Genomic DNA, 70,579 nt, shown 5'->3' with positions numbered 1-70,579 from the left:
AAGTCACCACGGGGCCTAAACAGCAGCATAAGGATGCCAGATGGATTAGAGGGATTCTCTCTCTCTCTCCATGTTTTGTGTACAGGGATCCAGATGACAGTAGACCAAATCACGCTGGCTCTCTCTCACTGTCACTCTGTTCCTCCCTCAAAAGTAACCCACTCTGACATTTATTTTTATTTATTTATTTATTTTCGCTCCTGGAGCTTGCCGAACCGATTTCCTCCTCCACACAATGACTTGCTTGAGCAGTCGCTGGGAAAGGATGACAAAGAAGTCCACTATAAAAAGTGCTTTTACAGTGGAATCCAGTGACACTTTCGTGTGGTTTCACCGCTCAGTTAAAATGTGAGTCACGTCTAAATATTAACTTTTTGAATCATGACTGGCGTGCACGCAGCGGCAAGAGTCGACACTAACGTCTCCGACATGACAATGCTACCAGCCGCAGAGAGGGATGGGCACTCTTCACCCACAAACTCCATTACACACAATGGATGCCAAGCATTGCAATGGAGGGAATTAAAGCCGTTCCACTGTTGCAATGCATTTGTGTCTCACAAGAGAACTGAAGCAAAATAAAAGTGTTTCATTTCAGCGTTTTTTAAGCTCCAAGTCCTCTTTCAGGAACAACGCTGCCTCGTTACTGATGAGCTGCGTGGTGCTCTAGATTGCTCCACACGGTGAAACATCCTCCGCTGAATGACAGCTGGAGGTGACATGTTGAGTGCTAGTGTGGAAAAAAAGAAAGTGGAGCGGCCCCCGGGGTCGGGAGTCGTCTCTGCCCTGGGATCTGTTCGTCCGGTCGCGAAGATCCTCATAAATGTCTCTCGCCAGCTCATCAGCCGCATCGCACCACCATTTTTTTTCCAGCCCCCGGGCCCCCGAGCTGGCGGAGACGAGCTGTGATGGATGCAGTGTGGCACGGCCACTCGCAGCGGCGAGGGCCACACTGATAACACCGCCGTGTGTGTGTGTGTGTGTGTGTGTGTGTGTGTGTGTGTGTGTTTGAGTGTGTGCAGGTCATGGACAATTCTACTGTCGGTTTCTTTCTTTTTTCTTTAAAGGAATGGTTTCACATTGTTGGATAAACGCTTTTTCGCAAAGCTATCGACGTCACAATGTAGAAGCCGATACCAGTGAAATTCCACATGTTTCGAGACTCATTTTGATATCACGGTAAAAAAACCAAGCAATACTTTAACATACTACAGTTTGTACAGTTGTACTTAATGACACTGTAACTCAATGCAACTTTAAATATAAAGCTTGAACCAGGGTGAGATTAGCTTAGCTTAGCATAATGACTGTACACAGGGAAAGCAGCTAGCTAGCTCTGTCCAAAGGGGAAAACATGCATATTGTTATTTTTACATTTCAGTTTTTGTACCAATGAAACAAGTGATTTGACCTTTTGGACAAACCATGCTAGCTGTTTCCCCCTGCTTCCAGTCTTCAAGCTAAGCTAAGCTAAGCAGGTTGCTGGCTCTAGCTTCATAGGTGAGGATGGTATCAGTTTTCTCATCCAACCCTTGACAAGACCGCGTTAAGAAATAACCTTATTTTACCAAGCGTTTGATAAAATCATATGGAACTCATTCGGTAAAGAAGAATCCAAGATCCATGAACCCAGCTCATGAAAAACATGCAAATGTTCAAATCATTGCTTGGCAGCAGTAACATAATGGACTGGAGGGTTGCCAGTTTGAATCCGTGCTTGGGAATTCAGGATCTTGAATTCCCTCCCTGTCAAAAATAATAAATAAATAAAGTACAGACACAAAGCCCTTGAGCAAGACGTAGACTGAGAAGAAGTCCTGAGTGTGAGCGCAATGCAGGTATTTCCTCAAGGCTCTGGAAATGAATGTCCTCCCTGAGCGGCGCGTTCCTGTTTGAATGCAGGGCTTAAACGCGGAGAACTGTTAACGTGACGACCGCTTCATGCTCGTGCCAAGATGCGTTTGCCGCGGAGACGTCACCACGGACAAACGTGAAATCCCGGAGGTTGGTCGCCGTCCCTCCCGTCACGCCGCTTGTAAGAGAATTATTCGCTCTTGTAGCTGCGTATTGTGACAAGGCTGCGGCGTCGGGGGGCCGCCGACGTTACAGCTGTCGTCGGGCCGCGGCGGTCACGCGCGCTAAATGAGGGGATGGAGAGGAATCCCGTCAGGCTTTGTGTTGGCCAAGGTCAAACGGCGGAGCGGTGACAATGTAGCAGATTACTGAGCTTGTAAGCTCAAATTGTTGGTGTGAGCTGGCTGACAGGTTGTGCCAAAATAGCACCTGCGGCCGGCTAAGCTGCACGGATGACGGCCTCCTTTTTCAGGCTGCCCTTGCGAGGGAAAATAAACATGAAGCGATAAAGTGGCTGATTCGGATGACAAATACAGCAGATTAAGAAGGTTGTGTGTCTGCGTCCTCCGTGATCCTTGGCGAAGGTTTTTTCCAGGGCTCTGCCCCCCCCCCCCCCCGTCCGCCGCCACCTTTACGCCTCCCCGGCAGCTCGGGCCTCGCCAGGTGGTTTGACTTTGCAGCCACTTTTCCACTCGAAGACTTAATGCGGACACACGGGCCCAGCTGGAAACCATTAGGCCCACGGCTCAGCCACCTAGGCCAAAAAAACACAACACCAGCTCAATCAGCTGGTGCAGGAGGCCTAACGGGAAGCTAACAGGAAGCTAACAGGAAGCTAACAGGAAGCTAACAGGAGCATCTTAACTCCTGGAAAGACGTCCACTGTTTGAATCGTCCAAAAATGGGCCTCAATGGAACCCAGTGAAACGGAAGTTAGAGCGCCGTTAGCTTGTGTACTGTGACGTATTCCACAGTGAAAATCCTCCGCATTTGATTGGACTGCTGAAAAGTGGGCGGGCCTGGAATGTGGCCTGGTTGTTCCACACACACACACACACACACCTCCCTCATCGCTGAAGGTTGCAAATTGATTGATGGATGGAATTTCGCGATGTTATTGGTTGAAATTGGTCGGTACTGGCAGACATATTTTGTTTTACGGGAAGAATTTTAATATGACATTATAAGGACATTTGTTGTCATTTTCCTCTGCATCTACTGTCAAAAAGGTGCTCAATATGACCGGGACGTGACACGTGACACCGGGTCGAGGTCCGTCACTGTGGGCTGCTCGTCTGCTGACGTGTGAAAGATCAAGGTTTTGTGCAGATGGTCCTCGGGTCAGAGAGGGCAGGTGTCTCCCTCACGTGTCACACCCACTAACACAGGCTGGTTTTAGCCTCTGGCTGACCTGGACTCGGCATGTGGGCTGTTCATATCGCCGGCTTTCTTTTGGGTGTGCTTCAACGCTGTCTGGTCTGCGTTTCGTGCGGCCGGAGTCTTTTCCCCGAAAGGGTCTTTTTAAAGGGTCCGCGAGGTCGCCGGAGGCCGGGTCGGCCTGAACAGAGAGACATCTGTCCAGGCCTGGAAGGATTTCACGCTTCTGGCCGTCCAGATGATTTAGGCCCTCCTGGGCTACCTGCTGGGAGAGGCTCCCAGCGGGTTAACCTGACACAGATGGATCCCCACGCCCGCACTGAACACACACATGGAGACACACACACACACACACGTGTGAGGGGAAAGACAGATCCAAGTGTGAACACACACACACGCGTGCGCTGTAGACCGGAGGGACAACACATACACATTTTCCACAGGCATTAAGCACAAGTGGACACAGAGGAGATTAAAAGTGTATAATGATCTGGAGGCTGTGCAGGTCGAACCTGCATACAGTCGTTTAATTGCTTCTGAATGCAATTTAAATGTCTGATTTGCTTTATTTGTCAGATAGTCGATTGCAGTTAAAGAATCAACTGATTACAGGTGAGTAGCAGATTATATCCCATCAGCATTTAAATCAATTTCAATACAATTCCAATTAGCTACATTTTGGCTGCACCTTCTTTTAATTTATCTTAATAGTAATAATAAGCAGTGCAGTCGGTTTTTCTTTCTTTTCTTTTTTCACGTTGTTAAGGACTGAATGTGTGCCTCGCTCCACTGACTAATTAGCTCCAATTCATCGTTGCACTTTTTTCAAGTTGGTGATGGATTTAAAAAGGCTCGAATTCAAAAGAAGCAGAGGCGGATGCATTCTAACTTTTATTCTCTTGTATGGGCCAAGCTCTAATAACACTGGGTACTACATTTCCCATGATGCAACTCGGCAGCATCGTTCATCCGACCCTCCCTGCCTCGCAAATGCCCACAACTTTCTTTGTCCCCTCTTCGGCCGTAGTTCATTTGTAGTTTCCAGTCTGAGATAACCCTGATGACATCACCATGACATCACTGGGGTTGTTTGTTTGGAAAATGACCGCCATAGATAATGTTTACAAGGCTGAGTAGTACTCTTAAAGGGAGAATCTGCTGATTTTTAACTGGTTAGAAATTGGCAAAGTTTCCCGTTTTAATGACCAGTAAACGGATCTTTATGTGTGAAGTCGGGAGAGTTCAACTTCTAAAACATGAACATTAGAAATAACTTTTATTCAATACTCAGTTTTCCAGAGCTTGAGTTTGCATCGTACTACAACACATCTCAATATCACTTTTGTTATTATTGCTCTTCCAGTTTCATCAACAGTTCTGCAATAAAGGATCAAAAAGCTGCAGCGGTGCTGTTGTGCTGGAGCCCGAGCCGACAATAGGAGTTTGATTTATCGTTATCAATAACAGACGAGCCTTCGTCATTCTGTGATGTGTTTTAAAGATGAGGAGTTACATTATGTTTTGTCAAATCAAAAACCACCCATTTAAAAACAAAGAATCATATTTTTTCTTTTAACGACTAACCAAATTTGTCCGGTGAGATCGCCTCTCCCATCCCAGGGGTCTCTCCTAACTCTGTAAAGCTGGGTATAAACGTCCCTCTGTGGAGTGGCAGGGATCAGCAACATCTGGCCAGGACATCAGGAAACGTCTCTCTGTCTCTCTCACACACACACACACACACACACACTGAGGCAACTGGTACTCAGACGTGCACTGCAGCGAGCGTGAGCCTCGTGAACATCTGGCTTCCCAGACTTCTCCTACGGGGAATCAACTTCTTGGTGTTTTTGACCAACTGCCTCTCATTTCTGGTCTCTGGCTCTTCCCCACTTAGAGTCCGTACACATTATGGACAAACCGACGGTTGTCTTCTTCAGCATTCCTTCCTCCTACGCTGCTAACAGGACTTGACCTCATCACGTTACTTATTAACATTTATAATACTTTATTGATACCTTACTAATATGACTTCATAACATTTGCTTCCAGCTTATTAGAAAGTTTTGAAACACTCTTGAAAGTATTTTTAATCCCATATTGGTTCACAACATATGAACATTTGATGTCTCATTAGAAAAATGACAAAATCTTAACCGGTGACTTTATTAGCAGATTTAAAATGCAGACTTGATGTTTGCTACACTTTGATTAATGACATAATATTGATTAATGAAGACTTGACTGTCAATAATGAAACGACCTGACAGCTCAAAATGTGATCTTATTAAAGCTACGATAAAGTCATGATTAACCATTGACAAAGAGAAACGCTTGATAAAAGGTTCCTTATGAAAATAACGGTGCACGGTGATTTTTGTTGAGACAGCACTCCTAATAAGCAAAATATGATAAATTCACTTTTTTACACTAATCCCCCCACAATGACTCCCAGGCTTAATCAATCTGCTTGATCTGCAGTCTGTGGGGCCCGTTTTGGCTTTCTGTGTGCAGCGAGTGGAGAGGCGAGCTGCTGCTGTGTTGTCGGTGTCCTCGGGGGAGCGGCCCTCGCTTTCCCATCAGCCCATCGGGGGGCCTGTTTCTACACACATTAGCGGTTAATTATTATCAGCCCGCAGCCGTAATGAGGCCGCATCGACCTGTGGCTGTACGCGCCGCGGTGATATTACCTAATGGAAAAACAATCAGCCCGGCTCTTCCCATCGAGCAGCTTAAGGAGTTTGCATAGATAACAGTCCATTGATTGTGTTTGTGTAGAAAGGCATTAGTCGGGTTTTATTCTCTGTATTCTTTAATTTTCTGAGAAAAATTGTAAAATGTTTTCACCGATCGGTAAATAAGACCTTAAGTCATTTATCTTTTTACTCTGAGAAATGATCATAAATACACGGCGATGATCTTTAGCAGCACTAAAGAGGAACTTTTCTTGTGTTACCTGCTGACTTATTATTCTTCACTCGGATCACAATCAAGTGTGGCTGAGAAAATATAATCAAATATGAGGGGGAAAATGAAAAACACATAACAACCGGCCTCCTAAACCCACTTCTGAGATAACAAACCACATATCTGAGACTCGGCTCGGTCACAAGTCAGCGATACTCCGAAGAAGATGAAAATGTGGCCCGACTTAACACCGTAATGAAAAAAACTGTGGCTTCTTTCTTTATTTTCTAAACATCTGTCTTCAAATAAAGCTCTAACCAAGAGAAGAGCTCTGCAGAGACAAGAAGAGCAGCCTGGCGTGTTATTCATTCCTGTCATTGGTGGAAATCAGAATAAAAGTTTCCTCCATGAAGACGTTTGTGGACGTGACGGTGCTGCTCTTCACCGGTCAGCGATCCATCACGGCTCATCCGCCCATCAACACCCACAGAAACAGTCAATATTGTGACTGATATCATAATTATTATGACGTAGAGAATCTCATTTTGTACGGGGGAAGTATTTTCCTCTGTCTCAGTTTTGGGTAAAAGAATACACTCTTATTTTGAAATCTACAAACCTACATCCTGTCATTGCTTGCTCGGAGGCTACGGTACGACAAGTCCAAATAAAAAGCAAATATTTTGCTCAACTTTACTACACTTGACCAATACATGTACTCAAGTACTTTACTTTAGTATATCCGTTTAACGCTAGTTTATACTTCATCTGTACTACATTTCAGAGACGAATCATATACATTTATCAAACCGCTGTGTTGACTTTTTGGAACACAATGTTACAAAGCAAATACTAGAGAAAACTACAGGAAGGTTTTTTCTCTTACGACCCCTCAGATTTATTCCGTGGCCCTTCGGAGGGCCCGACCCCTAGGATGGTACACACTGGGCTTAAATACCTTCCTTATGCAATGATGTACCAGTATTACCGATCTAACAGCACTCTATATGATGTATTTCTGCAGAATGAGAGTTTGCTGATGATACTTTCAGGACTTTTTCTTGTCACGGAGTGTTTTTAAATACTGTAACTGCAGTAAAGGATCTGAGTACTTCTAGTTTACCCAACGCTGACGTGCTTAACGGCATCATACGTCCTTCTCTGGCAGACTTTGCTCACTTTTCCCAGTTTCTTTTTGCGTAGCTAGAATGCTGTTCTTGCATGATAGAGCAGCTCTGAAGTCTGTATTTGTGGAGAAATGGGGGAAACGTGTGTTTAACCTCTGAATCCCCATCCACCGACCGTAAATGGCCTTTATTTGTAACGCTGACATATAAATTTGTCTCCGATGGGTGTTGACCACACACTTGTCATAACAGCGGGGTAACGTTCCTCTGCTGGCTCGGCGGTTAGCGATTAAAAAGAGGACTGTTGTCATTCCTCACTGGGCCGGCTGGCTGATGCTAGAGCAGCTCACTTTGTGGGTGGTGGCGACGAGCAGTTCGACAATCAATTCCTAACATAAACTATAACAAAGACTTCTCTTTCTTCTGACATTCGATGGGATTTTTAAAGTTGAAGCCACCACAGAAATAAAAAGACTCTTCATTGATCTGTTATTGTTGCTTAAGGGCACTAAGTTTTGTCCACGGCGCGTCTGGTTTCTAGCATGTTGAAGCGCTGCAGGAGGTCGTCCACGCACTGACACGGATCTGATCCCCGACCAGCTGCTGGAGACGGCTCCTCTTCTGTCGACGAACATCTGCGGTCGGGTCTCCGCAGTTTGACGGGAAGAAACGCAGGACTTCAGCTCCCTTATGCTCCTCTCTATGTTCTCCCTTTTCCACCGTCTCTCTCGGTGTCTCTCGCCCTCGCCGCCATCTGCTCCCGATGGTTTCTGGGAAACCCCGAGTTCGGCGGGCGGAGGCGAGAAGAAAACAAATTACTTTGACGTTTAAACGCATAATTGCCTTCTTCTACTTCCCTGGTGAATGTTTGGAAGATTTCTTTTTGTGTCTCGGACATTGTAGGGACATCTTTCACATAAACGTCTCCCCGTGTCTGACCTTTCACCCCTTTGATTCGTCACAGAGTCGACACGCAGGTGTTCAGCCTCACACCTGTTTCTCGAGGAGGTGGGAAAGAAAAGACACCAAACACTTGCAAGAAATACGAATGAGGAGGCAGATAGATATTACACTCTTTTGATAGATATTCCTTCAAATTTGTTTCGCCACAACGACGATCAGAATGTCATTCAACAGTAGAAAGAATCGGGATAATCTTTAATCGGTCGATAACGTCAGCAATGCCATAACTCATTGCTGAATCATTTTTAAGTTGGATAATCAGACATTAGGGGCTGTCTTCAAAGGTGGATGCAAAATCACCAAAAGAGCTTTTCTGATTTCTTATTTTGCATAAAAGTTAAACATTTTTCATCAAATTTGCATCTGGACGTCCTTCCTTTAAACGTAGAAAAATGTTTTTATTATGCAATATGAGCAGTGCTCTTATTTGCAGTTATTTCCCCATAATTTTCTCTTTTATCGTATTTATCATAAAAACAAACACCAGCGTCATTAGACACACGAGTAAATCAATGTAACGTGCTCCTGACTTGTAATTCGCACAGTTCTCTTTATTTGTTCCACATATTATTATACAAATAATGCTATTTCTATTGAATTAGAGTAATAAAACCTGATTTGAATGTTGTTTTTCATATCCTGTGAGCAGCTTAACTTACACATGCACACATATGATTGTAAAAAGTCATTCAACACAGAAAATGACACTTCCTGTGTAGGCCCCGCCCACATCTGGCACAGATCCAAATTTAGATTTTTCATCCATAAACAGATACACATAGTAGTGTCGCGAAAATAATACCTACACAATCACAACTGCACAGAGACTGTGCACACACACACACACACACACACACACACACACACACACACACACACACACACACACACACACACACACATGTACATGACAGCAAAACAGGATGATGAAGATGAAACACATGCACCCTGAGACACTGACGTCACACACACACACACAGACAGACAGACACAGAGTTATGCTTTAGATGGTATGTAACGGACCACACATTGCGCCGGCTGTGTGTTAAAACAGTTATTCACGGTCTCGCATTCTGCTGCCCAGATCCAGAGATGAGTTGCCTCGGTAACCTGAACTTCTGGCCTTCGTGTGTGTGTGTGTGTGTGTGTGTGTGTGTGTGCGCGTATGATAATGTTTGCATATGTGCATGTAAATATGTCTTTTAGAGCGCATGTTTGAAAGAAGAAAAACAACCTCGGTTGTACTTAGAATCATATTGTGCTCACTGTACATGAACTTACCCAATTGTCCACTTAATTGATTGCTCTGGAGCAGCCAGACTCACTGAATATGGGAAGCTTTGCTGTCTTTTGTCAAGCTGGGCTTCATAAATAACTTAGACTTCCTCCTCTGGATGGCCGCCAGTGGCTCTTCCCTATAAACCCCGCAAGTTCCCTCGGCTTCCTCCGAGCAGCCGACTGCAAAAATGGACTGCCGGCTCTTGACCCCTGACCTCAGAGCCCACATCTGAGCTGAAGCATTCCCACCGCGAGTGTGTCAGGTGTGTGTGTGTGTGTGTGTGTATGTGTGTGCATCTGTAAGGAAAACCGATTGGTTGATTAATGACGATGAGGATGAATTTGTATTTTTACTTTTACTTTTTGTGTGAGGAAGCTATGGAGCTCTACTGCCTAGAGCACGTCATAACGCTGTATAACATTAAAGACATTAAAGACATTTATTTAATAAGATAAAAGTGGTTTTACTTTAAGCATATATTTAAGTTGAAACTACTTGCCTGCTGTCTCATACAGCTTACACAAATGCACACATGCACACGAAAGTGCCGCCCCACATTCATCACGCCACTTGAGCAGTGATGGTGCTCCCTTCTGGTCGGGTGGTGGGGGGGAACCCCTTCCTCGCCCCCCCCTGACAGCGAGAAGTCTTCCCATACGCCGGGTGGCCCGCGGAGGGGGGGCCCCCCCCACGCACGGATGACATCAGCGCTCGGCCCGAAGGAGGCCGTGACAGCCGTAGGTAAATTGAATTTGACTAATCGCTTCCCCGCATCACCTCCAGGGCCGGCCCGCGATGAAAGACGGAGGGGAGAGAGCTCCACAGGCGCGTCCGCGTTTGAAGTGTGAGAAAGAGGGTGAGAGGGGTGATTTTTCCACAAATAATAGTAATAAAAAAATATATAGGTCACTACTCGTGGGCCTGCTGTCACTCAACACAGTGCTGATCTATATGATCTACACTGGGGGGGGCGGGGCGCATGGGTGGTTGTGGTGTCTGTGTTCTCATCACTTTTCGGGCTGAGTTGACCAACATGACAATCACCCCCCCAAAAAAACCAATGTGGTGCACTGCTTTAACAGCAAATCCCATTCTGTGAGCGTTTAAGGGGGCAGCAGATGGGGAGATTGTCATCGGTGACCATCTTCTTCTCACAGCTCTGGTTTCCTTGAGTGAAGTGGATCACACACACACACACACACACACAGAGAGGAGAAGAGAGACAGAGAGGCAGAGTGAGAGGCGGTGGGAAGATAAAGTGCTTCCACATGTGGGAGGCGTGAAGAAGAAGAAGAAGAAGAAGAAGAGGTGCGTGTGACCACCCACACAACGGGGGAATCCCAGGTGTCCTCGTCTTTTTGTTCTCGCCGTGTGTCGGACTCTCACCGTGAGAATGAGTGTGAGATATCGCTGTCGTGTCATTAACCCGCCTCTTTGTTTCCCCTCTTCTCTCGTGAATACAGATGTTTCCCTCGTGTTTCTGCACCTCGCCGCTGTTTTGCAGTCAAACTTCCCGCGCTGATTAATGCGCTGCGTTTGATGACTTATTTTGATGTAGATGAAGCAGATTTTTAAATAATAATAATAATAATGTAAGCATTCACCAGCACGCTTGAACTGAAGTGTTGCGTGCCGCATAGCTGTGGCTGGATTTCCTGACGCCTGCTTTTTAATTAGAGCTAGAGAACTGCGCCGCCTCCTCGGTAGCACGCTATATATTGGAAAATGACATCCTTACGCTTTGGATCATCTTTTAAAAAAACAACACAGAGTTGGTTGAGGAAGATTTGGTTCACATGGACCAAAGAAAGTCACATCTTCGGCCCTATATGACATAGATGTGAACATTAGACTCATTCCAGTGCTGCTTTATTCCTAAAACACAGGCTAAAAACATGCAAGACTCCATAGGAAAGAAAGCAGTTTTTACAAGTCTCTTGACTCTCTCTTTAGGCCTGAACCAGTCTGCATTACATCCAGTGTTTTAGCAATGACCCCCCCACCACTTTCTCCACACACAGCCCCCCCACCCCCTACCCCCCTCCCTCAAATCACCCCCTGTCGGGCAGAGTAAACAAGTGGCACTGTGTATATCCTCCATGTAATCTGGATTTAGCTCGGTGAGATGGCGGCTGTTGGAGCAGAGGGCCCCCCCTGGACGCTCAGCTGCATTGTGGGAGGTTCCCTCTCAATGCCACCTTTGTCTGTCTGATTCTGTGTGTGTGTGTGTGAGAGAGTTGGAGATCGTCCAGTTGACAGCCCACGATAAGTCATGAGTAAACTTCCCCCGTGGTGAGAACCGATCTTGATATACGTGAACGCTTGGAAACACCCTGGGTTAAATGGTTTGAAAGTCATTCTGCTGATTGGTCTGACATGCATGCTGTCCTCACACACACACACACACACACACACACACACACACTCTGCAAATGTTCTTCCGAGTCAAGTGCAAAGAGGACTTGACCCCTCATTGGTTCACAGACAAACCACTAACATGAACAGAGTGGTGATATATGGTGATATGTAGATACAGACCTCATGTCAAAAACATGGTAGACTGGAATTAAGACTGGAATCTGACATTTTTGCTGTTTATTTTACCATATAATAAATTATTGTGGCTTAAAAAAATGTATATAATTTCTGCTAAAACAATGTAAATGTAGTTTGGTAATCTACAGCTAAAGCAAGAGAGCAGCTACATCGCGTTAGGTGAGCTAGCATGTGTAACCCAGAAATGCCCAGTGTTAAATATATTTAAAAAAAGACATTATGAAATAAAAAGATTGTGTCCGTTGTTTCAGCCAGGTAGTTAGTTCGGCGGCGGTGTTGTTCGAGCTAACAGGTGCTAAATGGCTGAATTCACTAGCAGTTGCTTTTTGAGCGGCAGGAGGCTCGTGATTGGCTGAAAGGTGAGAGGGCGGTAACAGCGCTGCCACTAAAAGGGACATGAAGAAACAAAGTGTGCCATTATGAAAAGTGACTTTATGAAAAGGAAGAAAATAAAAGTGGCATGAAATGAAAGCTGAACTCTGACTGACTGAACAGTTTGATCCAACTGACAAACTCCATTAAAACAAATGAATACAATAGATGCTGTGTTCCATCATACATCTGGAGGTGGTGTCACTCAGTTTCTACATGTTAGTCCTTTATGAAGGCAGCAGCTGGGAAGGAGTGTGTGTGTGTGTGTGTGTGTGTGTGTGTGTGTGTGTGTGTGTGTGTGTGTGTGTGTGTGTGTGTGTGTGTGTGTGTGTGTGTGTGTGTGTGTGTGTGTGTGTGTGTGTGTGTGTGTGTGTGTGTGTGTGTGTAAGCGCAGGGTTTCTTTTTTCTGCCTTTTTTTTTGCACGTGCTCATGCGTCTCTGCGTGGGCGCGTTTCATTGCGCGTGCATGTGTCTCCTTCTTCCACTTCCGTGTTGACATGCATTTTCCAGCAGCAGCGTGCAAAACAAACACTCAGTTCGCGCGAACTGGTGAGGTCACCGCCCCTCTTTGTTTGAGTGACAGGTGGTTGGCCCGCATGCTTCTGAAAGGGGGGATTTAGTATTTCTACTAAACTTTTTAGTTTAGTAGAAATACCGCAATTTAGGTACAAGTTACACAAAGTCCTGCGTTCAGAATTTTCAAAGTAAAAGCGCATAATTGTTATCAGATAAGAACTTCGTTTCTCATTATGCAGACGGACTCTTTATAAAATGTAGATTATTCTATTGTATTTTATCCGAGGTGGAGCCAATAACTACTTCACATACCGTTGAGTACTTTTCTATTAGAATGCATCATACTTCATAAGCTTTATTGCGGTGCAATGTGTGTCTTTGTTGCATCCGGTGCCTCGTGGATGTAAAAATCTTATTTTAATTAGCTAACTTCAGGTGCATGCATTACGCGTCAATGCAACCTCTGCAGTAGTTTGTGTGGATATTATATAACATTGTTCTCGGGTTGAGGCTAAGTGTAGGCTACCTGCCCCCCCCCCCCCCCCCTTTTTTTTTTTTTTTTTTTTTTAAAGCGCCAGAGATTTCCAGAGTGTATTCTCCTTTTTATTGCTTTCATTTGCATATAAATTAAATCCATATTGTGCCTGCGAGGCAGACTATGCTAACTATGCAAACGATCCCCGGCTTTTCTTTGTTTTACAGATAAACCCTCCGCTCCCTAAACGACAAGGTGGGAGAGAGGGAGGAGAGAGGGAGGAGAGGGGGGGAGAGAAATCCTCTCGCTGTTTCATAATTATATGAATTTTAAATACATTGTCAGCGGATCCTCTTCCGCGTGCGCAGCGGGGGAATGAGACTGTCATGATAATATTAGGAGCTGTGCGGGGTTATCATGGCAGCCTCTTCACCTCTTCACACACGTGCAGGCCAGATGGCCATCGGGCCCTGCGCGTGCGAGGTTTCCCAAACATAATAACAACCATCTTATTCAAATCCTGTTCACAACACAGTGCATCATACAGTCACTTGAAAGTGTCTTTTTAAAGTCTTTGCTACTTTAGACCCACAGAGACCCATTTGATGACGAAGCGCAGATCAAATTAGATGTTTTTGTCATTGCAGCTGAATCGAGCTTATGAATATTCATTCACAAATTTCAGTGACATTAAATTATTCCCAATATTGCTGTTGGCCCCTCCAGGACCCCTCGAGGTTTTCCACTGCTGCACTTCACCTGCACCAGAGCTGTCTGCGAAATCAACATGAAAAACAAGAATCCCTGAAATATGGAATTTGTTTTATAGTTCAATACAATCAAACAGGCGCGGTCTGCTGACGGTCCACGTGCAAGATGTAGTCTGTCCAAGTAAATAAATAAGGTCATTTTTTATTTTTTTTATTTGAAAAGATGAGGCGTTAATTAAATGTGAAATAACCAGCCTCTATAAAGTAACAGCGAGTCCCTGCTGGTCGTTATTAAAATCAATTATTAACACGCTATTGCTGTGTTTCTTATTAAATCCCCCGCTCTATAGGCTGAGCACCAAAACGCAGCACTTGAAATAATTAAAAAGCCCGCAACGCGGAGGCCGTGAACTCCTCCGCTGCAAAACTCTTAATTAAATAGTGCGACCCGCGATCGGTTGTTTGTGAGCGACGGAACAGGCCCGCGTGCATTAGGGCGCTGTGGTGCTTTAAAAAAAATGTTTTAAGGAGAACTGTTCAGACAACGTGATGCCACTTCAGACGTGCTCCATGAAGCATTCGCTTTGTCATCAAATAAACCATTAAAGTGAGAGTTCTCCTCTGGCGTATTAATATGTGTTAGAAGAAACAAATGCGCTTTCACTGTCACGGCAAATAACTCTGCACATATTATAAGCTCTTTCAGTTTCATTTAGCATAACATGAGTTTAAGCCTCATGTTGTGCTAAATGTCTTCTAACGAAGGGCTTCTTTTTTTTTACAATTGGAGACGATAGGATTGAATTCAATGTAAGTAAACTGGATGATGGAAGTAGTGAGGGCAAATGATAATTATAAATGGGCCCCAAGTAACTGGTTTACATGATATTATAAATATAAATCTCTTTTAAATCGCTGGAGAGTATGGGCAGTATTTCACACCAGTGAAATTAAAATTATGTGAGTTGTTGTGCCTATTGTAATGTAATTTCCCCTTCAACGGCCCTACAATTTAAATTCAATAATAATAATAAAAAATACTCTAAAAATAATCAACAAGAGGAAACAACGTCCCCATCATCATACAATCACAGGCAGAGACCCTCAACTGTGTCTGCTCTCGCTGACCTTGAGCACACACACACATACGCACACACACTCACACACACACTCACACACACACACAGTGAACAGGGTTCACAGCCAGGCTCTATCAAACCTGCGCCTGAGGTCACGTGAGGTCAAACAGGCACATGTACCCGTGTTCCTCCCTAAATCAGAGCAGAGAAGCTCACTGACAGCTTTCTTCAGTAGATTCACTCCATTCGAGCTCCGGCAAGACTCCATGAGAGTGAAACTTCACCAGAGATGTTGAACCTCGTGAATACCCGGAATAGATTAATAGGTGAAATGTTATCCATCATGGAGAAACAAGCGGTGTCTGATTGTATTGAAACAGGAACTGCAGAGTCCTTGTGTGTGTGTGTGTGTGTGTGTGTGTGTGTGTGTGTGTGTGTGTGTGTGTGTGTGTGTGTGTGTGTGTGTGTGTGTGTGTGTGTGTGTGTGTGTGTGTGTGCGTGCCCTATCATCTGAAATATAAAAAAATAAAACAAGTTTAAATCATCCATATATGTTAGTGAGAAATAATTTAAAAGACTTATTAATTATAGGTTGCTCTTTTACATTTGCTGCCTGATATTTTATGTTCATGAGCAATTTGGGAAGTCCAGTGAAAGCCGTGCTGGTTGTGAGGTTGGAGTGACAGTTATTATAATAATAATAATAATAATAATACTATACTACTACTACAACTAATAATAATAAAATAACTATAATTTAGACTGAACAGTCCATCATTTTCTACTTAAAATTCCAACTACAAAATAAAATAAATAATTTCTGTCTGAACTAGTCCTGAACAATAATAAGAATAATTACAATAATAATAATAGGCTGAATAAAAGGTTAAAACATTTTTATTCACCAAAACGCTGCTAAACGCTTTTATCTGTGAACGAATGAAAGAAGGAAGAGTTGTAGTCCATGTCTACCGTTCTCTCTTTATTCAGACTACACGTGAACATATTAAAATCTTTGGCTTGTTTTGAGTCTGTGGGCTGATGTGTGGAAGGAAAGCGTGGCGCTACTGTGAGGGACCACAGAACAAAAAGAACCCACAGAGCCAGTTCCACATCCTAACAATGAGAACAGACAGGAAGGACCCGGATGAGAGGTGAAATTAAATATACTGTATACAACATGATAACTGTTTTTGGCTATATAAACTTTAATAACGATCGTTCATTTATATAATTATGTCCATATACTGTCACCATTAACAGAAATCTGTGTTTTTTTTTTAAATAGCGTCTCCTCCACTTCCAGTTCATTTTTTTCTTTTTTTTTTATGTCATTATCTCCAAAAGCCCAAAAGAGTCAGGTGCACGCGGCGGCCCTCGGCGGGGACACGTCTCTATTCACTGTCCTCCTTGTCCTCCTGCACGGTGGTCGTGGAGTGGTTGTACAGTCCCTGGGCCATGAGCTGCAGGGCCAGGCCGTTCTTGTAGCCGGTGGCCTTTTTGATCTTCGCGCGCTTGTTCTGGAACCAGATTTTGATCTGGGACTCGTTCAGGTTCAGTTCCTGGGCCAGGGACTGCCGCCGCTGCTCCGTTATGTACCGGTTGGCCTGGAACTCGGTTTTCAGTCTCTGCAGCTGCTCGGCCGTGAAGGCCGTGCGGGGCCGCTTGTCCTCCTTGGGGCTGCTCTTCTTCTTTTTCAGTTTGCGTGTCCTCGGGCCTGGCGTGGAAACAACAAGGGGAATAAAATATTTATTCTACTGCTGGACCGCGAGCGCAAAGTCACACGCGAGGCGCGACATGAGCCCCCTCTTAACGTCGGCTCGGTGTGATTCTTAAATGTAGGTCACCCCCAAAACGTCATCTGCTTGACTCTTCACAATAACAATAAATACATTTAATTTGGATCCACTGGCCCGCCTCGTCCCAACACATTCAACTCATAAAGCTATTCAATGTGGAGCATTTCACAATATTTAAAAACTAAATAACAGACCAATCAAAACCGATATCTCTATTTCTATCTTGTTTTCATTTACACTGAAATATATTGAAATGTATGTGACTAATTCCTCCGCCGCGCAATATAGGCCCACAGCGGTCGAGGTCTCGGTGAGGTCGCGAAGCCTACATCGCGTGATTACGAATTCATATTCAACTAATATTTACTTATTGAATGTGAGTGGGCCCTCCTCGGGTCACGTGCGTGTTCGTGACTTCTGTAATGTGGAAAGGTGGTTAATATAAGACACAAACAATGCTTTCATAAAGGCAGTGTCCCCACCACACTGGACACGTATGCAAATTATTATTAGGTCAGCAATTTCCTTATGATTTTAAGAGTTATGTTTGTCTGTTTCCTCCCAAAATCAACCACAAACTGTCCCAACGTACTGCAGCTACAACCGTGTGTGTCTGTGTTTATTTAAATGCGTTCGTGCAGTCAGAGCCCACTGACAGGATGAGTGTTACTTTAATACAATAGCTGCAACACACTTCACAGACTAAGAAAATCACGTGATGAACGTAAAAAAAACACAATTAGAAGTAACGGGAGGACCTTTGACCTTCACCGAGCACGAGCCCATCACAAAGTGTAAACATGTATATTATAGTCTTCATCATTCAGTTAAAACGACGAAGTAAATATGTCGAACTATACTAACGAATTCGGAGTTTTGTTGTTATTATTATAATTCATATTTAATAACCCTTCTTTTAGCTGTAAATGACTTATGCTTTATGCATCCTCCAATTATGTCTCCAACACTGAATGCATCCTCTGGACCAGCATCAGCTGACAGTCACACACACATTCAGGCTTTGCAGGGAATTCAAATGTATTTTCTATATTAGCCAATAACTTTTTTGTAATACTTAGTTATATTTTTCTGAAATAAAGCACAGTGACTGCAGAGATTTGCATCACATTTATTTTATATAATAAAACTTGCACTGCAATTTAAAATAAGTCTTGTCTATGGGATCATTTAATGTGGTATTATAAACTGGTAAGGTTGTTTCATGGCTTTTTAAAAGTCGTATCAATATAATATCTGCGTAATATTACCGTAATACGCTGCGATACCTTCTAGTCTACCACAACATTACACAGCTACGGTATTAGACCCATAATGCTTTTCGTCAAACTCGCCTTTAAATGCGCAGACAGCGGAGTAGGCTATTGCTACTTCAGCTCTAATATAATCCATAATTAATAATATATGTTGGTGAACATACGCTGTCCTTTGCTTACGGAGAGAAACAGTATCGTCCTCACACAACGAAATAGAGATTCGCACCACACATGGAGGCCTTATGTTACATATTACATATTACAAGTATTACTTACTACTTTTATGCAGTGCAATGCCATTGCGCAGTGAATTGTACTGGAAATTATTCCGACATTTGAACATTAATGAATATCCTGCAACAAATATGAGACACTTTATCCCATAATGCGCTTTCTATTTGTTTGTGTGTGAGTGTGTGTGTGTGTGAGAGAGAGAGAGGAGTATTGGAAGTTAATTACCTGTTCTGTTTATGACCTTACACTATATTATTTTTTGTTTTGGTAATGTCTGTCCCTATTTCACAATTTCAAAAAAAGTTATTAATAATATTTTTGTATTGGCTGAGTTAAAGTCACAGCGGGAAGAACGAGCCTGCAGATAAAATAGTTCTCACACACATAACTCTGAAGGAGTTTAATAATACTGTGGAAGAAGACGAGGCAGTCAACCCAACAAAGTTCCCCGGCACTCAAACACCCCAGGCGGTATGATTCGGGGACTATTAGCGCCTTACCAGATGAGGGCCGGTCCGAGTACCGCGTACAGTAAACCCAAGCGGGCCACAACATCGGCTGGCTTTCTTTCGTGGGCGGAGATCCTCCATTGCTGCCGCTCACGACCATAATCGACGAGGGGCTGTCCGCGTATCTGCCGGTCCCGGTGCCCGCCGCTTCGCCCTGTTTCGACGACTTCTGCTTGGACGAGGGCGAGGAGGACGTGGACGACGAAGACGAGGAGGACGAGGAGGAGGAGGGCGACGAAGAGGGGCTGTCGCTGCTGCAGTTGGAGTCCAGGCAGAGACTGCCGGTGTGCGGCGGCCTCGCTCCGAGCGGGTTGACGTTTTCCCTGCCCGGCGTCTCCCGGCTCCGGTCGCGGTAGCTCGGCTCCTTCCTGCTGCCGAAGTCCGGCCGGAGGATGTTGTCGATAAAAAAGTTCGTGGTTCGGTGGGCCTGCTGGGCCGCCTGGTGGGGTAAAATCACGGGAGGGGATGGGAGGTTCGGCGACAGGGACATGCTCTCCTCCTCGGTCGAGTCCCGGCTGCCGTTGGGCTCCTTCCGCTCCTCCATGGCTCGCTGACGGTGAGAAATATTCGGCCTCTCCGCGCCAAACTCCACTTGTTGCTCGCGCTCCCGCCCCCCGTTCGGTATCCAATTTAGACGGACGGCATGTACAAAACGAGCCTCTTCGCTGGAATAAACGAACAGATGCCTGAGCTAATTCTTTTTTTAAATATCACCTACAGCGGTGACATGTCGTCTCCTAAAACCCGTCCGAGACTTGGCATAGCGAACCGCTCCACGTTAAGACCAGTGTCCCTGCCTCTCTCCGCTGCAGCATAATATCTGTGTATTCGCTCCTACTAAACTCCCCTAAAACCGTTATTCCCCCCCCCATACCACACCCCCCCGTGTGTTTCTTTCTCCCTCTTACACCCAGCCGGAAGCACGTGTGCGCGTACACACGTGCAGCGGACCAATCGAGTGCGGAGATCGTCCCTGTCACAATAGACGTCGTCCAATGAGGGTCTCGGGAGGCGCTTGCGAGCGAGTACGCGCTACACACAGAGGCCCTCCCCCCCCACACACCCTCTCCCTGCGCGCGCGTAGTTCGATCGATTTCTGTGAGGCGCACGTGCGCACACACGCACGCAGCAAAACAAAAACAACAGCGGGACAGACACCATTATAAATGTTACACAGGGCGACGGCGAAGCACTGAAATACTAGTTTTCTTCAATTTGTATAGACTATAATGTACTTATATCCTAAATGTAGATGTATTTATGAGACAATTATATTATTATGACTTTTTTAAATGTAATTTAGTGTTATTAAGCTAACTTCCCGCCTATGCAGGCTTGTTACAGGGCATGTGGTTCGCTAAGTGGTGTTGACACTCTTATGCCCAAAATAAAGGTGATATTTGCACAGAACGTTGCTATTTTAGAGACAAAGAACAACGTCTCTGTAATTACTGAAGCTAAACGTCTCTAAAAAGGTCGATTCGGTCTTTTGCAATGTCACTGGCATTTCCTTTTTTTATTTTTTATTCTTTTTTTTGGCCCTTTCTTGTCTTTCTTTTGACTCACGCGTGACGCTTTTAGATCCTTTTTGTGATTTTAACACCCTGATTATGAACATGCCAGACACATACACTTTTTTTCTGTAAAGAAATATATATAAGTGAAAAAAATGAAGTTTTTAAAAGACACTGAGGCGTAGAACGCAGGAATGTGTCCCCATAGTGGCTTTGTAAAAAAAAAAAATCTCTAGAATAAGAATAAAATCGCCACCATGCAGGCTCTAATTGGCGATGTGAAATAATAATATTAATAATCATAAAAGCAACAGCATGAAAGTGGGGACGTGTTGATGGTGAAATCTTTATCCCACAGGCTGGAGCGCGGAGCCGTGGCTACTTAATTAAATTCCAATTAGGGACAGTATCAATGTGCTGTTTAGCCGCAGCGCCATTGTGGGCAAATGAGCACTCAGCTCGCGCGCTCTTATCTGGCGCCCGCAAAGAGAGGCCTCCTTGAGAGGGGCTGCAAAAGATAATTTATAGCTTTTAATTAGTCTTCATTCCGCCCGATCGGCCCTGCGTTCATCACGGGGAGCGGGGGGGCTGAATAAAAAAAAAAAGAAACCCCGAGTCAAAAGCGCTGTCACCGGTCCCTGGCAGGGCCCTTAATCAAAGCGAGGCAGGGGCCGCGCTACAAGCCGCGTAATTTCCAAGGTGCTGATAAAGCGTGTTGAATAATAGCGGGGGCCCCTCGGAGACACCATTTACAGGAATGGCTTTATTGACGGCTTAACGTCGGTAATTCATTTTACCTTTCATGTATTGGGGAGCCGGATTTGTCGCCGTAATAGGATGATAAATGCACTGACGGATCGCAGCCCCCGGTTTTTATTGAGTAGCTATAGACCACTGCTTCGCTTTCGCGCGCGCGCGCACGCACGCGGCGGTGTGATGAGGCTCTTGTTAAAAAGCTGTCTGGAGTAAAGGCGTGACAGTGAGGGCAGACTGCACTCTTCTGCAAAAAGAAACACGTTTTTAAGGCGGTTCACGTAATTATTTCCCTTCCTGTGTGGAGGATGAAAATGAAGGAAAGCAGTCTTTACAAACACCTGCACTACATTTGATTTGTTATCTTTGTTTTTGTCATTCTGGCACTATTATAAATAATAGCCGGACAATAAAAGCCAATTACCTCTCTGTACTTTGTTTTCCCAGAGCTATACATAAAGACTGTTTTGATAATTCTAAATAGGGAATATGTTTGTTTTTATTTTTTTCTTAAAGATAAACATTATAGGACTATTCTTCTTATACAAATCATGTTATGTGGGGACATACAGTAACACAATCTTTATTTTTGTTACCCAAAATAGTTTTTATTGTAAACGCTGTTGAACGTATTGAAACCAAAACAGCAGCTCCATCCTAGTGTAATAGAACAATTTGACTTTAATATAATCTGTGACCTTTAAAAATAAGAAGATAGAATATCAAAAAGGCTGCATTAATGTTCAACAACATGGTCATCTGAACTAAACACACTGAACAGTGAAAAGTTCATCTCTGCACCTTATTTTTGTGTTCCCAAAACTCTTTTTTTCATAAAATAAATGTGGTTTGTTTGTGCTGAAAAAAAAAAAAACTTTGTCAGATGGATTAACAAAACGTGTCATGTTTCAGATGACATGATGAGGTGCGATAGTTCGAGGAAAGTTGTGGCTCTCTGGCTGGCTTCTGTCTCTCTGCGTGACTGTGCTGCCCCCTAGCGGAGGACGACGGGAAATGTGTGTCTGTTACAGTACAGAGGAAGAGTACTGCGAGTACTGAGAAGAGTACTGAGTTCTGCGCATGCGTGCGCAATGTGGGCTCAAGTATCCACATCTGGAAAGAGAAAGTCAATAGCAAGTGTAGGTCTTTGGCGACATCTAGTGACTTTGATGTGTAAGTGCATGAGCTTTTTTTATTTTATTTTTCTTGTCGAGGAATACACCTACCAACCTGCACTCTAGATTAATATTAGGTCTGTTTCACATTTACGTTTTTGCTAGATAAATTCTCTAATCAGTGAAATACGTTTTGCTTACATTAGATATTCCTTTAGGCTAGGATACGTTTATTTGTAAAGCACCGTTCAAACATACAGGCTATTCAAAGTGCTTTACATGAGCTGAAGAAATACTTGAGACATTTTATTAAAAAAAATAAAATATATAAATATAAAATAAATACATGACTAAAATTAAAGAATACAATTTATTTTTATTTTTAGTATCCTTGGATATAATGCACACTTTGTTGGATAAGATACGCTCACACATGACACATGCATACAAACATCTAAATACATTACATCACGTTTATTTTGTGAGGATGACTCGCAGCACCGTGCTCCTCCACCAGATGTCAGAGTGAAGCAGCTGGAAGACAGGAAAGGACACCGAACTGTTTTAACGTTTCACTTCAGCTGAGGAGACGCAGACAAAGATGAGGAAGCACAACAGCATAAATCAGAGGAGATGCATAACACTTATATATATTTCTCTTCCTCCATAAAAGCCAATAAAACCAACAACGAAAGCATTTAAACGGGCAGAATAACAACTTATGTTGGTTTAAATATGTCAGCGTTATGATGTGAAACATCTCTGTGCCACAGCAGCGAGGCTGTAAAAGCAGTCTTACAAAACACCCGATGATTTGCGGCCATCGGCCTCGAACCGGTTGACTTTTTCATTGTTTGACATTTCACAACTTTGTGCCACCGGTGTCAAATTTAAGTGGAGATATCGCAAACAGGGATGGATTTTCAATGGTGGGACTCTCAACCCCATCACTCTCTGCCATTAGTATTGAAATGCCAGGGACGTACGGGGACACGTTTGCATACTAAACAGCGATTATCATTCACTTAGCTTCCCCTCTCTCTCTCTCTCTCTCTCTCTCTCTCTCTCTCTCTCTCGCTCTCTCTCTCTCTGTCTGTCTCCCCCTCTTTCTCCCCCTCCAAGGTCCAGGATCTCTGCAGTAATAATACATGAAGGGCTCCTCTCCCTCATCCATTAATCAGGAGGGAGGCTGAGGTAAAGGAGGGCTGATCTTTGGCCCTCGCGCGCACACGCACACACTCACCTACCATTAATAATAGAAGGGATATTAATGCAGATAAATAATTAAGCTTTTGGGGGATCTCTTTAGAGTCCTAATGAGAAGTGGGGGACAGATTGCTCCTCAGTCTTATTACATCTCGCGGAGAAGTTTGTGAAAGCTTAAGGTGATGATAAATGAGGCCCGTTTTAGTAATTGCCAAATTAAATCGATGCAGACGCTTTGCCGGGCTTGTGTTAACACGATTGCCCGTCCGTGCTCCACGCTGTTGCTGCAGAGCGGAACTGTAGATGGCGTGGTTCAGCCGTGGCGTGGCTCTGGGGGGGGAAACCAATGCAGGCCCGCAACTTTTGGATTGTTTGTCAAACGATTTGGTTCAGACGTTCATGGTCCCCAGAGGATGAAACTGCAATGTGAATCACCTTAAACCGACCGTTCCATGATTCAGAGTGAAGTTAAGTTGTTGGAGCGTACTTTGTGCGTAATTCTGTAGGAGACAGGGTTGATTCTGTACACGCACGACATCTACTGCTTGGATCCCGATCTTCCTGAGATTTCCTTCCATTTCTTTTACCCACAATTCCTTTGGGGAGTTTTTGTAAAGCCCCTTGAGGCAGATTTTTGACATCGGGCTGTAGAAATGAAATTGACTTGACATAAAATGTCTTGAAAGATACAACATGTTAATTCGGACGATGTTTGACTGATGAGACGAGGAAATATGATCCAGGAGGAGACGTTGTTGTGACTGTTGTGAGGTAAACGGTAGAAGCGCAACCGTGACGTGACAAAGTGGTGCATCAGGAATCTGGACCTGAATGTATGTGGTTGTTGAAAGCAGCGTCTAGTTGCCTGACGGGCCTGCGTTTTCGCCAGAGCCCTCGTCTTTAGTCTACACGTGGTCCTTATTCCTTGTGAAAGCATCTTGTTATCCGTCTTCCATGCATGAAAGCCATTGTACAGCCCACATCTCTGCTCATGTGATTGTTATGTTGTTTTCCCCCATTAAGAAAAGGTTTCCCCACCCATCACGGAGCTTTTTATGGCCTATTTTAATGGAACACATGAAGGCGTGTGCAGTGGCGTCTCAGCATGTGTGTGTGTGAGCTCATCAGCCATGCTGCCCGGGGCCACTCTAACCTTTCAGCCCGACTCTCTGAGGATGGTCTCACTCATCAAGCGTCCTCGGCCTGTCACTGCCATCAGCCGGAGGAGAGAGAGAGAGATGAAAGATATAGTCCTCATTGGCTTTGTTACAATAAAAGCCGCCTGCTCCAAATGACTTATTTCCTTAACCTTTACTCCCCTATATTCACAAATGATGGATTACATGACACGGGGGATTGTCCTCAGAGATGCTGTGATAAATTAATGACATGTCGGATAAGTCGCTGTCACATTTGGAAGCAGACAGGTGACAGACATTTTGCGCGGTTTGAGTAATCCGAGGGAAATGAAGCAATCTGAATGAAGACGAAAGAAATATGTAATCTCAAACTCTGGGCGTTGAATCTGTTTCTTAATGGGAAGCAAAATAGTCAAACAGAAAGACCAACGAAGAGCTTTAATAATAAGTTAAAATGAGGTGGAACTTTTTTTAAAGGCTCTAAAACTCTCATGACAAGCCGAGGGAGGAGGCAGGACATAAATAATGACGATAAAAATGTGTGAGAGGGGATGAGGAGACGGCAGCCGGCAGGGAGAGGTGGATGATGGTTGATGGGATAAGAGGAGTGTGTGTGTGTGTGTGTGTGAGAGTGTGTGTGTGTGATTGATCTCCACGTAGGCGCTTTTAGCCTCTCATTATGGCCGCGGCTCCGAGAACAAGACAGGGATGTGTTTCTGACAGTTATGCCATTTTCCTGCCTGGCTGCAAATCATCTGTGTGAATGTGTGCGAGCTCTTGTATTTCTGGCTATTATAAGATCAAATGTCCTCAGAGAGATATACCGTAAATGTGAGTTAAAAAACATTCAAGATGACATTTTGCGTAAGGTAGAACATATAGTTGAAGTCAAAGTTTAGAGCAGCCTAAAGGTTAAAGGTGTTGTAAGGCAAAGGACAAGTTTGACATTTTCTAAAATTAGCTTATTGGTTTGTTGAGAGTTAGACGAGAAGATTGATACCACACTCATAGTTATGAAGCAAGCGCCGTTAGCTTAGCTTAGCATAAGGACTGGAAGCGGGGCGAGACAGCTAGCCTAGCTTTTGTCATTTTTACATTTCTGTTTGTGTACGGATTAAACAAACACGATGGCACATGTTAGTTAAGTGAGCTTTAGAGACGCTGGACAGAGGCAGGCTAGCTGTTTCCAGTCTTAATGCTAAGCTAACCAAACCATCTCCTGACTCTAGCTTAATATTTCCCGATCAATGATAGAGGGTTACGTCTCACGAGAAAACACTTTCATTCGGTAAAAAGAAAAAGAAAGAAAACTTTGACTTTAGACAAAGCCAGGCTAACGGTTTCCCTCTGCTTTATGCTAAGCTAAGTTAACCATCTCCTGGCTTTAGCTTCATATTTTGATACAGATATAAGCGTGCACATAAAAGAGTATTTCCCAACATGTTAATCTATTCCTTTACAATTAGAGAGCAATTTATTTCCATAATGACATTAACATACAGTAGGTGCAACGCTGTTTTTCATAGAAATTAATTGAAAACAATTTAGCAACAGTTGGTGTGTATAAACTGAGTTCTCACAGAGCTGTAATACATATACCAATACAAGTTTAAATTTCAGTCTTAACAACAAGAAGTTTGAAATATGACATCATGCACCTCCATGAGTATGACGTCACATTACAGGGGAGTTATCTTCTGGAATTACAATCACAAATAATGAGAGCAAAGTTTGGGTCCTTAATATCATTTCTTGCCTTGCTTCAGGATGAAACATGACATAATGAAATTATTTTTGCATCGTGGTTATGGGATGGTCCTCTGTCCTATTTTGGCCACGATAGCCATATTAGGGCCTCAGCAAATGATTATTTTCCTCATTATTTTATTAAAAACGTCTCAAAGCCCAAGTTGACTTATTGAAATGTCTTGTTTCGTCCAACCAACAGTCAAAAGTCTGAATATATTTAGTTTATTAGAGGGAAGAAACACGACATATATCCACATTTGCAGCCAAAACAAGAGATTTTCTTCTGCATGGAAATTGACTTAAATGATTGATTGATTATAACAGTTGTTGCCGTCTCATCGTAGCTCTCACAACGCTGTTAAAGTGACTCAAAGAGCAGCTTTAAATCAATGAAAACCACCGTTTACTAGCTGCCACTGCAGCCTTTTAAGGTTTATGTCCTTTCAGCAGCAACAATAATCTGTGGTACTATAGATATGACGATTCAGCGCATCATCATGACTCTGAGGTGTGCAGCGTTTGACAGAAGGTATATTCATGAGCCTGGAAGCTTGTCGTCTTTGAAAAAGCACCCACAACATTGTATTATTCGCCAAATAAGCTTAACCCCGAGTTTAAACCCTCAAGGAGTCATTTGTCTTCTTTTTGTTATTTTATTTACTTCTACGAGAGGACTTTCTCTTGTGTCCTCTTCACTGTTCACTGGGTCCTTCTCTTTCGCTCTCTTCTCTCCGTTTCCCAAGTCTGCCCCCTTGTTTGGCCGATTTAACCACAAAAGAGACGTAATTTTCGAAGTGCAGACTGACAGATGAAGTGAGTCAGCATTTGGCTGAGTCATTATCCGACACATGAATCCAGGGTAATGCTGGGAATGTATTCCACTGCAGCAAAATATACATGAGTGTCTCTGTTTTTGCTGTGTATTGTTTATGTTCAGGACGACTCATTTTATTTCTCATGCTGTATCTTATACTGGCATAGCAATGATTTAGCAATTTATTTTAGAATATATTGAATGTGTTCCAATCCGCCCCAAATTGTGCATAATGGACAATCTACTAACTCTGCCTACAGCAAAAAGAAAAACACACCTATTCATTTCCGTACAGTCCCTAAAAACCTGCATTCGTTATTGTTTATCAAATACAGTTTCATCTCGCAGGCTGCATCTTTAATGCACCGCCTCTCCAGCTTTCCCTCCTTTCTTTTGTGTTCCGGTGAGGATCCCCGCCGTGTGCTTTGCGAGCGCGCCACCTTGGATAAGACTCGCACAACAAACAAAAGAGGAAGATAAGCGGGAGGTTTTCAGGTGTCAGATCCGCGGGTCCCTTCAGACGTCCCTCTTTTATAGCTTTTTTTGTTTCTTTGCTTATGTTTTTTGCTCATGCACACTTTTGGCATTTGCATCTCAGGCACGAGCGTTACTCTCGGAGCAATCAGGGCGGGGATGAAATCGGCGCGGTGAAGGAATGAGGAGAGGTTTTTTAAAAATGTCCCCGATGATTGGCGGCTCGTCAGCTGCAATTTTTCACGTCGATTGGCAATCAGGCACTGAAATCAACGGAGGCAGGCTGCTCTCAACTGCTGGTGTGTTTGGGCTTCATCAGATCAGACTCTTTAGTCACAGGGTTTCAATTAAAAAGAATCATAGTCTACTTAACCAAAGTGGCATGAACAGCACAAAACCCGTGGCGACACATGCTTTCATTACTCCAGTATGATGCCTGTTGCTCAGCTGCCTGTCAAGCTGCACTCCCCTGAACACAATGTGTGTGTGTGTGTGTGTGTGTGTGCGTGTGTGTCCTACTTATCTCATCCATCAGAGAATTTCACTACTCCGTCTGTCAGTCAGCGATCCCTCACTGTCACCCAGACATGGGGGGATGGATGATCATCTATCGTGTTTTATATATATATGTGTGTGTGTGTGTGTTTGTGTGTGTGAGAGTGTGAGTGTGTGCGTGACCATCCGTTTGGCAGCCGGGTGACACACACTGCTGTTGATGTCTCAGTTGGTGTCAGCAGCTCCACTTTTCATCTGAAATGTGTCTGCAGTGGAGGCTGAGAGCCTGTACAAGACCATCATGCTTTGATCTTTAAACACTTTGAGAGGCCTCTGCATGGTGACGTCATCCCCACAGCCCCCCCCCCCCCCTCAAAAAGTGTAAAGAGTGATCTTCAAAGAATGTCCAGTCTTGGTCATCTTTGAATTATGACCATCTTTTACTCTTGCAAACGCTGCTGTGTGTTGACATATGTGACTTACATTTGATTGAAAACTAAGTCATGTGCCAGCTATGTTTTTGCAGTTAAAAAACATGGTGTGACATCTAAATGCTAACAGGCTAAAACTACGCTAAGCTACACACATTGTTACGGCTGAAGTAGCTGTTTGTCTCCGTACTGTACTACTATGCAGGATTGTATAGAAGTCTATGAGAAAATGACTCTACTTCTCTCTTGATTTATTACCTCAGTAAACATTGTAAACATGAGTTTATGGTCTCAATCTCTAGTTTCAAGTCTTCTTCAATACAGCATGATGTTCATTTGGTAGATTATGGTCCAGTTAGAGTCAAACAGGGGTCAAACAGGGTATGCTTTAAGGCGGGGCTACCTTGTGATTGACAGGTCGCTGCTACGGCGTTGCTAGTTCTGGGAGTTGTACATGTTTTTACACAACAAGATGACGACGGACAAAAACCAAGATGGCGACGAGGCTTCACAAACGGCAGTCTATAAACCGAAGGGGTAACGTCACGCTGACTTTGCCCCCCCACCCCAGCTCAATGACACCAGAAGAGCACATCCCCTGACAGAACACAGCTCAGTGTATCACCTGCAGCATCACACGAGGCAGCGGACGTGAAAGCCAGCCCAGATTCTGTCTTGTTTCGGAGCGAGCTTTGTCCGCTGGTGTTTCGGCTATATTTGCGTTTTTTGTGGAGATTAGAGAAAACGTATCTGCACATAAATTGTACCATTTTTGTCAAAAAACTAAACAAACGGTGGGGACACAGTCCCCTCTGAGGAGCCAGTTTGCAGAGCAAAATAAGCCAACACCTTAATAGAGGTTTATCTAACCAGGCATGCTAATATTTGTTTTCCATGATTTCCATTTAAATTGACAGGGCTGGTGTGTAAACAGCTGTTTTGTGTGTGTTCCTGAGGGGGGATGGGATAAAAAATAAATAAAAATCAAACACACACACAAAACAGCCATCATCTTAATGAAGGCTTACAGCCATGTTTGAGTCCGGTAAAGCATTTTGCAAATCTTAATACAAGTTAATCAGAAGTGAAACAAAGGAGCCGGCAGCCACCGGCTTTTCATGTCTGAGACGATCTGAAGAGACGCATGTTATTTATGTTTCCTCCTGCTGAGGACTCACGCAGACAGCCTCTTGCTAAAAGTCTGCTCTCTGTTGCCACTAAGCCGTCCTTCAAAATAAGAGCATTAGAGTTCCAGAAGCACTGGTTATAGCTGAGAGATATGTTAAAAATATATAAAGGAGTCTGACACAGCTCCTCTCCTCCTACTAATTTAGCACAAGGGTTGCATGTAACTATTATTTTCCTTATCCATAAGTCTGCTGGCTATTTTTTCGATTAATCTATTTAATATTTGGTTCATGCCCCTCACATTATCTCAGAGCCCAGGGTGACACATTTAAGTTGCTGGTTTTGGTTCGACCAACAGCCCTAAACACCAAGATATCCTGTTTACTTTGTAATATGACAAAGAGAAGCGGCATTATTATTTATTATCAAAACAGATTATCTGTCGATCGATGAATAAAATAAGAATTTGTTGACTTTGTAGCATTTGCATTAAGCGAGGCTCACTGACCACAAATGTCTGCAAGCTGCAGCCGAGCAAAGGACATTCAGGGACCCTGGATCCCGTACTGTAGGCTACAATGCAGAGCGATATATACATGTATAGATACATATATAGACATATATCAGACACGAAACACTTGGATTCTTTTGGTCAGACATGTTCACACGAAGCCAACTTTTTGTCAAACAATATTTATTGGATTCGATATCGATGCAAGACATCCATTTGTATCTTTCATGTTGTGGTTACTGGGTTATTTAGTGAAACACCGAACACGACTCGAACGCCACGATTTCTGCTCGCCGGGGCCATCGAGGAGGCCTAGATTCATCGCGGTGTGTCTAATGAGTTTAGAATGTGTTCCGCTGACCTCTCATCTCGGCTCATCGTATCTCCTCAAACCGTTCCGGCTCATCCGGCTGCGCAGTGTTCCTGTCTAAGTTGTTGCTCCCCCGTTTTGCCATGTATGCTGATGATGCACTTACTTTTGGGCAGATAACAAATAAATAAATAACACGGGAGAATGGCGGTAATTCGTGCGTCAGTATTTTAGTAACCATTTGAAGGCCTGGTCGCACCAGAAAGAGGCACACCTGCGCAAAATATTTGGTTGTAGAAGCTTGATGACGTTGTGAGCTACTGTAGCTGGCAAGCTAACGGCTAATATGCTAGCCCGCTGAGAACATGCTAGTGCTAGTCAGCCACAGTAGCTTGTGTCATACCCTGTAGCTCCCCTGGGGTCAAAGACGATGTCCCGGCCTTCATTTAAGAGCCTTGGCTACAAGCTAGCAAGCTTACAGACTGTCAGTTACAAGCTCGCTAGCTAAGTCGCTAACGGGACGACAAGTTCACTGTTTATTTAGATGACTCCTGTCTCGTAACTACTGCAAAACACGTCTCTTTAGTGAAACAGTGGACGCTACTATGCTTCCCACATTTTGGACACTTCGGCTCTCCGTTTAGCGTCGGGTCTGTGGTGCAAATCTGTGTGAAGTTCAATAAAGTTGAAAAATGAGCATGTCATTTTACGCCATGAAATATCCTTGTGTTAAAATACTGGTGTGACCGGGCCTTAAGTCCAAAAGCACTGATCTGACGTTCATTTCATCTCTTGATTTCTTTCCCCCCCTTTCTTTCTGTTGCCACTCTAGCCTGAAATATTAGGTGCCATTAATACACTCAGTGAGCAGCCCGCTCTGGGGCTGAGCTCTTTTCCCCCCCTAAAGTATTTTGGAAATGTGTCAAAGGAACTTAAGAATGATGCCTCCTCAGTTCGGAGCATGCTCGGGGTGTTACTGTAGGTCTGCAGTAGTGAGACACGTACTCTGGTGACAGTGGAGCAGGAGAACTCCAGTCAAATCAAACACATGTACAAAAAGGTCTCTTTCGCTAGATGAACAGAACATAACGGTTGCAGATAACAAGCCTGTGTGTCGTGGGACGTGTCTTCAAAACGAGGACAAAACATGTTGGGCTTTTTGATGGGAACAGTTCTCGGTGCTGTATGTGTACCGTCCGGCATGGAGCCGCCGTCTAGTCGGGGTACAGGATGAAGCCGGAGAAGGTGCTGTACTTGTTGTTATTGCCGCCGTGCGCCTTGCCGCCGTCCAGCTTGACGTAGATCTCGTCCCCGGAGTCCAGGTGCAGCACGGCGCTGTTGCTGGCGTAGTCGTAGTTCTGGTCTGCGTCTTGGGCGATGGCGCTGGCCCGTACCTGAGGGAGAGGAGGGGGGGACAAATGGGACAGACGTCATGAGTTGACGAGAGAATAGAAAGTTCACGTATGGCCGAGAGGCAAAGAAAAACAGCAGTGGTGCAGCTTTTTAAAAATAGACACTCAAAGGGAATGCTGGGTAAATTAGAGGTTAAAACCCCTATAGCTACTCTAGGATAGTTATAAATCAAATAAATCAAATTTGACTCAGACGCTTATGTATGTTTGCATTTAATCCCCCTTGCAGCATCTTTAATGCCCAGTGATGATGTGATCATCTGACCCCTCATCCAGCTGCAGCTGTAAACATCTGCCTCATCCAAAAAGAGGAGTTTGCGCACACAAACAGAGCATGCACACGTATGTGATATATGACCAGAGATATCACTGATGTTACCCTGAAACCATCACTCATGAATAGTAATAATATGCAGCTATGTAAATAGGGTTAATGGGAATAAAAAGATCAAGCCTCATACGATGCCGTGCGCTTTTTGATTGGGATGACTCTGGAATGTTGTGTTGTCTTTATTTAAAAAAATTAATTGACTACATTCTGCTGGTTTCTATACGTCATCATGCCCCCCCCCCCCCCCCTGATCATCGACACTCTCACCTGTCCGTTTTTGCACAGGTCAGCCCACATGCTGGTCCCGTCCCCTCCCCGCATCAACACATGGTAGGTGAAGAAATAGATCCCGGACACATGGCAGGTGAACTTCCCGGTGCTCGCGTCGTAGTGGTTCCCCAAGTTTGTGATCACGTCGTCAAACTTCAGCACCTCGTATCCCTCGTGCGGGTTCTTCAGGCCGACGTAGAACGCGATCCGGAAACCGTTGGCGGTGGAGTTCGCGCCGTCCGCCTCTCCGTTTTCGGGACCGGCGGGTCCGGACACCGCGGCGTGTCGGCCGCCGCCGCGCTGCCCCGGCGGTCCCCTCGGACCCGGGGGTCCCGGCTCTCCCGGTGGGCCCCTTAAACCGGGTTTGCCCGGTCGCCCCGGCTCCCCGCGGCTCCCTTGCGCCATGGGCGGCTGCGGAGCGACGCCGTTCACGTTCTGGATCACCTCCATGGCTGTGGCGCCCCCCGGTTTCGGGGTGTACGGGTCGCAGACCATCCGACAGGTGCCCATCATCTCGTAGTAGTGCGCGGAGGTCTCGGGGGCGCGGAGCAGCAGCAGCGGGACGGCTACGGCCAGAGCCAACAGAACCATCGCGACGGCGGTCACCAGGAAGACCGACCACTTCCTCCGCGCGGCTCGCGGACGGAGGGACGACAGGAAACCCGCGGAGCCTCTCTGGGGGGGAATTGTGACGGTGGACGGGGGGGGGCTTTTTAGGACAACGGAAAACAAATGGAGACCAAGTTGGTGAAGTGCGCGTCCCTCGGCCCGGCTCGTCTAATTGGCGGCTTCGAGCCCCTTGGGCAGCGGCTGTGACCGGGGAGCGGGTGAGCGCGTCCTGGCTGGATGGATAGGTGCGCGTGGACAGCGGGCGGTCCAGCTGCGGTCCAGCTGTCAAAGTTAGCGAGGAGAAGACCGGAAGATAAGGGGAGGTGGCCTTCAAATTAAAACAGCGGGACGGGTGGCGCTTATGAATAAAGAATAGAGAGACATCAGCCGAGTAATTTAAAGCAGACACACAGGTCTGCTGCTGTTTAACGACACGAGGGTGTTCACTGTCAGCCAGGCGGGTCACAACCAACGCGGAAGTTCATTTTTAATAAGCATTCATTAAGATGGGAGACTGCACATTTGCAGTCAGGTGTCAGAAGGCCACTGCCAGCATTTACTCAAGTACTTAAGTACACATTTAGAGGTACTTGTACCTTACTTGAGTATTGCCATTTGCTTTATATTTCTACTCCACTGCAATACAGAGAGGTGTTGTACTTTGTACTCCACCGCATGTATTTGACAGCTATAATTAGCAGGCAGACCTTTTTTACAGATGATCAGTTTATTAAAATATGAGCCAGCATTGTGATGCCCAACAGCATGAAGCGGTTTAATGAGCGGCACCTCAACCGTGCGTCATTAATAATGGTTCAAGGCTCTAACACTGACAGTGAACATGCTGCATAATTCACTATCAGTAATATGATATTTGACTTGAGTATTTCTAGTGTGGTATATTGCAGTTTTATTTTAGTAGACGTTTGCAGGCTAACTTCCAAATATGAATATCAGGAGACATGATTATTAGACTTATAAACAGAATTTTAACAAACGTTTTATTTTGTAATGCGTAACAGGAAGTGCTCCGTTTCGTTTCGACCGGCTTGATGAGAGGTACAGCCGGTGCGTAAAGTTTAAACGTAAGTCCGCGCAGTTGTTATTCAAGATTGCACAAAATATGTATTCAGCAGAAGAACACCCACATATTTACATGAGGAAAAAAACATCTCGATAATACTCTACTTGAACGTAGAACCCATGCATATATACATAGCCTTAAAATGCCAAACGATTGCATATTTATTTTCATAAGTCTCAATGGAGCTGGTTTGTGTTTTCGTATAGGTTTCTTATACATTAGACTAGAGGTCAAATATTACCATACAATTTATTCACCCATTCCCCTTTTGGAAACAGATCCATAAATTCTTCAGTTGCAAGACTAAGGATTTGGATTTATGTCAAATCCATCCATTCCACATATTATCATAAGTCAGTGTTGAAAATGTATTTGTATTTTTAATCTTTTTGGGGAATCCATTATATTCAAACCTATAATAGACTCCCCCAAATCAACACAGACATTTATGAAATATTTCAATTTTTCTTTTTAACATTAATATATAAAAACTAAGAAATAAAGGTTAAAGACAAGTTTAAACTTGTGATGGCAGCAAGTAAATACATCCAAATATTTCACTCGGACCACGAGGGGACTTTTCAAAGTCAGAGCCGATGGCTGAGGGCAGGTTCACTGATGTGGTGACAACGTGAAATGACCAACTGCATCGGTCACTTCACACACACACTCACACATGCACCCATTTAGACAGAGAGAGAGGGGGGGGTAAGAGATAATATATACAGGAAATGGAGCGGAGATGTCTGACGGCCGTCCACACCTTCAGCTCCGAGCTCCCCAGCTGCAGGGGACGCTTTTTGATGTCTTGTTTCGCGAGGTGGAGAGCCACGGGCCTTGAATTTTGATTCTCCGGGCAAATTATTATTCCCCCTGTGCACAGGCAATCATTACTCTATTGCATACAGATGTGTTTTAAATACCTCGTTAGCCTCTTTTCTTTTTTTTTTCCCCCAGTGAGGCCACCGTGCACTTGTTCTAACCGCGGCGGTTCATGAGCACATCAGCTGAAGGAAGAGCTCCACCGGGACCGTTTCCACGAGTGAAATCAAATAACGCGGGGGGGGCAGCCTCGTGATTCGGATCCGCTCCGGCTCTTCCTTGACCCATGCTACACCCTTCCACCAAGTTTCATGAAAATCGGATGAAAACAACCTCCTTGCCGGAGATAATTAGACTATCAGCGATGCCTGTCATTGGTTGTTTCCAAAGAGCGCAAGCTTTTGAGACACTCAGTGAAGAGAGCATTTGCTAATTGAAAATAAAAAGCATCTATTGATTTTGTCCCTGGAGCTCAATCACCCTCCCCCCCTCCCCACCCACTTGAATGACCTGAAATACTCCAAAAGTGCGGGTTGGGAACTAAGCACCTGGAATTGGAGCACAGGCCCCACATCCACAGCAGAGGCTTTAGAGCTCAAGGCGATGTTGGGAAATCTTCAGGGGCCGGAGACAAGGCTTAGCTGAAGCCCCGCACTCACACTGCAGAACCCCCCCATCACCCCCTACCCCATAAGCAATTTTCAACCCGTGCTCAGCTCAGCTTTGACTCCACTGAACATGTCTCCAGCTGGGCTGCTCATGTCTGAAGGTGACAATCACAGGGGGGGGGGGGGTTCAAATCTGAGGACAGCCCCGAAGAAGCTGGAAAATAATTGAGAATCTTCATCCACAGCGGACGGCGATGGTCATCCGTGAAAAAACAAACAAGCGCAGAGAGGCACGCGGAACTCTGCGATATGCGAGTGCAGGAGTGACCTTTACTCGGGGTTAGTACAGTGAACTGTATCTTTGGTGAGCCACCGCACGACACACACACTGTCCACACTGTGCGCTGCAGCTGCTGAGATCAAGCCACCCCGCGGCACTTCCATACGTCTAATCAAGCCGCATGTTAGCGGACTGCTGTGTCACAAGTGAGACAAGTGAACCAGTCCATCGTCAGCTGCCTTTGGACTCTAAACTATATCCACTCAGGTAAACGCTACAGACAACACCAGGTGGATGGAGTATTCAGACCCTTTACTTCAGTAGTGATACCACAGTAAAATAATATCAAATACAATATTACATGTAAAAGTCCAGCATTCAAAATTAAACAAATCGCTCTCTCTGTGTAGTTGTTTTTATTGTTAGTGGCGGAGTCCGCCATTCCCGTGCTGGAGTCACTTGAATCACGATGATTGTTTTTGCGTGATGAATTACCGTATACTGTGTTTACTTCGCCGTGGGAAACTTTTAATGCAGCGGTGAGAACCTGCAGCATCAGCTCCTGTCTCAACATGTGTCCCTAATCCCCGATGAAGCACTGAAGACACCTCCGCCCTTGAAAGCACAGAAACAAACGTCTTCCTCCATGTAACGCTTTGACATTGAAGCCCTGTCAGATGTTTACATGGCTCTACCTGTCCACCTCCGGCTAACCGTCTACGACCGTGCCTTCACTTCTCTCACATGATATTTCCCATCTGACTTTGTGATCGCCGGGGTAATAATAGTCTATGAACCTTTAAAACAGCATCAAGGAAAGGCATCAAGGAAAGGTTAAGAGACCCTGCTGTGTGCCACTGCTACTATTTGTTAGCTTAACATTTTCACACCCAGATCACCAGGCTTGCCTCAGGGAGAATAGTGAATCTGTCCCCAACGGATCAGAATAACCTCAATTGATTTCACTTGTAAGATTAATGGGTTACCGCACCGGGAGACGCCAGTAATCAATACCTATGGATGAAAAAACTCCAAATTAGATACGTAAGTCAAGGACTGTGACCTTAAAGGTGCAACATCCCAGATTGGGAGCATTTCTGTTGCCTCTCAACATGGTGGCGGCGAGCCGGTGGCTAGCAGCTAACGGTGCAACAGGGCTAACGGTGCAAACTACAGCGAAAGTGCTGACCAAACAAACACCGTAAAGTGTTGCAGACTTATCTGGCTAGTTAGCTAGGAAGCTAGCTTGTCCTCATTTTCTGCAACCAGGGAAGCTTGGCGGGATTAGCAAGCTAACAAACTAGCCAGCCGCCCACCCATTAGCTAGCTATCTTGCTAATTCCACGATACCTAAATGCTACACGGGTTACAGACAGCGAGCCGAATAAAGATGTCACTCGGGTCGCGACAGCAATGTGCTCGTCTATGCTTTTCATGCTGTGTGGGTAAAGCATTAAGTTGTTAAATTGCACTCATTTAACTACTCTAGCTCTCTACGCTTCATAGCGGTACACCTAAAAATGGCCACCGCTCTGAGAGCGACTTCATTCTCTGCTCGGGTTTGACATAACTATGTATCTTTACATAGCAAATATTTGTTTGCTGCTATATTAATGTTCAGAATGTGAAATACAGCTCCTTTAAGCGTTGTAAACAAACACGAGGCCATGGCCTAGAGAGAGTGAAGGAGAGGGTGGCATGCAGGCACTGTGTGTGTGTGTGTGTGTGTGTGTGTGTGTGTGTGTGTGTGGTGACACTGATGCAGTGCTGCGAGCCAGAGGGGTTCAACCTTTTGCAAGTGGCAAAGGCAGACTTGATGAAGTCATGTTGACAGCGCATGGCCCGCGGCCGGACATCTTTTTAACGCGCTTTTGCTTTTTTTTTCACGTTCTAATCCCACGGCCTGTTTATCAAACACACCGACAGCAGCAGATGGAGTCCAGTGAGAGACTGCTATTAAAAGTCTGTGTCTAATGAGACAATAACAAAAAATGACTACACTTCACTTCTTTTTTCTTTTTTGTGTGCTAATATAATCACAATGCTAACACATGTTAATGTTTAGCAGCTAAGTGTTTATTCAGCATCTTAATTTAGCTTGTTTGCATGCTGGCAACAGTGGATTAACACTAAACACAAAGTACGGAAAGTTAATTAAGAATATTTGTTTACAAACCAAAGTATTGGACACTTTTATTTTTTATTATTTCTTTATTTTTACATACATTTTTATTTGGTGTAAAGCAACCGGTCCCCACTGTTTTCATTACTTTGATGTCTTATAAATTAAGTTTTTGTGTTGTTGATGTAATGTAAATAGTCTGTTATATAATGTACAATACATTCCTGGATCATATTCATTTCTCTCTCTCTCTGTCTGTCTGTCTGTCTCTCTCTCTCTCTCTGTCTCTCTCTCTCTCTGTCTCTCTCTCTTATCTTCTGCACACACGTGGAGGCGTGGCCGCGGAGGGGCGGGGCTTGGGCATGCGCGTCACGTTATCAGGAAGAAACGTTCACAGAGGAGCAGCGGGGTGAGTAAAGTAAAGCCCCTGAAAGTAGCTAAAAACATCTCCGTGTAAGTTCTAACAGAAGCTAAATTGTGTTGGGTAAGCTATCGGTTTTATCCAAATGTCCGTGTGTGTTTACCTGCGTCGTCGTGTTTGTTGAGGAGAGGAACTTTATTCGGAGGGAAAGTTTCCACGAGTTGAGTCAAGGACAACATGATAGGTTGCGTCAACTCTTTCTGTCTGGAGCAGAATATCTGTGTGGATTTATTGCAATGAAGTGTTTTGTCGCGCGTGGGTCGGCTCTAACACATCATGCGACAATACTTGAAACTGTTTCTGAAGAGTTCGGCTCGTGACTGGATGATTTACAAAAGCTGCACTGATATAAAACAAAGTGCATGTGTACTATTTCCAGTGCTAACGTTGAGGGTGTATTAACTTTAAACAGTGGAGTTCAGAAGGGAGACTGACAGATTACATCTTAGTGGTTATTATATTAATATTATGGCATCCAGTTTCCTGTGCCAGCTGGATAGACCCACTGTAGAGTTACTGTGTATGTGTATGTGTATATATATATATATATATAATTTATTTTATGTATGTTATTACTTACAAAAGCAAGCCTCTAAGGTCTAGACCAAACAACCAGAGCCTGTGTGTAAACAAGTGAATATCCTGAAGGCCTTATTAAAAGTACTTTTTATTCCCTTTTCTATTTTTTGACTGCGTTTTAGGAACCAGTTGAGGTAATATGGGTGCATATGAACAAACCTCCATGTCCTGTCTCTGCAGATTCACCAGTGCATTATGCCCGATGAGATGGCGCGGCCTTTAATCCGAGGCAGAGGTGAAGGGGGGGGCTCCCGGCACCTCGAGGCCTCCACGTCTGAACTTGGCGCCCCGGTTGTCGGCATTCTGGGCACGGGCGACTTCTCCCGCTCACTGGCCAGGAGGCTGGTGGCCTCCGGGTACCACGTGGTGGTGGGGAGCCGCAACCCCAAGCGCTCTGCGGCTCTGTTCCCCGAAGAGGCTGAGGTGACGACGCTGACGCTCACATTCACACTCGCCGCGTAATTGGTGTTTTGGTTTCTCTCCCTGTGGTGATGATTATATATTTACCCATGAGGCATGATGACTGTTATTATCCTGAATAGATACGCATCTATTGTAGTATAGAACAAAGCAGTTCATCTGACATGTTCCTCTTTATATCGTCACACTGTCGGTTGTGAAACCATTCGCTACATACTGTAAAGTATACTAAGTGTTCCAATGAGGATGAATGTACAGAACTAGCCAATAATATATTCTTCTGCTAATCATTTAGTTGTTCCTGTGATTATGTGCTTCCTCCAGGTGACGTCCCAGATGGAGGCAGCCAGCCAGGCAGACCTGGTGTTTGTCGCGGTGTTCCCCGAGCACCATTCCACGCTGGTGGAACTGAAGCCCACGCTAGCCGGAAAGACGCTGGTGGATGTCAGCAATGGTTTGAGAATCAACCGGGACGGGCCTTCGAACGCCGAGCAGCTGGCCCAGCTGTTCCCGGAGAGTTCTGTAGTCAAAGGGTTCAACACCATATCGGCCTGGACGCTCCAGGTGGGACCTCGGGATGGAAGCAGGCAGGTAGGGTACATCGGCTGTCCCTTGTGGTTCAGATTTTTGAAAAGAAAAAGGAAAACCCAACATCATCTTCCCTCTCCAGATCTTCCTGTGCGGCAACAATTGCAAGGCCAAGAGCTCGGTGATTCAGCTCTGTCGCAGAATGGGCTTCGTCCCCGTGGATATGGGCCTCCTCTCCTCCTCCCTGGAGATCGAAAACCTCCCCCTCTATCTCTTCCCCTCCTGGCGCGTCCCCGTCCTCTGCACCCTGTCCCTGTTCGCCTTCTTCTACGTGTACAACTTCCTCCGCGACGTCCTGCAGCCCTACGTCACGGCGGGCAAGAACGTCTTCTACAAAATGCCCATCGACACCGTCAACGTCACCCTCCCCGCCGTGGCCCTGGTGATGCTGTCGCTGGTCTACCTGCCCGGGTTGTGCGCCGCTTTCCTCCAGCTGTGGTGGGGCACCAAGTACAACCGCTTCCCCAGTTGGCTGGACCGGTGGCTGACCAGCAGGAAGCAGCTGGGCCTGTGCAGCTTCTGGTGCGCGGCGCTGCACGCCATCTACAGCCTGTGTCTCCCCATGAGGAAGTCCGCCCGCTTCAAGCTGCTCATCGCCGCTCAACAGGTGAGGAGAAGACACGAACCCTGATTGACGCTCCATACATCATGTGTACGCTAAATACCCCCACCCTGGAGACGATGAGGATTCAGTTGTTTACTGTGTGGCGTCCAGGTGAAGGTGGGCGACGACGTGTGGGTGGAGGCGGAGGTGTGGAGGATGGAGCTGTACCTGTCAGCGGGCATCATGGCCCTCGGACTGCTCTCCTTGCTGGCTGTCACCTCGCTGCCCTCGGTGGCCAACACCGTCAACTGGAGGGAGTTCAGCTTCATACAGGTACACACACACACACAAGCAGTGATAGTTCTAGTTACATAAAGAAGTGTAGAATCTAATATATCCCCCCTCCCCGAGTGCCCCTTCTCCTATAAATATATACCGCCACAGGGCTGGGTTTCTATTCTTCTTGGGCGCAGCAGGGTAGGAGTCAGATGGGATTAATACAGACTGACGGCCAAAGACTGCCAGCCGTGACACTTGACACATAAACATACAGGCTCGGGCATCACGCTGATGCGGCGACAGATGAACACCACGTCTCCGACATGCAAACACTGCGTCTGCACTCCTGCAGCTGCCCCAGATTTGCCGTTAAACTCTTGACTGTGACAAAGCCATCAGGAGTGTCGTGACTCACGCACTTCCTCCTTCTCCGCTGCTCCCTAACCCCCCCTCCTCCTCCCCTTCCTCCTCCCTCGCAGCCTCCGTTCCTCCAGCGCTCGCGGCCCTTCGGTGGTCTCCTTTTCATCTTTCAGTTCGGCTAATCCGCCGGCCGTCAGATTAGCCGTGTGCCCGACGGCCGGCGCGTTGAAAAGCAACCCTCTCTGCATCTAGCTGCGCCGCCCGCTGCAGCAGGACCGTGTGTTCATGGGTGTTGTCTGTCGTGCCCGTGTGCATGTTTGTGTCGTGTGTTGGAGCGTCAGTCTCATACACAATTTACCGGCGACACACTAAGAATCTGCCATAGCCCCTAAAGGCTGAACATTGTCCACTTGACCTGTGCGTTTTCAATTAAAAAAAAACTAGTTTTAAGTGATGCCCTAATCTCAGAGCTGCTGTTACTGTCAACAAATCCCACAAAAACACCAACAATGCTCTCCAACCTCCCCAGTATGTGTACATGTATATGTGTGCTGTTCCTCTTCCCGTATTTGAAAGCACCACAATAGAAAAAGTCATCACTCCTGTCAAGTGGAAACAATTATGATCCGCTCTGCCCGGTTAGTGTGTGAACGAGGGGAAAACGAGGCCATTTTTAACCCCATGGCCTCTACCCGACTCAACCTTGGGAAGTTGTTTTAATTAGCGTGCCCTGTAGGTCCATTAAGCAGCGAACTGGTGGGGTTCATTCAGGTCATGAGTGGTGGGTCAGTGTGTTTCTTCGGGCTCTGTAACACAGTGAGCTAATGTAGTGGACTGTGAGCTGAAGACGAGTCACTTTAAGGGGAAATCTCAGACTTCTTTTTAGCCATGTGTGTCATATATTTAGAGGTTATGTTATGGTGACCTCCCTGTTTCGCCTCCTGCAGTCCACACTGGGTTACTGCGCCTTGTCCACGGCCACCGTCCACACGCTCCTCTTCGGCTGGGACAGCGCCTTCAACCCGGCCCAGTACCGCTTCCTGATGCCCCCCACCTTCACGCTGGTCCTGGTTCTTCCCGCCGCGGTCCTGCTGGGCCGCCTGGCCCTCCTCGCCCCCTGCGTGGCCCGGCGGCTCGGGCGGATCCGCCGCGGCTGGGAGAAGAGCCACCACCTCCGCTTCGCCCTGCCGGGCGACTGCTGCCGCAACGGGCTGGAGGAGGCGAGCGACGTGTGAGGATCCAGACCGAAGCGCTCTGTACGTGTGCGCTCATGAATATAAACGGCAGGTCACACAGGAGATAAATGATTTATACACCGTTGGAATGTATTGAAGGCTCCTCTCTGAGGCCCAATGAATGATTTCAGAGACGTGTGAGCGTCTTTTCTACAAATTAGCTGGTAGTTCCTTAGAGATGTTTGACCGGTAGAGCTGTGGTGGTCAACCTCATTGCACTATGCATCGTCACTAACAGGTATTTAGTCGGTCCTCTTGCGTTTTACTTTAATTTATTGCTACAAGATCAGCTTCTGGTTTCCTTTATATATCTTGGAAAGAACCCGCTGAAGACTCATAAGTTCATATTTGACTCCAAACATCAGAAGCAGACTTTGCCTCGTGCATTCCCGAAAATCATGGAAAAGGATTTTAGATGATGTTCCCCAATTTAACCGTTTGATGTCCTTCACTGTAATGTGAGTTAAATGTCAATCATCAAATATATGGCAAATAATGTAGACCTGTTACACTCTGGCCAGTAGCTGCTGAGCGCTTCATACACGAGGGAAAACGTTTGTGTGTTTTGGTTGCAGTTTGTTAACTTTTGAAGAACGAGATGAATCAGTGTTCCAAGTAAGTCCTCCTCCTCCTCCTTCTCCTCCTCCTCCTCCTCCTCCTCCTCCTCCTCCTCCTCCTCCTCCTCATCGGTGCACAGTCACTCACTCAGGTGTCGTTTCTAAACTGCAGACCCAGAGTCTCAAGCTGCTACGTGCTGCTTTGCTTTGTCTAGTTTAGAGAAGCTGTTAGAAAGTTTTAGTTTTCTTGTTTTTTACATGGTTACCATTTGGTGTTACTAAACTGACCTGCTGATCAGAACACGTTTATCAAACCGTTTCTTTTTTCTACTGTCTTCAATATGAGCGTGAACGGCTCATTGTTCCCTTGAGAGTGTGTGTTCTCTCAGTTTAGTGTTCTTGCCAAAGATCCTTCTCTGTTCCGTGATAAGTGGATGAATCTAAATCAAAATGCTGCCGTAGTGTGCTGGAGTTTCTAACCTCAAAGGCATGAATGTAAAGAACTCACATTTCTAGAACATAGAATAAAACGTTTTTTCTACAATCGTTCTTTTCTCCCCAGCATCTTATTCACGTCTTGAATATTGTGAAATAGATTTATTTATTTATCAGTCACAGGCTGAAATAAAACATTATTTAAAGATTACGGTGATTAAAGAAGGTAAATCTCATCTCAGCGTAGAGCACAAACATCAGATCATACACATGTGGATGCTGCCATCCTGTGGCTGAGAATCAGATCACACGACTTTTACATTCTCAATAACTGAAGGCCTGATTATTATTTCTTTATTAAAATAATGAAATTGCAGTGCTGCAGGTGTAACCGGAAACCCTTCCGTCATGCACGGCTCCCTCATTAGTTAGAGAACGGTAAACCTGCGCGTCAGTCAGCCTGCTGCTGTCTGTAATGACGGCGTGGCCTTCAGGAACCACCTCCCACTCCACTCTGTGACCAACGACGTCACCGCAGGACGAGTCTTGACGAGCACCGGCTGAAAAGTGTGGCAGCAGCAGCAGCAAGGCGTGTCAGTTTCTCTCAGCCGTCATGAATGTAAGTACTATATCTTCTAGTTGTGAGCCTCTTCTAGCGTGTTGCATTGAAGATCTATGGTACCATTACGTTGTCTTGTTCTTTACTGATTCACTGGGAGGTTGTTACAGAGCCGGAATAGCTCCGCTTAGCTACGTGTGTAAAGTCTTGTGTAGATGTAATGAGGCGATAAGTCATTTTAACTAGAAACAAAAATCGTAAGTAAGTTTTAGAACAAACATTTCTACCAGTTGTTAGATTCCTGCGTGTTTCTCTCTCGTCCTGCCAGGAATCCTTTGAAAGAGCCGTAGAGGAGGTGAAGGTGCTGGACAAAAGACCCGGCTACGGAGTGCTGGGAGAAGTATATGGTTTATACAAGCAGGCCACGGTCGGCGATGTTAACATAGGTGAGTCTCTGCGGCCCTCGTGTTGTGAGGTTTGTAACGTTGTGGAGTCCACATGGAGACACAAAGGAAGGACTCATTCACTTCGAGTTCTCCAGTTTCCGTGCACAGGAGGACTCCCAGCAGGGTGGGGCGAGAAAGAATGAGGCCCAACAAGTTCTGCGTCTTTCTGTGAACGATCCCACAACTGAACTTTGACACAAAGACATTTATTTAAAGAAAAATATATGAAATAGTATTGAAATGGGGAAAAAAACATTTTGTGACTGTGTGCACAAAAAAAGTATTACTTACATGAATATTCAAAATAAAGATTTTTAAAGATTTTAGAAATACTGAGGTCACAAGTTCAAACATATCTGGGAATGTTTTTAAGAACATTTTCACCTTTTGTTTTTTTTAACTTTTATCTCCCAACATTAACGTTTAAATACTATTTTAAAGCCTATAATTGGTGAAATGCAGAATCCTTTATTTACTTATTATTCATTTGTTTGAACAATAGAATCAGACTATAAAACCCTTCATGTGTACCTTTTATTGTAGAATGTAATGATAGCCTGACATGGGTGCAGCTTTTGCTGTACTTTTACTTTTGATAATTAAAATGTAGTTTCTGTTGTTTCAGTGTCTGATGGTTTATTTGCTTTGACGTCCACAGAACGTCCAGGTTTTTTTGACCTCGCAGGACGAGGAAAATGGGACGCATGGAAAGATCGGAAAGGTCAGATTTATAGAACTTTAAGAAAAGAATAGAATATGGAAATGGGAAAACCGATTTATTCTTTTTGCAAAAACCGACTGATATGCTTTGTAACCGACAGGTCTGTCCAAAGAAGAAGCAATGATCGCCTATATTGACCTGGTGGAGGACCTGAAGAAGAGATTTGGGTTCTCTCAAATTATGTAGCCTTTTCAATGTCTCATCTTGTTCTCAGTAGAACCTTAACATTGGACACATGTAGAACAGACTGTACGCGCTGCTGCACTCGTTGGTGCTTTATTACTGTGTAAGACATAATTAGGTTTAAATGCTTGAGTACTTTCTGGTACTCTAAATTGGTTAAAACCCAAAAAGCGTGTAAAGGAATGGCAACATTTTGTGAAATGACACTGATTTGCTTTCCTGCTGAGAGCAGGAAAATCAAACAGCTAGCCTTCATGCTAAGCTAAGCTAATCGCCCGCTGGCTCTAGCTTCATATTTAGCTTACAGACATTGAAGAGGGGTATCAATCTTCTCGTCTAACTCTCAGCAAGAACGTGAAAAGATGTGTTTCCTAAAATGTCTAACTAATGCTTTTAAGTGCGAATACAATAAAAAAGGTTTAAATAAAGAGCATCTGTTCACAGGACTGGCTATCAATAATAACGCCTTGAGTTTGAAAGACATTCATGTAAAGATGCTGTTTAGTTGCATTATGGGGATTGTAGGATCAAGTGGGTTGGAGCTTTAACCATACTGGGGACAAAAGGCAGGATCTATTGGTCTCTACTTAATCAATTTGGACCATTCTTCTTTTTATAATCTGTATCATTCAAGTCCCCAGAACTTCCCAGTTTTCCATCTGTTACTTTTGGACATTTACAAATCATTTCCACATTAATCTTGTGACAGTATTCAGTATAATCGCCACAAACAAGTAGTCTAAGCTCTCCAGCTATTCCCCATCCTTATGTCGTCAAATAAAAAAAAAACACGAGAGATTAGCAAAAATACGCATTTGACAGTATTAAACACTCAAGCTGCAGTTGTGCACTATTTGGCCCTCAGCCAGGATTCATTATGTATCAATGAGCCGATCCCGCCTTGAGTCACATCTCCACTGTATCCACAGGGAGTCCGCTGGTTGTCGGGCTTCCCGGAGAGCAGGGCAGCAGGGACACCTGTGTGTGGGGGGACCCGCTGTGGCTGATGGAGCCGTGCTGCTGCCGGCGCCGGCTGGGGAGGTGCTGAGACAGCCGCCACCTCCGCCACCTCCTCTGGAACTCGTGCTGCACCTGGAAAATGTGCGCATCGCGTTCAATCCCAAATTTGCTTCACACTTTAACTTTGGATCTTTATGTTTTTTTGGCTCCGACTGGCCGACGGGTTCTTACCTCTCCGTTCATGAAGCAGTAGAGCACGGCGACCACAAAACCCTGCGGTGATGGGAAGAGAGAGAGGTCAGTGAGTGTAGGGTTGTTTGTCGTTGATCGGACGCTCTATCGCTCTCATACATGCGACGAATTTACCTGTGTGGAGGACAGAGCGAGCTCGGCAAACGTCCATATCTTAAACACTGAGCTGCTGACCTCAACGGGCAAGAAAACAAACAGGATGTAATGCAGACCGAACAGAGCCACCAGAAAGAATGTGGATTTGATCAGCCTCCTGGTGAAAGAAAAAGGGAAAGTTTTAAACTAACAATAAAAAACAGACCTTTACAGGCATTTACCTATTGTATAGTGTCCTTGTATGTAAATATATATTCCCATCCCTCAAAAACACTGCTTTTTCATATGTAAACCACTACCGGCTTCAAATTTACAAAACCGATATGCTACAGTAGTAGTGTTGATCTCTACTCACTTATACTGGCAGAATTCATTCCTCTGTGTAGCTTGCATACGGAGTTTGTTCACCAGTATCCTCAAAATGCCCAAGAAAAAGATGAGATTCATCTGAAATGATTAAAACACTGTTATGACATTTTGGAAAATGTGCTTTCGTGCCAAGAGCTAGACGAGAAGATTGATACCACTCATGTATGCTGAATATGTAGCTAGCACCAGCAACCAGTTAGCTTAGCATAAAGATTGGAAATGGGGAAACCGCTAAGCTAACCAGCTGCTGGCTGTTACTTCGCACTTAGCATGTGAGTGGTATCAATCATCTCGTCTAACTCTTGGCGAGAACGTGAACACGTGTAGCTCTGAATATGTCAAACAGCTTTTAATGTTTTAAAGAAAAACAAAATAAAGTTTTTACAGATATAGTCAGAAGGACTGGCACTCGAAGTATCCACCAAATCCATTCATGTCTCCTGGTTTCCCAGCAGCTGTGGCAATAAAAATAAAAAAGAAATCATTTTAACACTTAACAGATAATCTCGTAACTGCAAATGATCGAGTGAAACACTTGTTTAACCCTCATACCCTTCGTCTTCATAGAAATACTTGGCACATCCCCAGGAGACAATGACAATCAGAGGTAAGCCTGTGGGATGGAAATAGATCTCAGGTCAATCTAAAAAGACAAAGAGTCGGTATTTGTAAAGAGAGAGAGGGGCGCACTTGATTTCTGTTAACGTGTCTCCCTACCCCAGCTTAGGACGATGTACCAGGCGAGGTGTTTCCTCAGGGAGAAGAAGGAGCGGCTCACCAGGGTGAAGAGGAAGTGACCCTCCGCCAGCAGCCAGCTGTAGTTTGCCAGGATGGAGTAGTTGGAGAGCATGAGCGCGACCTTGCACGCCACCTGCCGCACAGGAGAGGTGTGTTAATCATGTGGCCGATTTAAAAAGGGGACGACAAGAAAGAGAGCGTCCGTCCGTCCGTCCGCACCGGGTAGTAGTCACAGTGGTAGAGCTCTTCATCGGTGAATAGCAGAGAGTCTCTGACGAAGATGAAGATGGCCCTCAGGATGAAGGAGACAAACAGCTGGATGTGGATGTGGTTCCTGGTGCAGTGCAGCTTTCTGAAGAGATATTAACACTCACTGTTTAATCCCTCAGTTTTCAGGGAAGGACCAACCAATGCTTTTCACAAAGACGTGATTCTCACCTAAACAGGCAGAATATGGTGATGGCGATGGAGAGGGAGATGAGGGAGAGTGTGTACCCGGCCGTGTACATGGTCTTCACGTAGGAGAAGTACATGTGGGCGTCTGAGGACTGAGCAAGGAGGAGGAGAGCATCACTTCATCACCCGCATCGAAGACTCAAAGACCGGGCTCAGGCGTCTTGTGACAAGTTTATTTCAAGAGTTTGGTAAGAAGTGTTTTGGGTAATTAGGAGGTAAATCTAGAATAAAAACGTTTTTTTATGTATTTTAACAGAGTTGAAAAGTGTCTTGTTTCTGCTCGAGACTGTTAGTAGTTTAAATGTATAACTACTAATTTTGAACAGAAGATACTTAAACCTTCTCATTTTGAGCGACACAAGTTAAATGTTTGCTTTTGTACATTTGTGGCAGAAAGGTAAGTGGTTCTTCTAAGATGTTGGGGACGCTGCTCTCTTCCCATTGGCTCACAGACACGAGCGCGAATAGAAATCATAGTTATAGTCATTTAAAAGGATTTCATAGGTGCTTCATAGGTTTGTATTGGATAAACTACAGGCACTGTGTGCATTTTAGATACCACCAACCTCTCCAAGAAAGTGGAGCGTCTCATTGAACGAGTAGCTGCATGCGTCTTCATGTGGGACGAGCGGGTCGGTCCAGCCACTGGCAGTGCAGTTGCGGTGCACTTCACCTGCAAAATAGCGAGCAAATCTTACGTCTGTTGTTGTTGTCAGAGTATCCTAGGAAAGTATATCTTATGAGGGTGTTGTTGTTTCAGCTGGTCACTGGTGTGTTCACACACTTGGATTTATTGCACAGTAAAAAGCTGCAAAACCATTACTTTTTCCTCTTCAGGTGCTTCAATAAACATCTGGTTCTTCAGATAGTTTATCATGAAATCCTTCATCTCTCCACATAAACACTCCTGTTTAATGGCTGAATGTTTGGATGGAGACCCACCAGAAGAGAATAATTAACCAGTTCAATGGGGAATAGGTAATGGCAGTCTGTTTGTACACGTGTGGTATCTCACCATCCGAGGTGAAAAACTCCGGACACGGCTGAGAGACGGTTTCCCCGAGAGAAGCAGGTGGCCAGCAGTTCAGGTCATCCCACATCCCCTTACAGTGCACGCTGATGTTTTCTTCATGCGTGGAACATAAATCACAACTTTTTATTTATTTATTCATTTAATTTGCTCGGCTGTGGTGATCGAATTTGATGTTTTAGTTGCAGGATAAAACGCCCCAAAAAAACCACCACATCTGGATTAATCCTGATCCTTCAGTATAAAATGCCTGATGCAAGCTTGGGATTTCAGGGTGCATTATGTTATGTGACCACTAGGTGTCACTAAAACATTGCATCAAATTTCTGTACGGTTTAAAAAAAGCTTAATTCAAAGATTTTATTCATATCAGAGATTTCCTTTATTAATGGAAAGCAGAAATCTTGACTTATTCAATATTCTTTAAGTATAAGTTAACACCATAGGGGTAAAATACACAGTTTAGAAACTTAACTCACCTGTTGCTTTGTGTGATTTATAAAGCAGCAGATCTGCCAAACACCTTTCCTCCTCTCTCACAAGATTAACATGAGGATGACACCCTGATGACGACTTCGCCTGTAAATCAGCAGACAATGATGCACTTGCATCTTAAAATGTGTAGATTCAAATAAACATGCATCTATATTCTCACCTGGGGCAACAGTAGCAATCCAATAAGTCCAACTTTTTTCATTGTGTCTGACGGGTTCCTCTTTCCATCAACACAGGCAGCTACAGCCAAACCTCAAGCCGCATATCTGATTAGAATGAAAAGCAGGCATCCTGCCATGCAGCAGATATACGAGGTCTGAAAATCAAATATAGACCTCCTCAGAGTATCGGTAATTATGCACGGTATTTCTCGGGACAGTCTGGGAAGCGCCTATCAAGGCAGTTATATTAAAATTGCGACTTCCAGTTGTAACTTTCAAAATAACGTCTATTTTCATGTATTGTTTGAAAACGGAAATATGTAGCAACAGAGGTTTAATAAATACGTATGTGATTAAATACATTATATCTTTACTGTATCTAACTAAGCAAGTAATAACAAGGAATACATACACAGTTTGTAGTCTATGCTTTTATTTTGAAGGTGGAATGGCTAGCTTCCGGTATTGATCTGGGTAATTAACGTAGTTTAACGGCACTTGCGGCCAACAAATCGTTGTCGCCCGGATGTTGGTCCCGCCCACTCAGAGCACGAGCGCCTCTATGGCAACGGTAGTGTTAGAGAGAGTGGTCCTTCCGCTCATCACGAGAGCAGCAGGTGTGATGCATTAAACTAAAGATGCTTCTGTTACGAAAATAGACGGAGTGTGGCAGCTTTATCTGAACTACTAAATACAACCTATTGTCTAAAGCTTAAGTAAGTTCTGAAGTTCCATTGTTCAAACGGTTTTTCATGAAAGCTGATAAAACTCTTACTAAGTTAACGTTAGCGTAACTTAGTTAAATTAAGCTAACAGGTAGCGCTAGGCTAGCAACACCGGAGTTATTTGCTATTGTTAGCCTCCTTGCTAACGTTGCTCTTAGGTTTGTTACAGGTACAAACGTATTTATTTATATATATATAGCGCTAATACGGTGCATTTCAATTATATTCAGACACCTTCACTTTTTTCACATTTAGTTGTTCTCCAGCCTCGTGCTAAAATGTTTTATGTTATTTTCCTCATCAGTCTAAACACAATATCCCTTAATGCTTAGCGTTAGCTCAGGTGCTTCCTGTTTCTCTTGATCACCTTTGAGACGTCTGGTTTGGAGTCCAACTGAGTCAATGTGATATAAACATTTTTTTCTTTGTAATACATTTGCTAAATTATTTCCGTTTTTCCTTATAGGGTCTAGAGTGTTGAATGTAAAAATGTATTTAAATGATATTAGTATTGACTTTATATCAACAGTATGACAGTAAATGTATATAAATAAATATATATTTATATATACACGCATGTATGTAATTACATAAATATATGTATGTGTGTATATATATATCTATAAATGTATACACGCATATATATATACATATACAAAATAAATGTAACTCAATTGGATACACACACATAATAACCTGCTGTCCCTCCGTGTCTCTCTTGTATTCTGATTATAAATTCATAGGTTTTCCAGCACAATGTTTCCCAACACACCGCGGTCTCCTTGTCTGTCCTCCAGCCTTCTGCCATTTCTCTCATGAGGAGCCCGAGCTGACCTTTTCTTGCCAGGATGCAGGTGGCCCCCGCTGCCCCGCAGATACCGCCGGAGCCCCTCAGGAGGGGGGCCCCTCTGCCTCTGAGCCAGCTGGTGGAGGAGAGCAGGAGCAGAGCCAATACTCCCAATCATCTACTGGAATCAAGTACATATTAATCATGACCCCTGAAACCCTCTGATGGAGTCTATTTATACTGTATTCAGCCTCTCACTTAAACATCTTTTAAAAATATATTTATGTAAAACATCTTCGCTTATTACATTTCACTAATTGCTTTTTTCTCCTTATAGAAATATATGCCAAACTGAAAAGCAACAACCTGATCCAAGCAGAGCCTCCAGTGCTTCACTTCAGTGGGTTTGAGCCGGGGAAGGATTCCACAAAGATCCTGGTGAGAAGAATTCTGTTCATATCCTTTTAGTTGATCCTTTTTAACTCTTTTTCACAGGCTTCATCCTGACATTAATTCATCTCATTTGGATTCCATCCAGGCTACATTTTGTTTAATTGAATAGGCACTAATTTGACCCCATATATACATGAGGAGGCACTGTAGACTGGATGTAAATACAGAATATGGAAATGCTTTTCTCAAGTGCACACGATTGGATGGAAAATCTCTTCTCTCCTCTTCCCCTCTCTCAGAAACTAATCAACATCTCCTCTGAAGTCGTGAATATTCACATCATCCCCACCCAAACCAAGCACTTCCAAACAACTTATACCAAAAAGGTATGTTTTTAAATTAGAAGTTGCTGACCTGAAACTAACATTACGACTCCACTTGGCAATCAGCGCAATCAGTGTCGTTTCTGATGATTCAACCTCGTTCCCATCCGTCTGCCTCCCAAGTATCGGCTCATCCCGGGCCTCGCCTACACACTGAAGGTCAGGCTCTGTCCAGACGAGTGGCGTTACTTCTACGACTGCATTCGGGTTCACTGCAAGGTCAGGATCCAGCAGCTTACACACACATCTTTAGACTTTTGGCATTTAGTGCAAGCTGGGAATCACAAGTGAGTCTCAAAGCAAACAGTCAAACAACCACGAGAAAGAATTGCTTGCTGCTTTCACTTCTCTGCTTCGATGATGCGTTCCCATGTTTGCTCTGAGACTTCTTATCTGTCTTATCTCCGTACCTTATCGTGTTTCCTCTCTCGTCTTGTTCTTTCAACCCACCCACACTCTTTCCAAGGGGGAAGAGAACCTGTTGATTCCAGTTCATGCTTACCCTGTCATCGATGACCTGCACATCCCTCCTCGTATCGACCTATCAGTCGTACCACTTGGGCAAAGGTGTGTGTGTGTGTGTGTGTGTGTGTGTGTGTGTGTGTGTGTGTCGTACAGTATGTGTTGGGATCTTCAGTGGACTGTTTTTTAACCTCCCATCTGCCTGAGGGCTTGGCTGTCTCTTTGTATTCTTCCATACAACCAAGCATGCTTCCATTCACCCGTTGGTGTCACACCACAGACAGATGTTCTCATCTGTTGTTTGTTTTCCACCCGTCTCCAGTGTTCGATGTGCTATTCCTCTGAGATGCAGCTGCCCCATCGACTTTGAGTTCCAGGTGCACGTTATTGATCCCCACGAGGCCTTCTCCATCCATCCCCTTACAGGTATGGACGAGTGAAATCATTTCATTTAACATCAACCTGCCGTTTCATCGCAGTGCACAGGATTTCTACATATTTGCATTTGATTTACGCTCTATATAACTGATGCATTTTAGAATTTGCCTTTAAATGTGGAATGGATAAATAAAGTCAGTTTTCCATCGCCGGATCTCAGTTTGCTCACCAAATTAAGGACATAACCCATCAGGAGAGCAGGTGTGCTGCGTTTCCTCAAAACCTTTGACTGGTTGTGTATTAAACAAGTCGCCACAGAAATTGAAGGATGCCTCCAGCTTCCACTGAGCAGTGTTCATGGTCTGGGGAGCATCATAACACGCGGCAGAAACCAGCACTTAGAATTACAGCTGCAGTTTTAACTGAGGTACAAACCTGGAATGAGAAGAAAAGATACAAATGAGTATTTCTATTTTGGAAGTGCTTCTGTTTTTTCCCTCTCTACACAGAGAATACACCATGGCCACGTTACACACCGACATCTTACAATTTAGAATATATATGTACTTCTACCTCTTTAATTGTTTGCAACTGACTTAGATTGGGAGGATTGTGTGCTGTGTTTAGCCAATTGTCGCTAGTATCTTAATCAGTGACGGAGGAGAGCCACATACACAAACACCCTCTCATCCCTGTGGTCCTGCTCTTCCAGGTGTGATACCAGCCAACGGCGAAGAAAAGATCATGGTGACCTTCAGTCCTTTCCAATATGAGACTTGTCAGGTCACCATCCAGCTGATCATCTCGCAGTTCAACAGCAGACCGTACCTCTGTACCATCACCGGGAGCTCCGCCCCTCACCTAGCCCTCAGGTGATTACAGCGGTTGATTGTTTAGTAGAAGGATCCGAAGCTCCATATGTTTTTAATGCGGTGTAACCAGGCGGCAACCTCCGGGTCTGAAAAGTGAAGCTAATGCTGAAGTGCCTTAACTCTCTCTAGTGTCCACCAGGGGGCGACTCCTCTAGTTGTATAGAAGTCTATGAGAAAATGACTCTACTTCTCTCTTGATTTATTACCTCAGTAAACATTGTAAACATGAGTTCTTTGGTCGCCTAAAAATGGTCTTATTCAGCATTCAGTTGTAGCTCCGCCCTCTCGGCTCACTTTTTGTTGCATCAAAACAAGATGGCCTACATTCTCTGACTGTAGCATCTTGTTGTGTTTCTATGTTATCTTATGATACTGTGCTATCTCATACTGCAGTCTCTGCTCTCTCCACAAGGTCCCGTCCACTCTATTGACATGTTCCCGTAGAATCAGACAGTACATCTCAGTCGACTAATTGGTCGTTTTGAGAAGTGTTTGGTTGATAAGTCATTTTTTTTATGCATTTTCACGCTGAAAGACTTCTTTCCAAGAAACCAATGAGCACATCACTGGTAAACACAAGATTTAAAGTGGTGCTTTTATGTGATTCTTTGTAGAGAAACTCAAAATCAGCTAATCTATTAGTGGACATGTGAGTGTTAGTCGACTAAGAATGTGTCAAATCGAGGACATCCCTCATCTCAATACTTCAGTCCCAGCACACATTGCTGTTATAGAACAACGTGAACATAGTTCACTTCGTTCTTCCCTGTGGTGCTTCATTAGGTCGTCATGAGAAATGAATGACCGTATGAAATGGTCTCTCCTTGCTGTCCAGTAGTGAAAACAGCTCTCAGGTTTGTGTGTGCAAACTCATTAACAAACTAGGTGGTCCATGTTGGGGCACCCAACTGGATTCAACTGGAAAATGGGCTTGTGTGCTGATTAGAAGTTCCCATTAGTTTGTTTTTATTCAGCCGGTGTGAAACCTAATGTTTAACTCCGTTCCCATGAGAAAAGATGGTGCCATCCATCACACAGCAGTAGCTCCATCCACCGCGCTGTCTTGGTGTTATCTCGGCCGAAAGTTAATAATTCATGAAAATAGCTCGGCCGCTGGTGCAGCGATATCGAGATGGATATGCCTCCCGATGGATGTTTAGCATATTATTAAACATTCCCCCTCTGTTTGTCGTTCCCCGCGGTGGAACCAAATAAAAGATGAGATGTGTGCTGTTGAAAGATTAAGAAATGTTTTTCCAGCTGGAACCAAGGGCCCGCTACTCACTTGTTGCTTAGCGTCCCCTGCCTGACTTATCTGACTCAGATGGAGGCTGTTCTTAAAATACACAGATCATTTTAATATCTCCACCGACTTTGCGTCCATGTTGCATTTTCCCTCATTCCAACACCCAATAAATCCTGAAATCAACCCAGTAAATCTTTGGGACGTTTATGATGTTGAGCTGTGATTGGGTGAGAAGTGTTGAGTCAATAAAGACGCTCTTGTATCTATATTGAGATGTCCTTTTTAATTATCACCCAGCCGCCATTTACACGAAGGGGTCACTGACACAATCTGACAGCTGAAGAAATGTAAACATAATGAAAATGAATTACCTGGCTTCTGACCTCATAGCTCAGCCTCCCCGCTGTCCATATATCATTGTACAAACAACCCAATTTAGAGCCGCTGTCATCCTGGACCTCAAAACGAGAACCAGCCAATTACTGGGCTCGCCACCACCTCCCCATTGTTTCATTTTCCCATCCACTGTCTGTTCTTCCAGATGCTTCCACCAGCGGCCTCAGATTAGTCGCAAATACTGTCACTTGCAGTCAAATGAGCGTTCTGTATTGATGAATCTATTTTTTGCCATAATTAAAACAAGTTTGTCCCTGTAATATTGTACTTCGCTGCTTATTTTTCTGCATCATAGTGAGCTGGGGAGCAAGTCGGGTCATGGAGATGCAGTGCCTGCAGAATACAAAGGACCTTCACCGGCCAGCCAAACGCCCCCTCGAAGTAAAACCAAATGCAGGTCGACCAAGGAGGCGGACAGATCCAAGGTAGCGTAAGTGGTTCAGTAACAGTCTGATATTGTGAAATAGGAGATTAAGAGGTTAATGAATCCATTCTTGTCAGTAGTTATGAGAGGCTCTCTTGCACCTTCATGAAGGTCTTGTTTCATGCTGTTATTTCTTTACCTGTCCTCCAGACATTGGCAGATCAGGCTGGTGTGAAGCCTCCAGTAGATGTCTGCACTCCTGCAGGCGTGGCAAAGATGCTGATCAAAGACACGGATAAGCTCAGCTCTAAAGACCTGAGGGGAGGTAGATGCCCCCCGATGCTTTTACTCTTTTAGCTGAAGGGTTTTTGTGACGTGCATGTCACCTCTACAAACCTGTTGTATGTTATGAATTAACGTATTACGGTCCTGTTGTATTCTTCTTTTTTCTCTGAAGTAAATAGCGTTTCAGATTATTCATATAAAGTATGTCTCTTATTTTGGCGGCGCCCCCTTTTTACTTCAGCCATATCCTGTGGCAGCACGGTTGGTCTGCAGAACAGACAGATGAAGGAAGCCCTCTTCATGAAGAAGGTTCAACAAAACGTGAAGGACGAGCAAGCCAACCAGCTCATGTGGTACAAATGAAATATGAAATACATGTTATTTTAAAAGCATATACTGCATCACATTAACCACAAGCTGAAGATAATCAAATTCAAACCATGAAGCAAATTACATTTAAGTTAAGCAGGAACGTACAGATACATGACAGAACATTATTATAAAATATGTGTCTTGCTTGTATTGTCACATATTACTTTTTTACTATATTGTTTGTTTTTTCAACACGACAACTTTATTAAATATATTGATATATTTGATTCAGGCAAGTCCATCTTGGTAAGGACCCCGTGTCGGAGCACACCAGGCGGCAGATAGCGGAGGAGAGAGAGATGGCGCTGCATGAGTACATGGTGAGGTTTAATGTGGACAGAGAGAGACAGTGTGCCTTTGTCATTCTTCCAGCTAGAACAGTCCGATGTAGAGCAGCGCTTTTCAAAGTACACCCACAGGATTAGTTTGATACTGAGGTGATCTTTAAACGAGATGATTCTGTCCTCGCATGTTTACCTGTTTGTCTTGAGAGATTCAATAGTCCTTTCTGTGTAAGGCCTATTTCAGTCAACATGACATTTATTGGATGTGTCGTACAAATACCAATGTCACAACCCGATCCAGCTGCTGTATTATTAGATCCACACTGTCGTGCTGCGTCTGTGACTGATTGTATTGATTCACGGAGGAAATCTGCAGACCAAGACGAAATAACATGACTTTTGAAATTTGAGTGTGTGTGTTTCCTCAGAAAGAAGTTATTTGAATAGTTGACAGAACTCTCACAGACACTTAGCAGCACTTCCTCCCCCGACTCCTCTCCACCTGCACTGTTTATAACACACACACACACACACACACACAGCCATAAACCCTGCGTTTACAGCCTCATTTCACCACAATAGGGTATTTTATGTGCTGTTTTTATGTGAGGATGATCTAGTATCTTCTATATGCTGTCTTTGGAGTCTTGACTTCAGGCCAGAACATAAATAACTCAACAGAGAAGCCTCTTCTGTTTGTATCACAGTATTTACTGCTCTGTTGCTTAACCGTGATTTAGTTTCTAGGACAAGAACTGGGAAAATGACAAACGGTTTGACTCTTTTTTTTTTTTTTTTGTTGTCAATTGTCATGGTCAAATGATTAATTGATACCTTGACATTTCATTCCTAGAAACAAACGAGCCCGTGCTCCACTGCATTAGTTGTCATGGCTGCGATGGTTGGGAAGAATTACGACATACCTCATCAAGCTTATTTCTTCCTGTGACAAAGAGACTGTTGCCTCTTCAGCCAAAGTGTTCAAGGCATCCTTACTATAGAGGATAAACATGTTGGAATGTTCTTTTTCCATTGGCCATGCACCATCTGTCATTGACAGAACTCTGAAGGCTTTAGCAAAAAGAATAGGAAGAGCAGCAATCTACGTTTTGCTTCCTGCCGTGTACCGAGCTCCCTCTGTACTCTTTTGCTGCAGGTCAAAAGAGGAGATGTACCTCACGAGGAAGACTTTGCTGCTGGGAAGCCGAAACTTTCCTCCAGACGAGTGCTGTGTGAAGCCGGACAGGTAAACGTCCACCGTGGTGTGTTGAACATCGAGATAATACATTGCCTTTTATTCTTTTTTGTAGAAAGCACCTGGCTCTCATTGGTCTCGAATGAAATGAATCTGCAATTTTATTCAATTCAACACTCACATTACTGTCATTTCGAGCTGAGACCTCGTGAAATTTCACTTTATGGTCCTTCACATTTGCACGCGCCAAACGAGCACATGAAAGTGAGCAATAAGTGCGACTTCTGACCTGTTCCAGGCCTGCGATGGAGCCCCGTCCTTCCAGTTTTACCCCAGTTTTCAGTGGGAGCTGAGACGAAGAGCCCTCAGACTGTTCCAGCAGGCAGCACGCAAGGTAAACACATCCAAGGGCCGTATAGTCACCGAGGTACATGTGCAAATGCAGACATGCAACTGCATTTGCATAGATGCACAGATACATCACACGCATACACATACTTTCCCCTTCCCTCAGGAGTGGACCGGCATCCCAGCGGCCCTGTCTCTTTAGTTTAGCCTTGTGTAAGATCCTCACACTAAATATATAATATTCTTTACAGTACAGTTGGTTTTCATGGGTATGTTGTCTTAAAGACACAGGAAGAGCATGCTTCTCTTTATCTAGTGGCATGTAAAGTAATGTTTTCTTTTCTTGTGGAGAAGTTAGAAAAACTTTGTGTTCCTCCTTCTGAGATTCGAGGAGGTGGATGTGACCAGGAGCTAACATCTCTCCCTTGCAGATCGTGATCCGATGTCGCATGAACCGGAGACTGGTCCGTTTGAAGAAGCTGTCCGACAGCATGAAGAACGTGCCCGTGGCAAAGAAAGGTTTTGATTATCCCGTAATCTCCTCATTCAGAAGTAATCTCATTATGCCGTGTCAGTAAAGCATGCTTAATGGAGTTCATTCCCAGAGGTAGAATGTAATCCCCCTCTGGTTATCATGAGCGTCCTAGAACATACATGCATGCCTCATGGACAGGGTCATACATTCAATGTCGCACCGTTTCTCACTGACCTGTAGAAATGAACTTTTTTACCGTATTAATTGTCTCCCTTTGTTTCAGTTGAAGAGGAGACGACTTGTGATCTGACGATCTCGCCAGACAAAGTCTTTCCATTTGCTTTCCCTGTTTTCTCCGATGAAGATGACCCACTGGTGAGTACATGACAGCTGACAGCCTAACTGCAGATCACGAGTTGTTATTGTGAAATGTACTTTCCCATCAATGTCCAAAAATGTAATCAGCAGCCTGTCAACAGGATAGCTGAACCACTTCTTGTCTTGTTAATTGAACTCCTAAACCACCAAATGGTTTGTGACATATGAAAAGCGAGTGCAGGCCTTTGTCCTGCACTTTAAACCATTTTCATGCCATTTCTGTCCCCTTGAAAGACGCCTCTGATCTAGCCGGGGAATCCAAGAGGAAGCTCACTTTCCAGCACTTCGATTAAATCTCATTTTCCAGCAGGCCCGCAGAAAAAAGGCCTCAGTGTTCGATTGAACAAATAATGCCATTTGTCTCCTTGGTATTTCCAGGCTCCCAGTCATTTGGTCCCGGTGCCTGTGGATCCTATTGACGTGACTGTGACAACACGGATTCCTTTCTTCAAGCTTCAAGTAGGCATTGATCACAGCACCGGCCCATCTCAACATCAGGCTTAGCAATTCAACAGATATGTACTCCTCAGTCTGTATTTTGGTTGCACAGCTTATTATAGGGGCTGAGGTTGAACTTTCAAAATAAGAAAACATATATAAAACATACGAGTACTCTCTCCAGCACTGCCCAACAAGCATAATTAATTTAGAGTATGTTTAATGTATTCTGTGTTTGACATTCTGCTTACTTGATTTTACATTTCATACTTAGAACCTGTGACCTCGTATTTAACTGTCTATATGAAATGAATGCAATATAGTTTTATATACACACTAGCTCTGTGTTTCTACGTTCTGTTGCTGTTAGAACCATAATCATTGTTGGTATTGTTCCGTCACTAGGTTCCCCAGCACTATAAGCTCATGGGCTACCAGCCTGTGTCAGCCTGGGATGCTTTTAACTCTTATATGCCCACCACTCTGGCCAGACCACTTCGCACTGGAGCTCCGGTAACTCTGCAGTTCCTGGATTACATCGTACAGATTTCAATATTGGAGAAATATATTTCTTCATTTATTTCTTCGCTCATCCACCGAACCTTTTTTAACATGTCTCTCACTGTGCTTTTTAGGACGAGCTGGTGCCCAATGAGGTCGGAGCGCAGCCTCCCATGACCGTGGAGTCCAAGGCATGGGAGGAAGTGAAGGCTGCCCGTCTCTCCTTCAGCGCCCCCGAAGCTCTGCTCAGACCTTTTCCTGCAAACCCACTCCGAATCTTCGTACGGCTGACATTTACCATCGTTGATACAAAGTCTGAAATAGAAGGTTAAGTGTGTTTCTGTACAGGATACATGATGGATATCGGTATGATCTAAACTACTGTTGCTTCCGTGTTCATTTCATGCGTTTTAGAACCCAGATCCAGGCCTGCAGACCTACAAACCGACCCCTAAATACCTGGAGAGTGAGCTGGAGTTCCACCTCTGCCCCCTGCCCAGGTAATAACACATGAGTAAATAGATATTTATGGTTATAAACTGTAAGTCTCTGTTTAAGTAAAGAAAACTATTTTCTGTGCTTGCATTAGAGAATGCCCTGCTATAGACCGGATTGTTCTGCTTTCCAAATGCAGGTATACGATCCCTAAGTGTGGCGGACAGGCACGAACCCCACACACTCAGAAGTCTCTGGACCACAAGGTAATTTCTTTACTTAGAATTTTTTCACCACTGTACCTTTCCGTCAGAGTCCTTTGTGACGGACTATCCGTACGATACCTTTAATCTGAAACCAGCTCCTGTTTTATATCTGATTGGACTAATCCAGATGTGGCTTGTGTTCTTTCTTTACCACCAACAGGAAGTGATCGAAGGGCTCATGACGTGGAAGGATTTTGATTCGCTTACCTCGAGGTGTCTGTCCAACCAACCAGCTCTCACCAGCGACTGTGCCACACGCAGGTAGGCCAGAACTAAACTTTATCATGAACGTCAAGCTGAACCAGAGGGCCCTCACACTGCACTGACAGCAGCCACCCAGAAGTTAAACCGCAGAGAACCTCCAACTGGACTCTGGTGGGGAGAAAAGTACTAGCACATGTTTACACTGCTTGTTTACAGAGGGGGAAGGGCTGTTGTTCACTTCCGCTGTCCATGTCTTTCCAGCCCGTGGAAGAATTTGAACTTATGACCTTGTGGTAGCGAGTAATTCTAGCTTCTCCAGCTTTTGACATTGTCAGAAGTAGCATTTTCCTGCATATAATATAACAGTATGTAGAGTAGGGTACATCTCATTGTGTCCTCTTCCCCCCAATCACACCCAGTGGATCATTCTAATGTTGTCCGTCTGCACTCACGCTGAGATCCTTTACGTGTCGGTCACATGCTGAAAGCTTTGTAAGACGCAGGCTCATCCTGCTGCTCTAATAAGTGGTCACTTGGAGTAGACATTAATCTTCTTGGAGTAAATATTTATCCTGTCAAATTGCCAAGACAAAGCTCGAATATTTAATAGCTTGAGATCCCATTCATCATGTCACAGAAAGATGACAGCCTCGCCAGCGTTGGACTGTTACATTTATGTTCCGTTGATGATTCAGGGTTGATCGCTCACCGTGGTAGGAGTTGTGGTGCGGCTGCTGTTTGTGGGCGTAGTCGGAGGCAGGCTTTTTACGATGGGAGCGTAGATGTGTGGCGTTTCCTTCTCTGGCTCTCCTTTTTGTTCTTTGGTTTAAAACCCCCAAAAATAAGGTGCATTTGCATTATTTTAAGGAGAGCAGACCTTCTGCAGTAGTTAGGACTACATGGGTGATTACTAGGGTTGTACGGAATAGTTTGAAGCTTCATTCATAACACGATAAATGTCTTTGTTTCCAAAATTCATAACAGGCATAATTATATATCATTCCGTTATCGTGGACAAATATCGTGGCCAACCACTATCTGGTCATATCTTATTCACATTTGAGACATCTAGATGAATGCTGTACAGCACGTTTGTTCTTCTTGTATTCATCAGTTCTACTTTTGTTAAATAGTCCCTGAAGTTTTATATTTTTCACATCAAACTGTGTTCTCTGATTTCACCAACACACACACACACACACACACACACACACACACACACACACACACACACACACACACACACACACACACACACACACACACACACAGAGAGAGAGTTTCTCTTGATTGCAATGCACATTTGATTGAAGTGCGTTGCTACTACTGCAGTACTCTGCCCTAGTTTCACCTTGTTTGACTTATTTTTGAAGGGAAACATGAATTTAAACCTGTTGTACTAAAGACACCGTTTGTGGAGCAGCGTGTTGCCGTATAATGCTTCTTGCCTGTAGCAGTATTCTATACCGAGAGTGAAATACTTTGGCTGTGCAGAATCTAAGAGCCCAGCACACTGTCTTCACTTACACCGCCGAATGATGATTTATTCAATCGTGAGCCTAAATGGACAGTGAATAAATGATGATATTTTGCCCTGGTGTATTAGTGAACACAGCATGGGGCTGTCCCATGTGGTGCACTGTGTGCTTCTCTATGCACCCTGTCACAGGGAATACCACACGCTATACATTCTGGTTCTGACCGTTCAAAGAAATTCATCACATGGACGTTGTAATTTTTTCTCACATGAAACAATTTCCAGTCCTCATTCGACCAGATTCCCAAGTTATTAGGGAATACGCTGTTTGCGTGACGTAGCCGCGAACGCGTGGGTTTGAATCCGACTCCCTGTCTCCTCACCTTTCTGTCTGCTTCCCATTTCTCCTCACCTTCCCCGCGTTACATAATCAGATGCCTGGCAAGGTGTCCTCTTTACGCCTGTCAGCACTGATCTGTGCGATAGCTGTACTTATATTCTTCTTTTGTCATGCGAGAGATGACTCTCGCCCGGCCACCCTGCTCAGTCTTATTCATTTCCACCTGTGCATCGGCGGTTACACTCCCAATCTCTTATCTTACCAACACAAACAATACCATTCGTGTCAGGTGGCAGTGATGGAAGATGAGGGTCAACTTGCCTGCAAGAGAAGAAGAGAAGTGTATGTTTCCCTTAAAAATAATTAAAATGATTCTGTTGTATCTTGACGAGCAACAAACTTTAAAACGGTAACAAAGCGACAAAGCGCCAACAAGCCACTGTTAACTACCTGCTCGGCACCAAACATCAGACAGACGCTGTTAAGAGACGCTCAACACAGCGGAGCGTTTAGCAGCTAAAGAGCCAGACATTTCCCTCAGGAGTTAGCGGAGACTTCAAACCGGGCCGAGAGGGAGCGAATACCAGACTCGCGTTCATAAACCGGACACAATCTAAATGAATAGTAATGTAGCAGCTGTTTCCTAACCAGTCCTGCATACTAAGCACTGCATACTACATACTCAATCACTATGTACTGCGGACTCATTTTAGGATTAAGTATGCCGTTGCGTTCTCTGCATCATATTGATACTACATTACCTCTTCTACTCAGTGTTGAATACAGATTATTTATGTTAATGTTAAATATTCTACAGTACATAATGTTTGTCATCTTCTTGATGTTTAAACATAGTAACTCCCAGGTCTAGCTAAATGAGCTAGCTAACTCACAAAGCTAACGTTTGCTTGCTAACATATGACCAGTTTAAGTTAAGGAGTAAAAGAGGTGATATGAAATATTGTAGGCGTTTAATAAAGTCTTAAAATGACTTTCAAACTGTGCTCTCATGAGCCCGCCGTTCTGAAGTTTCTGTTCAGGGCCGGGGGGAGGGGGGGCTGCTCCAAACCCAAACCCAAACCTGTGTTTCCTGTGCTTTAATTCTATTTTGTGCCCGTAAGTGGCATCAACTTTCACTCTGGAGATCCTTTATCATCCCCGATTTTAAACAACCCTAAGCGGTCCTTTCATCTGAGTGAGATGGAGTAGATATCTGACCATTATCTCGTTCCGGTAATGTGTGGTCTGGCTCTTCAGGGGAGAAAGCACTGTGTGTGTCCTCTATAGGTCTGTCGACTACAGCACAGATACACTTCCACTCACAGCGCCTCCTCCGCTCACCGGCCCTCCCGAGGATCCGCCACCACTAATGGACAAACCGTAAGCACGCGCAGCATCGGCATCCATCGATCTTGTTGTTGGAGGCTTTTCTCTGCTTTCCCGCTCAGATCATGTGTTTGTCTTTGCTCAGGTGCGAAGGCTCAGTGGTGCAACTCACACCAGAGATTATCCGAGCAGAGTTCTCCAATAGCAACCTCACCAGCAGAACAACAGTCGGGTAAGTCTGGCACGGTGTGTGTGTGTGTTACCAAGACAGAGGTTTTTTAGGCAGAGGGATTGCTTATTTACACGTCCTATGCAATAAATAAGACGGATGTTTAAGCACATACAGACATGTTGTGCTTTTAGTTTGAAGAAGGGGAGTCACATGGAGTTAATGAATGTGCATCTGGAGTTCCGTCCCAACAAAAGCTTCCTGGAAGCAGGAACACTCTTTTCATAACAATGAAACCAATACATTCATCTTGTTCTTATCTTTCATCATTAATCTGGATTTATTTATACTTGTGAAAATTCAAAGTAACTTCTGGATACTGTAACAGTCTTTCAAGTCTAGATGTTTATGATGATATCGGGATTTTTGGGCTAAAATCACCATCATATTGCATATTTATTTAGGTTGATCCATCCTTTGTGTGTGTAAATTTACCACTTTAATCTCAGAGAAGATCCTCGTTTTTATTTTGTGCATTTAGGCCATGACTTTAATCTCTCTAAATATCTATAATATTTTAATATCATTTTGTGTCTAGAGGACATTTTTTAACATATTTTGACAAATGAATACTAGTTCTAGCTGGGATTACTCATTTAAAAATGCTGCATTTTTTAATCAACAATACTGCTTATTAGCGCTGAATCAGCCTCTAGTTTACCAACCAGTCCTCTTGACCACTTTAAATTCCTCCGTCTCTTCCATCGCTCTGTCACAGGCACCAGAGGGAGCTTCAGATGGAGTTCAACCAGATGGGGAGAAGAGTGATGGCCAGGCTGCAGCACTTAGGAGTCATTGACACAACTTCACCGGGAGAGGACTGCGAATAGGCTAAACACCCCCCACACACTTCCAGAAACACCTCCAAACACGCTCTGTGCACACACACACACACACACACACACGTGAATAAACACAATCGCAGCATTACAAATACCATCCTACTCACCGATACCAGACTCTACATTGTTTGCTTTGCCACTTGCCGTGAAATAAAACCTGGTTACTTCATCGCCCACGCATAAGCCTCTCTCCCACCCACTCACAATTACAGAAAGCTATTCCTACAAAGCCTGGAGATTCGTTACCCCTCCACCCACACTGATCCATGTATAAGCACAGTTACAGTATATTCTAACAAGCTACCTAACGTTACTGACAACTACATTCCGTTCAAGACGATAATCCTGCGTCTCTCTGCTGTAGTTCATGGTGTCGTAGAAGCGAGTGAGCAACATGAAGCTCATTTCTTTTAACCTGTATTGTGTATTGTATTCATACTGGATTTCTGGTGACAGTTAAACATCATTGACTCTTTTTGTTCTCAATGCATTAAAAAGTCATGAATGAGTTTTGGTTTTGTGTTTTGTGATGAGATTTCCGTTAAATGAGTTCTTAATATCGATTTGTGCTCAAATTCGACTTTGTGTAACCACTCGCTGATTCATCGCCAGCCCAGGATATTATTTCTCAATTAATTTTGAAACCTTGAAAGTTCACTATAGTAAAAGTTTGTATTCATGTGGTCGTACGAAGAGATCTGCTTAGGTCAGAATGAAATGCTCAAAATCCTGTGAACTCACAGGGCTGGTCATGTGACCGCGCTCACCCCTAGAGGGAGCTCCAACTCTGTGAGTGCCACAGTTCGAGGAAGACGTGCACATGTATCTGTTCTTCACTGAGTGTGTGTGTGTGTGTACTCAGTGTGCTTTAGAAAAATAGAGTGCTAGCACACTGCTTCTTTGAACTCCCCTCTCCAGACACAAACACTTCACATACTTAATAATAGAAATGGTCACATCTTTTAGACATGGGGCTGTACCCACACATGAGTACCAAACCCTATAGTTAAACCGCTTCACTGTCGGAACACAGCGACGCGACACTAGAGGGGGGTTTACAGGACCGAGCTTTCACTGCAGCTAAAGAAAGAAAGAGAATCCATTCAGATATTCATCGTACAACATGTCATTGTATTTTTGCGCGCTAGTACAGGTTGAGACCTGGAAAGTATTCATGGGAATCGATACTACAGCTTCATATTTAATGAAAGCCACAGCATTGAATAAGTAATAGATTGTGTAATAATAGTAACAGGAGTGTGTGTGAGAGAGGAAACTGTATGTTTGATGTGCGCGGAGAGAGAATGAGGAGATACAGTACTACAGCCTATTACAGTCTGTCTGTATAATTCATTCACCCAGCAGTCAGCAGCTTCCTTTCACGGGCCACTTTACCGTGAAGCTTTGACCCCGTTAATGTACATCTATTTTCTCCGAAACTGATGGAAACATTCGGCGAACTGCTGGCAGTGAAAACGGGAAGTGTTGCTTCAGCCGGGGCCATTTGTCGGTCACCCCGTTTCAAGAAGGTAGCCTCGCCCGGTTGACACGCTCGCCACGATGACCTCGCCATCCTGAAATGCCTCTGTTGCCGTCTCTGACCAACAGCAACAGATGTGACTGCAACTTTTAGCAGCATCCCCCCCCCCCACACACATCTCTCTCCCTTGAACGCACTCCATCCCCGACTCACAACCGCCACTCTTCCTCGTGGCGTCTTCTCACTTCACACATTTCAGTGAATTCCTCCATAAAACTTCCTGGGAGAGAAATTGTGTGGTGGTTTCGGTGGGCTTCGCCTCACAGTAATGGCCCCTCAGAGATACCACGTTCTCCCTGAAAATTCTTTGACTGGCAACCCGGAAACTTCTGTCACAAGCTGAAAACACGTTTCAAACGTTTCCGACTTTGAACAAAGTCTTTGGCGTAGTCCGTGTTTGAAATGGCTTTAAGTAGAGCTTTGAATGTCTTTAAGACCTAAATTGTTTGGCCTTGAATATAAAGCACAGGAAAACAGCTTATTGCCTATTTCTTTAAATCATTTTGAATTGATGTCCGTGTTTTCAGCCAAAGAGAGAAAAGGATTGAGTGTTTATTGAAATGTGTCAGGACACTGTGTGTGTCTGTAGGGACCCAGTGATTAAGAACATCAAATTTCGGCCTTGATGCCATGTCAGCAGTTTATCCGCCCTGAACAACTTTGCTCTGAATGAAAGCCCTGACATCTTCACCGACTCTCAGCCGAAGGTCATGCGGAGCCTGCTCTGCGTCCTGTCCTTGATGATAGAGAGGCATAATGGCTCTGTGGCAATGTCAAGGTGCCCCGAACCTTTTGGCAGAGTGCAAATCACTAAAAGGCACCGTCTAAATGAAGCAAAGCGTGCTTCTGTCAGCACTGGGTACATTTAAGAGGAAGAACCGAGCCGGCACGACGCGGACCGACTCTTCAGCGCTGCTATACATGTAGGCCTATACACCATAAACAAATATACCAGAGTACCAAGTATCTAAACGCTGCAGTAACTAGCTGACGAGTTAGCCACAGCTAGCTTTAGCTAAAACTACGCTACTACTTATTTTTCTCTAGCTGTTGCCTGTTTTTAATATGCATTTAATAAAAATAAAAACACACATCTTTGTAATTCAATTTTGTAGTTCCACGTAACTAAAGACAGGATCTCAATCTGCTATACCGCTGCTAATGCTAACTAGCTTAGCAGTGCAGTGGCGCTACCATCTCTGCTTTGAATCCAGTGGAATTCTTGCTATTTTATGTGGTGAAGATACCGTTAACTCAAATACTTAAATATGTTGAATAATAAATACATTTGTGATAATGGTTTCAATAAATATTGACAGTAGATAGACCGTCATTGAGCAAAATAGATGCATTTCATTCTTATAAGCAAAAAATGAAAAGAAAGTTGAATGATGACCGCTTATTTGTAGATGTAACATATTGTTAAAAAATGTTTAGGTTGGGTTCATGTCTGGTAGAAAGATGGTGTGAAAGCAGGAGCACATGCACTAAACGTGATTGCTTCACGATTGAACAATTGATTTATTCTTTCATCAACTCTTTTAAATCTACCGTACGGTGCTCAAAGTGAGTGAATGGGTTTGCGGTCTTGAAGAATAAAAGAAGCCTGACTCTCAGCATCATAATTTGGAGCCAGAGTGCTGTGTGATTTTTAAAAAAAGTGAAGATTTAGTCCTTCTTACTCTATCATTGTGCTGGGAAAAGCTTTTTTCTCTTTACTTTTTCTTTTTAAAAGCCAGAGTCCTCATCTAACAGGCTGGAGCATCTCTTCATACCCTTTAGAAAATGATGAGTCACCTCTAAGTGTAGAGGTAGTCGTTCTTTGTTTGACGTACTTAAAATCATGTTATGTGTTGAATGACGTCTTGTTGTCTTCTCCACACATAATTACCTTTTCTTCAAATGTCCTTTTTTCTCTTAATCATACTAAACCTTTAAGTGCCTCATAGGAGGCAAGACGGAGTCCCTCAGTGATTAGTGTACATTCTTTAAATTGCACTTAATTACCTTCATCTGTGACGCATTAGTTATCATGTGGTATTTTGAAATGTCGGTGTTGTGCGACCCTTGACCAAGCCTGAGGCAATGCAAAACTTGGTTGCGGTGCTTGTGTTGCTATCAGTCTCTGCTGGTTTTATAAAATGTTTAATCCTTACTGAATAATATCAGTCAAACATGTAAATCTACAATTAACTCGGGCAGGATAGCTTAAACCACTTGATGTATACGGAACATCAACAGTCCTCCATCTCTCACTGAGGAAATATTCCCCCCCTTGCCATTGCATGAAAATGATGAGTCAGAGATGTGATGGGATAGATTCTTCACTCGGCCTTGCCACTGGGTGTCTTTATTTCAATTTCCCCGAAAGATTAGTTTAAGCGTAGCCCCCGATTAGCCTCAGCGCAGCAGCGCCGGACAGAGCTGAGCCAGAGGGGGATCGTCTCGGCTGAAGGTGAACCGTGACCTGTAGGTTCTGGCTCAATCAAATCACTCAAACAGCGTCTGAGTTTACCTTCAGTTTGAAGCCCCTTTACCTCTATCTGACAGGATTTACTCCAAAGAACCCGGAAACTCAGAATCACGGAGATTACTTGCCGGGTGTTTCTTAGGCTTAACACCACATGTGAAAGTGGAGATGACTGAAAAACAGAAGGATCCAAATAGGAAAAACCCAACCGGCAGATGTCACAATGCCCAACCAGACGGACTAATACTGTGGATTCTGAGAAAAGAGGCTAAACAGAGTCTGGGTACTCTTAAGTACCATTCAGTAACAGGGCTAAGGGACTGTTTGGCTGTCCATGATGTCCTTCATCTAGAAGTTTTTGTTTCTGAAGGGCATCAGATAATATGTACTCATGCTATGTGTACATGTTGAGTGCTAAGAGGACTACGTTGATTCTTTAAAAGATGAAAACTGTGGACATTTGCAGTAGTAGTTGCTTGATAACCTGTCCACCAAGTGGCACTGCAGTACCCAGAACTGCTTTCACCACACAGGTGAGGCCCGAGTCCCATTTCTGTCGTTGTCCTTTAGTGGGTCTAACTCGGGGTACGACATACCGGAAATACGATTCCTATTAATACCTGGAAATGCATTTCCAAAAACGCACCATCCAAAATCTGAATCGTAACTTGTCAGTTTGGTTGTCAGGGGACCGGCGACGTAAAGAGCAACGCTTTGGTTTCAGGTTGTGAGGAGTGTGCACTGTAGCATTAAATAGGCCACCGACACAAAGCGGGGACCACATAAATCCCCCTGACGTTTCTGCGGACGCAAATACAAATGTTTGTCTGTGACCAGGGGAAAAAACTAAACAAACAGCAAATACAATCCTCTTTGTTTTTGTGAGAGTGGGCAGGAATTACCTTGGATAAAAAACCAGTGACTGACTCGATGATGGCTGCAGATCCAGCATCTTATAAGCTTGTATCACTGGATTTCAGGGTTTCAAAATGTTTCTCTCTGCTCATTTATTACATCTAAACATTCACATTTCTGTCCGTCTCAGTCAGAGATAAGAGAAAGTTCATTAAGCCGTC

The 70,579-nt window shown here is 44.3% G+C and overlaps 6 protein-coding genes across 7 annotated transcripts; 3 read left to right on the top strand and 3 right to left on the bottom strand.

The window, feature by feature from the left end:
- Window positions 1-16,186: 16,186 nt before the first annotated feature.
- LOC306715496 (homeobox protein engrailed-1a-like) lies at window positions 16,187-19,833 on the bottom strand. The gene is made up of 2 exons (XM_079185885.1): window positions 19,023-19,833; window positions 16,187-16,932 (listed from the first exon to the last, which is right to left on the bottom strand). Exons 1-2 carry the CDS (start codon window positions 19,573-19,575, stop codon window positions 16,610-16,612), a joined length of 876 nt encoding a protein of 291 aa, XP_079042011.1. The 5' UTR covers window positions 19,576-19,833; the 3' UTR covers window positions 16,187-16,609.
- Window positions 19,834-31,884: 12,051 nt separating this feature from the next.
- Window positions 31,885-33,274, bottom strand: c1ql2 (complement component 1, q subcomponent-like 2; the record flags this gene model as incomplete). The annotated part of the gene is made up of 2 exons (XM_079185882.1): window positions 31,885-32,064; window positions 32,681-33,274. The coding sequence occupies 2 exons, from the start codon at window positions 33,272-33,274 to the stop codon at window positions 31,885-31,887; spliced, it is 774 nt and encodes a 257-aa protein (XP_079042008.1).
- A 5,320-nt stretch (window positions 33,275-38,594) lies between these two features.
- steap3 (STEAP family member 3, metalloreductase) lies at window positions 38,595-43,739 on the top strand. 2 transcript variants are annotated; one of them, XM_079185668.1, is made up of 6 exons: window positions 38,595-38,617; window positions 39,389-39,631; window positions 39,953-40,219; window positions 40,299-40,823; window positions 40,932-41,093; window positions 42,347-43,739. In XM_079185668.1, the coding sequence occupies exons 2-6, from the start codon at window positions 39,404-39,406 to the stop codon at window positions 42,632-42,634; spliced, it is 1,470 nt and encodes a 489-aa protein (XP_079041794.1). In that variant the 5' UTR covers window positions 38,595-38,617; window positions 39,389-39,403; the 3' UTR covers window positions 42,635-43,739. The 2 variants fall into 2 exon arrangements, with proteins under 2 accessions (XP_079041794.1, XP_079041795.1); XM_079185669.1 differs by having other exon boundaries at window positions 38,615-38,661.
- Window positions 43,740-44,108: 369 nt separating this feature from the next.
- On the top strand, window positions 44,109-45,979 carry LOC306715343 (acyl-CoA-binding protein-like). Its single transcript, XM_079185670.1, has 4 exons — window positions 44,109-44,245; window positions 44,514-44,631; window positions 45,290-45,352; window positions 45,453-45,979. Exons 1-4 carry the CDS (start codon window positions 44,240-44,242, stop codon window positions 45,536-45,538), a joined length of 273 nt encoding a protein of 90 aa, XP_079041796.1. The 5' UTR covers window positions 44,109-44,239; the 3' UTR covers window positions 45,539-45,979.
- A 151-nt stretch (window positions 45,980-46,130) lies between these two features.
- On the bottom strand, window positions 46,131-50,232 carry sctr (secretin receptor). Its single transcript, XM_079185671.1, has 13 exons — window positions 50,092-50,232; window positions 49,916-50,015; window positions 49,422-49,532; window positions 48,973-49,079; window positions 48,389-48,498; window positions 48,170-48,302; window positions 47,930-48,083; window positions 47,765-47,825; window positions 47,598-47,667; window positions 47,199-47,290; window positions 46,862-47,000; window positions 46,727-46,768; window positions 46,131-46,627 (listed from the first exon to the last, which is right to left on the bottom strand). The coding sequence occupies exons 1-13, from the start codon at window positions 50,131-50,133 to the stop codon at window positions 46,442-46,444; spliced, it is 1,347 nt and encodes a 448-aa protein (XP_079041797.1). The 5' UTR covers window positions 50,134-50,232; the 3' UTR covers window positions 46,131-46,441.
- Window positions 50,233-51,665: 1,433 nt separating this feature from the next.
- cfap221 (cilia and flagella associated protein 221) lies at window positions 51,666-65,521 on the top strand (the record flags this gene model as incomplete). Its single annotated transcript, XM_079185935.1, has 24 exons — window positions 51,666-51,795; window positions 51,942-52,042; window positions 52,297-52,383; window positions 52,504-52,599; window positions 52,847-52,947; window positions 53,165-53,268; window positions 53,933-54,092; window positions 56,030-56,159; window positions 56,309-56,423; window positions 56,625-56,736; window positions 56,988-57,075; window positions 58,196-58,285; window positions 58,533-58,628; window positions 59,014-59,101; window positions 59,341-59,432; window positions 59,814-59,894; window positions 60,279-60,386; window positions 60,509-60,655; window positions 60,789-60,874; window positions 61,009-61,075; window positions 61,236-61,336; window positions 64,384-64,476; window positions 64,568-64,654; window positions 65,370-65,521. The coding sequence occupies 24 exons, from the start codon at window positions 51,666-51,668 to the stop codon at window positions 65,479-65,481; spliced, it is 2,472 nt and encodes an 823-aa protein (XP_079042061.1). The 3' UTR covers window positions 65,482-65,521.
- Window positions 65,522-70,579: the final 5,058 nt, after the last annotated feature.

Source organism: Pholis gunnellus, assembly GCF_910591455.1.
Source record: "Pholis gunnellus genome assembly, chromosome: 24".
NCBI classification, from domain to species: Eukaryota; Metazoa; Chordata; class Actinopteri; order Perciformes; family Pholidae; genus Pholis; species Pholis gunnellus.
This window is presented reverse-complemented; position numbering and strand designations above follow the sequence as displayed.

Coding starts and splice junctions, on each gene's coding strand:
- LOC306715496 (XM_079185885.1), bottom strand. CDS start 19,575: ATGGAGGAGCGGAAGGAGCCCAACGGCAGCCGGGACTCGACCGAGGAG. Junction 16,933..19,022: donor CTCGGACCGGCCCTCATCTG/GTAAGGCGCTAA, acceptor TTTCCACGCCAG/GCCCGAGGACACGCAAACTG.
- steap3 (XM_079185668.1), top strand. CDS start 39,404: ATGCCCGATGAGATGGCGCGGCCTTTAATCCGAGGCAGAGGTGAAGGG. Junction 40,220..40,298: donor CTCGGGATGGAAGCAGGCAG/GTAGGGTACATC, acceptor TTCCCTCTCCAG/ATCTTCCTGTGCGGCAACAA. Junction 40,824..40,931: donor TGCTCATCGCCGCTCAACAG/GTGAGGAGAAGA, acceptor TGTGGCGTCCAG/GTGAAGGTGGGCGACGACGT.
- LOC306715343 (XM_079185670.1), top strand. Junction 44,632..45,289: donor GGTCGGCGATGTTAACATAG/GTGAGTCTCTGC, acceptor TGACGTCCACAG/AACGTCCAGGTTTTTTTGAC. Junction 45,353..45,452: donor CGCATGGAAAGATCGGAAAG/GTCAGATTTATA, acceptor TGTAACCGACAG/GTCTGTCCAAAGAAGAAGCA.
- sctr (XM_079185671.1), bottom strand. CDS start 50,133: ATGAAAAAAGTTGGACTTATTGGATTGCTACTGTTGCCCCAG. Junction 49,080..49,421: donor GGAGTTTTTCACCTCGGATG/GTGAGATACCAC, acceptor GCTATTTTGCAG/GTGAAGTGCACCGCAACTGC. Junction 47,001..47,198: donor AATGAATTCTGCCAGTATAA/GTGAGTAGAGAT, acceptor TTCTTTCACCAG/GAGGCTGATCAAATCCACAT.